Below are 72,089 nucleotides of genomic sequence, written 5' to 3'. Positions count from 1 at the left end.
ATTCCAGAGGGTACCTAGAAATTTGGACCTTTTTGGGCCCAAAAGGACCTCACGGTTGGCTTTAGAAGGCCAATTTCATGAATTTTGATATATAATTCGTCTAGTTTCGGTGACAGGAGCATCAGGTGCAATTTTTTTTTTTTTTTATCTCAGTTGTATAGGTTGTACCATACAAAATGTTTTCGTAAAGAATTTTTATTTTTTTTCCTTAGCAACTAGCTGGACTGCTAGTAGCCAACAGCTAGGCTAAATTGCAGCAATCCCTAACCGTTGGCAGGGCTAATCGCCAACTGACCTCAAGCCGCCAGTGACCCTCAAGCCGCAAACGACCCTAGCCGTTTGTTGGCACCGATTGTTGCGGCCAGCCGCCAGTAGCTTGCAAACCGCCAACCACCTCCACTCGGTCAACGGCTCCGCCACTGCTCAGCTAAGCTAGAATAGCCATCGCTCTACCACAGCTCAGCCGCTGCTCCACCTTCACCACCCAACCACAAGGGGGTTGGTTATTTTTTTCTCCAAGTTTTTTTTGATAGGGGATTGGTTTTTTTGCTATATCTTGAGCATACAGAGGTGAAATCATGCAAACAATATATTTTTGAAAAGCTCTTTCCAAGCCCGATCCAGAGGTGGAGGTATTTGTTTTTTCTAATTTTTTTTATTTTACAGGATTTTTTACCAATTTAACTCAGAAGTAGTTGTTTTCACTCTCAAGGGCATATTTTGTGCATCTAGACTTCATTTTTTGCAAAGGAAATATCATCGAAAAGCTGATTTTGAGCTCTATCCAGATCTTAAGTCCTCTTTTTCATATTGTTTACCATATTTCTATCTCTTCCTTCCAAAGTCAATAGTGCATTTTTTGGTCTTATTCTGCCTTATGGTGATCCGAGCTCCATTATTCTTGTTTTTAGAGGAATTTTGTTCTAATTTTTGAGCTCTATTACTATATTTTTCTTGTCTCAGATCTATACTTTTTCTAGCATCATGGAGAAAAGCAACATTCCTCTTCTTACCACTTCTAATTTTCTCGAGTGGAAGTCTCACATTGAGATCACTCTTAAGAAGTTGGGGTTATGTTGAGTCACCTTGGGTACATAAATTGAACCTATGGGTGCTGTAGAAAAGAGAAAATGGTTCAATAAATGTGATCAGGATTTTGACACTCTTTGCATGAGTATATCTCCTGATCTCTTGTTTCATATTGAGTCTTGTAATACATGGTAGGAAGTTTGGTCACAACTTGAGCTTCTAATTGGTAAGCAGGACACACTTCAGAGTTAATAGTTAGAGAATGAGTTGATATGTCTTAATCCTTCTAATTTTGACACGATCTAGGACCTCTTCACAAAGGTAAGTACTTGAGGCTTCAGGTAAAGTAGTCTGGTATTGAGAAGAAAGATGACCAGTTGATCCTTTCTATTCTTGCAAAGCTTGGTCCGAATTATTGTCTTTGTTTCTACCTTCTATGCTACAAAGGATGCTATGGGATCCAAGTACACAACGCCTTCTCTTGATGATTTTGTCATTCAAATCATGTGAGAAGAATCCAAGTTGATTCAAATGGGTACGTTGAAGCCTTCAAAAGCTTCAACACTTCTTACTACTCTTGTTATAAGCTAGGGTTGTCATTGCACCAAAAGATTGACCTATCAATGCCCGATACAACCACTAGACTTATAGAGTCCACAGAAGGTTGTTAAACCATGTTGTGAATCCTTGTGAGGGATGCTGGCCCACTACCAACAATCCCCCTCCTAGCGTCACTCACCATAGCCTGTGTGATTAGAATCTGTGACCAAGCTCTAATACCATTTGTTACAAGATAGGGTTATCATTGCACCAAAAGATCAACTTGTCAATGCCCGATACAACCACTAGACTTATAGAATCCATAGGAGGCTGTTAAACCATGTCACGAATCCCCACGAGCGATGCTGGCCCACTACCAACAACGCCACCTTGAACATACATAAAGGCTTCATCTAGCAAAGGAAAAAAATAGAATCCAAAGACCATAGGGAAAGGAAAGGATCTTAGTTCATAGACCACCTCTAGTTCACCTTTTCCTAAGGGAGAATCATCAAAGAAATAAAGAAATATTTTTTCTTATTGCAAAAAGGAAGGGCATAATGAGTCATATTGCTATCAAAAGAATTTTGATGGATATGAGAAACAAATTTCAGATTTGACAACTCTTCTTGTAAAGAGAAATATTCTTTCTTCTTCTGACATGTCTTCTTCTTCTCCTTCATTCTAGACAGATGGACAATCCAATGCAAAGGGTCATGCATTATGTACAATCACTTGTCCACCCTCTTCTCGATGGCTACTAGATTCAGGTGCTTCACACCATATGGCATCTTCTCAGGATATTTTCTCATCTTTTCAGACTTCTCCTACACCACACATCTTGATAAGAAACAATACTTTGATGACAATATGTGGGAAGGGTTCTATCGATATTGATGATAGTACTTTCCATGATGTACTTTGTGTACCATATTTTCCTACTAACCTTCTCGCTATTTACATATTTCTCATAGTGGGATAGGGAAGATAGTTGGGTTCACACAAGACTTGGTACACATCAAAGACAACAAGAATGGAGACATTGTTACCACAGGGACAATTGATCATTCTTCCCACTTGTAATCTTTTTCTCATTTTGGTCCACCTTCTCCATTCTCTGAAAATCACTCTCTTTTTTCAAGACAGCATGTTGAGGTGAAGTTAGGTCACTTGAACTTATGTAATTTTCTCGAGACCAGTGTTATGACTTCTACACCTCCACCTCCTGTTGAGTTTGCATATGTTCAATAGGATTCCTCTTCAACATGGCCTGGCATTGTAGCTCCATGCATTGATCCCACTACTATTGTTGTTGAGGATATATTAGAGGATTTTCATTCCCTCTCAGATGATAGATTCAACACATTTGTTATCCCACCATCATTGGAGCTTCCTTTATAGGATTATCATGCATTCTCCTTTGATCAGCATCCAAGACTTCCAGTTCTGCCTTACATACAAGTTATTTCTCTTCTTTGTCCATTGACTTTGTTTCCTCCACATTGGAGCCACATTAGTTTGATCATCAACACATGGGTTCTCTTATTCCAAGGGGGGTTTGGAGCCTTGATCCTCTCTCATGAGGGGGTTGGTTGTACATATGTTCTTGAGAAAGTCTCTTGAGACATTGGTTTTGTACTTTATTTTTTTGTTTGTCTTTGGAGAGGAGTTTTGTTCCCACTAGGTTTTCTCCATTTCTGAGAAACTTGCATGTTTGTTCATGGATACTTCATCAAGCTTTATGCTTGGAGCCATCTTGCATTCATCTTTGCATGATTTTTTCCTACATATTTTTTGCCTCTCTCCCCACTTATGCATTCAAGGGGGTGTTAGAGTAAATAATTCATACATTAATTATTCACGTAGTTGCATTAATTCACTAAATAATCGATGCCTTAATTGGTAATTAATTATTGGTATTTATTATTATTTAGTTGATTAATTAATTAAGGATAATTAATTAATATTTATTTCCATGCATAATGGAAACTAGGAAAAGCAAACTATATTTAGATTTTGAGAGTTTCATGCATTTAATTATTTTATTATGTTACTAGTGCATACATAACTGATTCATGCATTCTGTTTTAACTCTCAGTCTATCTTGTAAACTGCACCATTTAGGGTTTCTATCTTTAGAGTTAGATTTATTTATAAGGATGTCATATCCTTCATTATAACTCAAGCGATTTCAAAGCAATCCAATCAATTTCATTGTTATTGTCTTTAATTATTTTTCTGTTCAATTCTCTTTATGCATGATAGATATTCTTGCAGAAAATAACTAGGCTTGTGGGATTCACATTTTATGAAGTCTAACAAGATTTGCCTTGTGTCAGGGTTTCCTCTTTCCAAAGGTTGATGCAAGTGGATTAGATTTGATAATTGTAAACTAGGAAAAAATGAGAGATAATTGAAGTAAATTGATGAATATGAAATTTTGTAGATGTCCCATAGAGCCATAGACTAGGATTTGGGAAAATAATAGATTTGGAACCTATTCCCAGAAGTTCGGCCTATTTTTTCAAGACTAGGTAGTACAAATCCACTTCGGTCCTTTGAATTTTCCTCTATCGAAAGATGAACCTATTCGTCATTGTCGACTCTACCAGAATTCCTGATTACAACTCCTACACATATTCCCTACACAAAAAAAGAGAGGGAAAGATGTTGTGGATAGGGGTTTACCTAATTCAAACCCTGATTTAGGATTAACCTTGAATAAAATAATACAAATACTAGTATAAATGTTGAGGATATATACCTTAGATATGCAATTGTTGATGATGACACAATGATCTTTGAATGTAGTCACAAATGTTGGATGTAATGGCATGAAAAACACATGAAAATGAAAATTTATAATCACACACACATGCTTGCATGAGCATTGGTGTAACTTTGCTCCATAATACTTGAAGAATGAAATACAACCTTAAATCTCTGAAGATTCTTAATGATGAATGCTTCATAGATGCACAAATATTAGGTATAGATCATGACTGGAGTATTAGATCTAAAATGAATTGATACAATATCTTTATATAGTGTTCACTAGGCAAATTAGTGATTAGGCTTTTTGGTACAACAAACTGAGAGTGGGGGGGGGGTGAATCAGTTTGGACCGGAAATTCAAAACTTTACTGCAACTTAAACCACAACAAAAATCTGATAATGAATAGTTAAAGCATAAACAACACCACATCAATAACACACATAACAGTAAAAATTTTAACATGGAAAACCCTGTTAAGGGAAAAACCACGGTAGGAACATACCCACAATCAGATAATACCCTGTCAAGAGTAAGTGAAATATTACAATGGGGAATGCACATGCATTTAGGCACACTTCCTAGAGCTCACTACTCAAAATATAATGACCCAGAAGGCTACAACCCTCAGGGAAGGCTCACTACCTTACAAGAACATTAAGAAAACAATCCAGATTACATGAATCAAAGGAATTACATCTCCAAATGCTTGATTATAGTTACGGGGTTAAGCATACTAACAAAATTTCTCTGCAACTCTTCTTCTCACAACGTCGCACAATATCCCGACTATTGAATGATAGATACAATATTCGCACATAGCCATACATCTCTCAATGATTACAAGGCTTATTTATACACATCATCAACCTAGCAATGTAGGTCGGCTCACCACACACTACATATTACAAAATATAATTACATACACCATAATAATGCATACAAACAAAAAAAATGTCGGCTAAGACATAGTCTAGACCTAAACAATGAACACAAATAAGAAATGCATCCAAATATCGCGCCTCGATCATCCAAAACATGCTACAATACTGAAAACATTGCTTAACATGAAGAACATCACCAGATCAAGAAAATCTTCCATAACACACATAAGGATCAATGCAGACCACCAATATGAATAGCACACGATCTAGAAACATCCATAAGAAGCATGAATTGCATCATAGAAACCGCAACATCTCGCATCACAAAAATCATCATCACCTGACAACCAGAGTTCAAGAACATGCACAAAACTAACTGTCAAACTAAAAGATTCACATGGGGACCTCCGAATCATCAACCATACAAATAGAGGATACATCCCAAACATCTGCAACCAAAGATATTACAATTATGGAGCATAGCACACTAGTACATTTGGGGCTGCTTTCCGATGACGGTTCGTCAAAATTCTGACTATAATTCGTCGGACTGCCGACAAGCAATGCCGTCGAAAACTTGTAGTCGGACATTCTGACAGTGCTCAAGAATGTCAAAATTCTGATGCAATAGAAGACTATTCTGACAACAACCATGACTGCACTAAGCCGTCAGTAAAACTCTATATGTCGTCAACATTCCAATGGCATCGAGGTAATGTTCTGATGGTGAACATGACCGCTCATTTGGCGAGAATGTCATCAGATATACAACATCATTGTCATATGTTTCATGGTGTACATAGAATTTCAATGACGTTGAACGATAACCAACACATCTACATCGATGAGGATGCTATATGTGTGGTGGTTTCAGCGTCAAAATAAATTTGGTGGACGTCGAAATTCTGACGACACCTTCACTGCTTATCCAATGAGGATACTGTCAGACAACAACAAGATCTTTCTCTTCTTTCTCCTTTGATTTCTCTTCTAGGATGACTTTTAACTTGTCCTTAACAAGCTCATCAACTTTTGTTGTGTATTCTCGAATGAACTTTGAAAAAGATTTTTTTTTGAATATTAGCTATTTAATTTTCCAGAAGATTTAAAATGTTTGTTAATGAGAAATTTAAAATATTCACAGAATCATTAGAGTATATCAAGAACCTGAAGCAGGTATGGAAACACAAAGTCAATCATATTATTCATCCAGGCAAGTTCCAAAGCCACATCTAGTCTGATCAAGTCATAACATAGGAACAAGCATGAAGCAAAGCATTCTTTCTTGCCTTGCAGTTCCAATTGCAAAAGTAAGCCCCATTTCAATGCCCCAATCCAAAATGAAAATTCAAAATATACTTTAGCTTGTGAGAGAGAACAACCAACTATATGTTTTACCAATTGTATACCTATTCCACGAAATACACCAACAATTCCTCTACAAGTTCACGATCACCCGATTGAGAACTAGTTTCCATTGCATCCTTGTAAAGATTATCCCTTTTAGACAGTGCAACATGTTAGCACATAATTTTTCTATAATTTCCTTAATTATACTCTTAAAAATGCTATTTTTCTATAATTTCTTTAATTATGCTCTTAAAAATGTCATTTTCAAATTAATTATGCTATTAAAAATGTTATTTTTCTATAATTTCCTTAATTATGATATTAAAAATACAAATTGTGTATGGTGAAAATGGATAACAATAAACAACAATATTGAAAGACTAAAATGGATTCAACCACCAAACCCTAGCCTAACAATGAACAAAGATCCACCATAACATATGAAGATAACCTAAGACAATGCAAATAACTCAAAATCACAAAGATTATACCATCACATGTCCACTAGGGTTTTGATCTCCATTCTTCCTATCTCCATTGATCTTGTTTGATATGCTTGCTCTCAGATTTTTGTATGCACAAGAGCTCAATAAAGAACGGAATGTGGTTGCAAGTAGAATTGTAGTGTAGCCAAGTCCTCCAAAATCAGTCATTAGGATATGTCATTAGGGTTTGTCAATGAAGAAAGCATCTCCTTAAATAGAAGACACAATAAGAAATGGAGGGTTAAGATTGAGAGGTGTAAAAAGAGAGGTCGGCTAGGATTAGAGGGTAGGTATAAGAAATACCAAAATAATGAAAGAGGTAGGTAATGTAGGAAATAAGAGATGAATGACATGTGTCATGTGTAGAAAAAGATAATGAATTAATTAAATAAATAAAGATTTATTTAATTAATAGAAGAAGTAGGACAATTAAATAAATAAAATATTTATTTAATTTAGGAAAGGGATAATTTAAATAAATAAATGTATTTATTTAAATGAGAAATAAGGCTAGAAGAGGATAAATGAATTAATTAAATAAATAAAAATTTATTTAATTAATAGAAGAATTAGGATTAGATAATTAAATAAATAAAATATTTATTTAATTAAACATGACAATTTTGGGTGTCTACATTTTGCCCCTCTTTGAGACAATGCGGCTTGTCGCGTTGTTTCAAAGAAGATAAGATGAACTGATACAGAGTTGCCCCAAGATGGGAATTATATGCCCCCTCGAGAGATTGGATGAAAATGTTTGAAAAGATTGCAGACAATCTCTCGATAAGAAAGATGGAATAGAATGGGTTGAGCGAATAATGTGACAAAGTCACTGGATGAAGAATACTGACTCGGGAAATGAAGGGCAGGGCTAGGGTAGGCTATAAGATAGACCACGGGCAAAAGACATCCTCATTGTCATCCACACCCTTAGAAGATCACAGTGCAGAGCGAGAAAAGAGCAGCAGCAGTCAGCAGCGATGGCATTCATTCATAGATTCGACCGTGTCCGCCGATTCCAGCGACCAGCCGATGCAGGAGAGCCGGTAAGTACCCGAAAACCTCCTCGTACTTTCACGCATTTCGAGTTTTGTCATAAATGCATGTTTAGGAGCAATAAATGCGCTAGGAATAGGATAGTTTAAAAGTGCAAAAACGCGCAACCGCGTCTGTGTCAGCGCCAGGCGCGTCTGTGTCCAACAGGCGCGTCTGTGTCGGATCCAGGCGCGTTTGTGCCTGGAACCGCGTTTGTGTTGAGTGCGGACGCGTTTGTGAAATGTAGCAGCGTCTGTGATTTTTAATAGCGTTTATGTCATGCAGGGACGTCTGTGTTCCCTGGTCGCGTTTGTGTCTGACATAGGCACGTTTGTGTTCAGAAAGCGCGTCTGTGTTGCAGAGGCGCGTGTATGCAGTCTATAAGCGCGTTTATGAGTTAAAAGCGCGTGTGTGTTGAAAAAGTGCGTTTGTGTGTTTAAATGCATGGTTTTAGTCCTTTAGGTCAAATCGGCAGTTCTGTGATGAACATACGCTGTCGATTGGATAAGCTGCTGAGAGGATACACTCAAGCAGGTCCTCTAGGAAGATTAGGATAGATCAAGGCACTTTGTGATGAACAGGGAGCACCAGGATAGACAACACTTTGTGATGAACAGGGAGTGCGAATGTGAGTGACACTTTGTGATGAACAGGGAATGTCACACACGTAGTACTTTGTGATGAACAGGGAGCACTACTAGGATAAATAGCAACACTTTGTGATGAACAGTGAGTGTCACTAGGGTAGATAACCATATGCATTTAGGTAGCAAGTAGCATTTTGTGATAAACAGTGAATGCCACGATAACTGACAAGATTGATTTGCTTGACTGCAGGAGTATTTGCCGATGTTGGAGTCACGGGAGAGATTCCCGTCGACTCAGAGACTGCGACCAGAGTTGTCTATCCAGGACATGATTTCCGTTGAGGAGATGGGTCTCACACATATGCTCTATGTGCCCGAGTTTCGAGCAAACATGGGGTTGCTGACTGCGTTGGCCGAGAGATGGCACTCAGAGACATGCACGTTTCACCTGCCGATGGGTGAGATGACAGTGACCTTAGAGGATGTATACAGGATACTACATGTTCCCATTGATGGAGAGTTGATCCCCTACGACCGTGACGGTGACAGGGAGGCCTTGAGACGGGTTTTTCAGGATCCTGAGTTGGAGATGCGAGCAGGTCATGTAGCCTGGGACACCATGACTGCCACAGGATTAGCATTGCCGGCAGTTGTTGGGGGAGTCATCAGTGGATACTTGTGTCCAGACAGGGCCACACGAGGATTGGCAGTGGGCTGGGGAGGGGCCTTGGAGACGCTGATGGCAGAGCACACTAGGTATGCATGGGGGCCATGTGTCCTAGCACATTTGTATTATGAGCTGCATCAGTTTGTATACCATGGATCAGTGGGTTTGGGCTGCGGTGTGACTCTCTTGCAGGTGTGGGCCTATGAGCACCTTCCCATCACCCGGCCGATTCACTTCAGAGGTAGAGGACAGGGACAGAGTTTTGTGCACCTATATGCCATGATTACATCCCAGCCTCGGATTGGGAGATTGGAGCACTGGAGGAGAGTCATTGATGACATTGACATGGTGATCTGGAGGCCGTACCTGGGGTGCGAGGAGTGGGAGGACGACGCATTGGAGCTGCCCTACACCTTCCGGAGCAGGTACCTGATTGGGCGGATGCCATATATATTAGAGAGACAGCTGGTGGACAGGGTATGCAGGCAGTATGGCAGGATTCAGAGGATGCCACGAGGCTCGGGCATGTATGCCCGTACGGTCAGAGATCAGGTGCAGTTTGGCCCACTGCTATCATATGATCAGGCAGTTATGCAGCTAGCGGAGATGATGCCGATGCCATGGGACATGTGGCCAGAGGTAGATGATGCAGGGATGGACGCAGAGTACTCTGCATACTGGGCAGAGCATCCATTTCCTAGATTGACAGATCCAGCAGAGCTAGTGGATGGAGAGGGTGGAGGAGAGGATGATGATGGAGGTGGGGATGGAGGTAGAGGCCGGCGGAGGCGGAGGGGAGTGGTGGGAGAGAGACGGGTAGCACCTCGGAGGGAGGGAGGACAGGAGAGAGCAGCTCCAGTGGTGAGAGGACGGGGTGGACTGCCCCTACAGGTGCCAGCAGCACAGGGTCCCAGAGAGGGACAGAGACAGGTGCAGCCAAAGGGACAGAGACAGGTACAGCCACAGGTACCTATACAGGCACAGGGACAGGTGCAGGCAGAGGCACAGGGACAGGCACCTGTAGAGGAGGAGCCACAGGCAGGGACGGAGAGCGGAGACTCTGAGGAGGATGAGGTGCTCAGGCTGCGGGAGATCTGCCAGGGCCAGGCAGATGAGATTGAGGATTTGGTTCGAGAGAGGAACCACCTTAGGATCAGGGTCCGAGATACAGAGCGGGAGAGGGATCAGGCCATCCAGAGATATACCGAGGCCGAGACAGCTCTGAGGGCAGGTAGGCGGGTAGCAGAGGATGCGGGGGCAGGCTACGCATATGTTTTGCGAGCTGGAGAGGAGATCGCCTACTGGAGGGATCTATACTATGCAGCCGTGCCAGCAGATCAGCGGGCTAGGAGCTTCCATAGATCGTCGCGCACAGTGACGGCTACGGGAGGGAGCCGCAGGAGACAGGCATCCAGCGGTGGGGTTATGGGGCCTCCACCACCACCAGAGAGACAGGGGGATCCTGGGGCGGGTCCATCTACAGCTCAGACTCCGTCGAGGCGAGGCGGCTCCGAGGGAGGGAGTTCCTCATAGCTATAGTGGGCTCCCATTGTATCAGTATATGTACCATTATTGTATTGTAGACACCTGCGGGTGATTCTTTTGTAGCCATATGATTCTTTTGACATCATTGTATTATGACACATTTGATTATATATGAGATGAGTCACCATTTTTTGCGGCAGCTATATGCATGCGTACCTTATGTGATGAGATGTTCTTATGTGATACATATTTTATGATATAGATGCTTATATGATGCAATGCAATACATTTTTGTCCTTTTATGTTGTATATGTGATGCATGATGCAAATGTGAATGTATGTAATGCAGATGAATATGATAATGCAAATGTAAATTGTGCTAACAGGTGTTGTGTGCAGGATGTGATGCAGTTGTAATATCTATATGTATGTATGAAATGCTTATATGTGGTGATGCAGGTGCAACTATATGAAATGCAAATGTTTTTGATGTGTCATTATACTCAGTCATGTGATAGCGGGCTACGCGGACTCGAGAAGGACGATGGAAGTCAATCAAGAAAGGGGGATGGAAGACAGAAGATATGAACGTGAAAGAGCTTCTTGTGCGTTATCATCATTGAGCTTTATTATGGCAGAATAGGTTATGACAATCGAGGCATTCGTTCGACCCAGAAAGTCATTGTACCTGTTTACATGGAGATAAGACAGTCACAAACAAGGAATGCCCCAGTTCATACTAGACTCATAGTGTCCTCATATCCTTGGACAAGTCATAGCATTACTAAAAGACAATCCACAGACAGCAAATGCAAATAAGTGACGATACCCCATCCTCGCCTTTCTAGTCAAAGACATCCTGGAGATAGAATCTCTAGTCAAAGACATCCTGGAAAAGCTAAAAGACATGTCACCATAAAGATAAAATCAAAAGAAAACCAAGACTCGACACCAACATCCACTGTAGTCCTCAAGTTTAGTGACTCTTGTCACTTGTTTAAGTCTTATTCGATTGTGGTCACGATGTTCACCTTCACAAAAAGGATAGATAGCACTGAACCATATGTTGTCTGAGTCTGTTAAAAGATTTGATTTTGTTGAAGCCCATTGTTGCTGCTGTGTCTCCTTTGAAACTGACTGAATCCATGAAACTGATACCTTATTGCGGAGAAGACGAAACTTTATTGCGGATTTGCGATGCAAATGTTGCTTTATTGCGGATTGTGCGCGGATAGACTGAAGAAAACTGTACTCCTCGAAACATGCGATGTTCTCAGTTCCACACCCATTACTAGACGTAGGAATTGGCCGTAGTCACAGATAGGATCTGATTTATTATGGATGGAAAAGGGAGTGAAAGGGGAGGGTTATGGATGGCTAACCAATCTTGGGTAGATCAATAGCAAGCCATGATGGGAATGGGCAAGTTTATTGTGAGCGAATAAGTTGTGAGTGTGTGCAAAGTGAAAGGATGAAAGTGAATCCTGAAGGAGGGAGGAGCAAAGTCTCTACGCATGGCGCTGGTGACCCAGTTTTCACCATGGTACTTGCCCAGGGCGCCACCGAAGTGGTTTTCACCGTTGGACGAAATTATTTCTCTTTACTTTTTTGGATTTTTCAATTTTTTTTGTTGTCACAAGGCGCCTGTTTGCCAGGTTTTCACCAAGTAACGATTTTTTGTTTTTATAATTTTTTTTTATTTTTTTGTATTTTTGCAATTTTTTGATTTTTTTGTATTTTTGAAATTAGGATACTCAAAAAGAGCTTATGTGTAGAACCTGCGAAGGTGCATGCTGTTGATAGGATCCTCCAAGGATTCACCTTCTGTAGTTGAGAGCTGATATGCCCCAGATCCATATACTGCTGTGATGATGTAAGGACCCAGCCAGTTGGGTTCAAATTTGCCCTTCTTTTCTCTATCTTGCTGATTCTTGGGGTTCTCTCTGAGGACTAAGTCACCTACCTCAAATGTGCGAGGCTTGACCTTGTGATTGTAACTGCGACTCATTCGTTGTTGGTAAGCCTTGAGATGATTAAAAGCAGTGTGTCGTCGTTCCTCCAGCAGTTCTAGTTCTTGTAAGCGAGAGACCCTGTAGTCTTCATCGTTGATTATGTTTCTCAAGGAGACCCGTAAAGAAGGTAACTCGACCTCAATAGGCAAGATGGCTTCAGCACCATAGACAAGTGAGTAAGGTGTAGCTCCTGTAGGTGTGCGGACACTGGTACGATAGGCCCAAAGTGCGGGATTGAGTTGGACATGCCAGTTACGGCCAGCGTCGTCGACTGTCTTTTTAAGGATTTTGAGAATTGTTTTGTTAGACGCCTCAGCTTGGCCATTACCTTGGGGGTAATATGGCGTGGAGAAATGATGAGAGATATGGAAGCGCTCACAGAGTTCACGAACATCCTGGTTCTTGAAAGGACGCCCGTTATCGGTGATAATGGAAGTAGGGATTCCGTATCGGCAAATGATATAGTTCAGGATGAAAGTAGCGATTTGTTTCCCAGTAACTTGTGTGAGAGGCACGGCTTCAATCCACTTTGTGAAATACTCTGTGGCTGTGATAATGAATTTATGTCCATTGGAAGAAGGAGGGTGAATCTTGCCTATGAGATCGAGTCCCCACTGACAAAAGGGCCAAGGAGATGCAAGTGGCTGTAGTTCCTGCGCTGGTGCATGTATGAGGTCTCCATGAATTTGACACTGCTTACACTTCTTGACAAACTGATATGCATCTTTTTCCATAGTAGGCCAGTAGTATCCAGTCCTGATGAGTTTCTTGGCCAAGGTAGGACCACTAGTATGCGGACCACAGATCCCTTCGTGCACTTCTCGTAACGCAATCTGAGCTTCGTCACTCTCTAAACATCTAAGGAGGGTGCCATCTAGACCTCGTCGGTATAGGATATCAGCTAGGATAACGTATCGGGAGGATTGGCAGATGAAAGTGCGGCGTTGGTTGTTCGATAAATCGGGAGGAAAGATGTTGTCGCGAAGGTATGTGAATATGGAACCATATAACTGGGATTCAGGACCAACAACACATATCATTTCTGTAGGAGTGATCTCATATGACGGAATCAGCAGGTTGTCCACCAGGAACTCATAGCAGGTCTCATTTTGCGGTAGGTCAATGAGCGAAGCAATTGTAGCCATGGCATCAGCAGCATGATTCTGTTCTCTTGGTATCTGCTCAAACTCTATCTTTGCAAAGTGCTGTTTCAGATCATCTACCAGTTGTTTGTAAGGCATTAGCTTTTCATCTTTTGTTTGATAATCATCAGTTGCTTGACGGATGACAAGTTGAGAATCCCCAAAAACACGAAGTTCTTGGATCTTCCACTGAACTGCAATTCTTAACCCAGTTGTTAATGCCTCGTATTCCGCTATATTGTTGGTGCAAGGAAATGATAAGCGATATGACTTTGGTATAGAATCACCTTGGGGAGTTATAAAGAGTATACCCGCTCCTGCCCCATGCTGTGTGTATGAGCCATCAAAGTATAGTTGCCATGGCTTTGCAGGTGATATTGTTAGAATGGAATCATCTGGAAATTCTGACTGTAGAGGAACATCATCTATCATGGGAGCATCTGCCAATTGATCTGCAATGGCTTGTCCTTTTATGGCTTTTCTGTCCACGTATTCAATGTCGAATTCACTCAAAATCATTACCCACTTGGCCAGTCGCCCAGTAAGTGTAGCTTTGTTGAGCAGATATTTTAGTGGATCAATTCTGGCAATCAACTTGGTTTTGTGAGTAAGCATGTAATGTCGTAATTTTTGTGAAGCGAAGACCACAACGAGACATGCACGCTCAATTGGTGTGTAGTTCAGCTCATATCCCACCAATGTGCGACTGATATAGTATACTGCTTTTTCCTTGCCGTCAGGTATTTGCTGTGCTAGTAGTGCCCCCAGCGCTGTTGGAGTAGCTGATATGTAAAGTAGCAATGGTTGATCTTGAATTGGTGGCATCAAAACTGGCGGGTTCAAAAGATAGTCTTTAAGTGCCTGAAAAGCCTGTTGACAGTTCTCATCCCATTTGAACTTAATGTTTTTGTGTAGCAGGTGCTGGAAAGGATTGCACTTATCTGCAAGTTGTGCTATGAATCTTCGTATAGACTGGAGTCTCCCTTGTAAAGATCGAAGTTGAATGATATTCTTGGGTGGCGGCATGTCTAAGATAGCCTTGACTTTTGCTGGATCAGCTTCTATTCCTCTTTTAGACACAATGAATCCTAGGAGCTTCCCGGAGGTTACTCCAAAGACACATTTCTTTGGATTTAATCTTACCTTGTATTTTTCCAGCCTATCAAAAGCAACTGAAAGTATGTCCAAGTGTGTATTTCTGTCTATTGATTTAACCAAAAGGTCGTCGACATAATCTTCCACCGTTACATGCATGAGATCATGGAAGATAGTAGTCATGGCTCGTTGATACGTGGCACCTGCATTTTTCAGCCCAAAGGGCATGACATTCCAGCAGAAGGTTCCCCATGGACAAGTGAATGATGTTTTATGTTGATCTTCAGGTGCAATCTTGATCTGATTATATCCAGAAAATCCGTCCATTAAAGATAACATCTCATGGCCTGCTGTGAGATCAACAATTAAATCAATGTTTGGTAATGGGAAATCGTCTTTCGGACAAGCCTTGTTGATATCCCTGAAGTCTGTACATATTCGGATGCTGCGATCTGGTTTGCTAACAGGTACTAAGTTGGAAATCCATTCAGGATAATCAATTGGGCGTATGAATCCGACATCTAGTAATTTCTCCAGCTCTGCCTTGACTAGCAATGCCACCTGTGGATGCATTTTCCTCAATTTCTGTTTTACTGGTTTTGCCCCCGGTTTGACTGTTAAATGATGCATTACTAAGTCGGGGTCTAGTCCAGGCATATCAGCATAAGACCATGCGAAGTTGACTTGTCGTTCCTTAAAGAAGCTTATGAACCTTGCTTTCTCGGCCTCTGTTAATGATTGAGCCAAAAATATGTTGTGTGGAACCTCTGCTGTACCAATGTTTGTCTTTATAGTCTCCTCTACCAACATGGATGATTTTTCCTCGTATGATGCTGGGAGAATGTCAAGCCTTCCATCTTCGGGCGCCTCAGAGAGGTTTTCACCCTCAGATACGTCCTTTCTTTTTACTTTTTTAGAGTCGGAGAGCGCCACAGTGTGGTTTTCGCCATAAGACCCTTGTTTTGTTTTTATTTTCACATTTTTGCGACTAGAAGGCCCGACACCCTCACCAAAGTATGCCATGTTATTTAGCTCTATGACGTATCCTGCTTTATGGTCTCCAAGAGGAAGATCATCGCGAATGCCCAGATAATCAACAATAGCTTCGTCATTTTGAAATGTATCAAACTGTGGTGGTCCATCCTGATCCCAGTCAATGAGTTGGGGGTGAACGAGGGGAAGGTCTTTAGTGTTTTTAGAGTCCGCAAGGCTAATAGTGAAGATGTGGTTATATTCAGGTATGTCAAGGTAGTCATCGAGGTCGTCAATGGCACTCTCCTCATCAGTGTCGATCGTGAGCGAGTCCAAATTATCATCACTAGTAGCACCCTCAGGGACAAGTGTCCTCATCCTATGTGATCCTGACCTAGGGCCTTGAAACGAAGCTTGTGCGGGATCCTTATGGGTCGGTTCTTGACCAACTCTGAATTTCTTGTAAAACTCCTCCTCCTCTGTAGGTTCATCTGGCTCTCTAAATGTCTCATTGAGTTCATAGTCGCTGGAGGATTTGTCTGAACCCCATTCCCACTCATTGGAGTCTATGGAATAATTATCCTCTTGTTGAACTTCAGCCACTTTGACTCGCCATATCTGTTTTGTTCTTTTGTTTTGAATCTTGGGATTTAGAAAACCAAGCCCCTTAGAGCGTTCCCTTCTTGTAGTTAGCTCAGGTTGTAGAGGCTCCATGACACCTTCTTTGCATAGTCCAAGAGGACTCTTTCCATCATACCCGAATCTCTGCAGAATTTTGAAACCTTTGCCATAGTTTTCACAGGGTATTATAATTTGATCATGTGTATCATCTTCAGCGTCCTTATATAGCATTTTATATAAAGTTTCTTCCTCTAATTCGCCCCATTTTTGAAAGACGGTAGGATCCCATTTGAGTAGCATGATGGAGATTTGCTTATTAGGATGTGGCCTCCCATATTCCTTGGGGGAGTTCATGACTTGTCGTAAGAACATTGTTTGATTTAGAGTGTATTCTCCCATGCCTTTGTCTTGAAACTTGGCTCTAAGTTCACCTTGTTTAGATGTCGAGGGCTTTAATGACTCAGGATCAATATATGCTGAAGAAGGAGTAGCCTCACGATTGCTAGGAATGATAGTCTCAGTATGTGATCTCAAGTTATTGCAATATATGAATGGATTTGGATCACCATTGACCGTTACCTCGACTCCATTATGAGGAAATTTTATGCACTGATGGTACGTTGATGGGACTGCCCTCATTTCATGAATCCATGGACGTCCTAGCAATATGTTATACGTGAGGTCTAGATCCAGGACTTGACAAATCACGTCCTTTGTGACTGGCCCTATTCTTAGTGGTAAGATGACTGTGCCCTTGGACGAACGCTCTTCATCATCATAAGCCTTAATGGTGATTTGGTTCATAGAATTCACAGCTTTGTCAGAATATCCCAATTGTCTGATGGTGCTCAATGTACAAATATTAAGACCTGCTCCTCCATCTATCAGGACTCGTTTTATTCGGTGTTTATGTATGAAGGCTTCAATATGTAGAGGTGCATTATGAGGCTGACTTATGGAGGCGTCATCGGCTTCTATGAATGTGAGGGAGTGTGGAACGGATAGGTATCCCACCATGGCTTGAAACTGGTCCACGTTCAGATCAGTAGGGACAGCAGTATCTCTCAAGGTTTTATCAAGGATAGCTTTATGTGCAGGAGATATGCGTAAGAGCTCAAGAATAGAGATAAGTGCGGGTGTTTTCCCTAATTGCTCTACAAGATCGTACTCAGGCTTAGTTGACGGAAGATTGGTATTCTTAGTAGAGGTACCTGGCAATGTGATCTTACCTCGACAGGTTGTAACATGACATTCGGAGGTAGATGTGGATGAAGATCCCACACCTTTTAGGACAATTTTGGGTCGCTGAGGAGGATTCTCAGGATTTTTATTTTTGATAGTAATGGTAGAAATATGATTGTCCATTGAGATGTGATTAATAGTGGAATCATAATTGTAAGATGTTCTGGTGTAATTGGCTTGATCATCTGTGACTTTGCCTTTTCCCTTGTCATGTTTTGGGAATGGTTCCTTAAACACCTCATGCTCTTGGTTAGATGAATGTCCCTCAATCTCAATATCTCCTCTGTCAATGAGATCTTGTACAATGTTTTTCAATCGATGGCAATTACTTGTCTTGTGACCCTTGCTCTTATGAAATTCGCAATATTCATCATCATTCCACCAATTCGGTTTTACCTTTGGTTCATATGGAGGAAAGTCTGGGACCGTGATCACCTTGTTTGCTACAAGCTTTTTGAATACTGATTCAAGTGGTTCTCCCAATGGAGTATATTTCCTTCGTGGTTTAGCAGCCGTTTGATTGTTCACTTGATTGTTGGTAGAACTTGATCCAAAAAAGACGAACTTTGGTCTCACTGTGTTGGCATCAACAACGCCATCATTAACCGTGTTCTTGTTCTTGTTCCAAAACTTTGGTTTGTCCTTTCCCTTAAAGTCCTCTTTGTTTTCTTTGAATAGTTTGATAACTCCTTGTTCAATCAAGACCTTTTCTGTTGCTAGGCCCTTTTCAATGACATCCTTAAATGTAGACAAACAAGCTTTTCTGAGATCATAGCCAATAGCTTTGTTAACATTTTGTGTGAACATCTCCACCATTTGTTTTTGCGGGATTTCACAAGAGCATCTGCTAGCTAAGTTCCTCCATCTTTGTAAAAATGACGCAAAAGATTCTCCTTCTTTTTGTTTCGTATTGCACAAGGTAGTAACTGAGACATCTGTTTCAATGTTGTAAGAAAAATGCTGAATGAATGCTTCTGCTAAGTCGCCCCATGACTTAATACCAGGAGGTAATTGAGAAAACCATTCCATCGCTTGATCTCCTAAGCTCTGTGGGAACAACCTCATTAAGTATGTTTCTTCTGCTGCTACCTCAATGCAAGCTGTGAAGAATTGTCTTATGTGTGCCTTGGGGTCTCCTCTCCCTCTATATTTGTCAAATTTCGGTGTTGCAAAGTGCGGAGGAAACGGAGGCATTGGAATGCTCTTATCAAATGGATAAGGGCATATATCTCTCATAGTATATGTGGGTTTTGATGTGCCCATGTCTTCCACTTTCTTTTGTAGATCTCTAATTTGTTGCTCCAAATTATTTTTGGGAGGAGATGGATTTCTTGTAGCATATCCCATGTTTGAAACACCCATTTGAGGAGGAGCTTGTTGCATATATGGATGATACTGATCGTAGACATGTCCATATGGAGGTCTATATTGTTGCGACATATATGGAGCACTTGGTATAACTTCATGTTGAGGGACCCCATATCTGTTTTGTGTATATAAACCATATTCAATAGGCCTTTCATTTTCCATTGTGTTGCCCCCAATTTTGGCATGAGGTCTTCTTGTGTCAAAATTTTGAGGAAGTCCTTGAGTATCCATTTGTCTTGGTTGACCCATATCTTGAGCATGTATTTGAACATAAGGCCGCCATGATGGTCTTTGAGTGTAAGTATCATGCATTTGAGCTTGTGTATGTGGGATTGCTGGTTTCTGAAGCAAAACTGATGGTGACTCCGGCATCATATTATTGGGTCCTCCACTATTTGGTTGAGTTTGTTGTGAAGGTCTACTTTCCATAAGTTGAGATAAGTCAAAATCATGTGGTATTTTAGCTCCACTTTGTGCCATCATGTTTAAGAAATATTGACGATCTCTCCTCATTATCTCTTCAACCAATCTATTGAATTGAGGATCCATTATAGACTCTTGTATGTCTGCTGATAGTATTGAAGAATTGTCAACATTGTCATTGTGTGTAGCGTTGTGTATAGCGTTTGCGCTTTCCATATTTGGATTGTGTCTATAAACATTCATGTCTGGTAATGTAGTGTGCTCAGGATTGTAGAAGACATCATTGTCATACTCATAAGAACTCATGTTTACGGACCCTTGAGCTTCTTTAGCTTTTCTCCTAGATTTTTGAAGACGGGTTTCAACCATGAACTAGGTGTTTAGCAATATGTGAGAGACTAGACGAAAATGACAAGAGTATGTAAGACTAAGAGTTGTATGGAATGTAAATGAATCTGAAGGTGTACTTGCAATGTCCAAAGTGTAAGACCAAGTATGTATGTTGTAGAGTAGGTGTAACTTCCAAAGAGAGGATAGTTTCTCTTGATGAGGTAAGCTGACCTTGACTCTAAGTAAGACCAAATGAGACCCAAAGGTAAGAAACCTTGATGAGGGACCACTTAGCAAAGTGTTGTAGTATGTAGTGTGTTGACAAAGTATAGTGAGGACAAGCAAGTGACCTTTTGACTCAAGTTTAGACAAGTATGAATGTAAAATGAGGTATGAAGCAATGATGGACTGTGTAAGACCTTAGAACAGGCTGAATGCTAGATGAAACCTGAAGAGACAACCTAGGAAGCTCAAGTATGCCAAAACTGATTTCTTTGTTTTCTTGACTGTTAAACTTTTCAAATCCTGACACAGACACCTCTGTATACTTCACAGACGCGGTTTTAAGACACAGACGCTATTCTGTTTGACACAGACGTGATTCTGAGATTTCCTGTTGATGTTTGCTGGGACTGTAACAGTTTTTTGCAATTGTGGACACAGACGCGCCTGTATACTTCACAGACGCGATTTCCAGACACAGACGTGTCTCTGTTCGACACAGACGCTGATAAAAACACAGACGCTATTCTGTACTTCACAGACGCGTTTTTCCGACACAGACGCGGTTTTATCAGACACAGACGCGTTTCTGCAACCTTAGTGCAATCTTTCCTATCTGTGAATTTGTTTTGCTGTGACCAAATCTGATTTTTTGACTGTTTTTCGTGACAAGAGGACACAGTGTTGATGACCCAATGTTTGCAGACTGTTTAGACTCCAAAAAGTGTGTTGTTTGATGTAAAAAGTTTTTGCATACACTTGAAGACACAAAAGACACAATGTTTTGCTGTTTTGTCTTGATTGTTTGAATGTTTATCATAAGTCAAGCACAATTCTTATGGCTGGCCAGGACAATAATTGTTGATCCCACATGGGGTTTTACCCCCGAGGCTACGCTATTCAGAGCGGATACTTAGATGCTTGACCTCACTGGCTCCACCCTCGGCACTCACTTCTCGGGTCAGCCAAGCATCAGTCCCCATGAAAACTCCCCATGGCGAACTTTGTATCTCTACTAAGAACCGTATGTGTGTGGGCCGCTACCAGAGGTCCGACCTCCTGCCTCAACAACTAGAAGGATTTGGGCATCTAAAACAATGAGGTGCTAGTAAGGGCATCCGCTCGTGTGGCCATACATGCGGCACTTTCAGCTCTGTAAATACAGAAGGCTCCCAGCCGGTAGGGGTTACGCCCTACAAATGATCAAATAAATTTGATCAAACGGGTTTATGGGGAGACATAGTTTCGGTATGAACTAATCAGCACACGTTATTCATAGTTTTCACCATGAATACATTTGATTATAGTGGCTTGGAAGAAGATGGCTTTTCTTTTGCTACCACTTGGGTCGTTCTCTTCTCACTAGTAGTCCTAATGACCACACAGGAAGACAGGCCCTCTAAAGAATAAACAAAAAGAGCCTATTGCTCAAGACACAAAAGACAATGGTTCAATTTTAGTGCACCAATTGAAGTGTTTGCTAAGCTATGAAGACAAGGCACACAATAAAATTTACAAAACCCTAGCTAGGGCCCTGCAACAAAATTGTTAGTAGTTTGGGTTGTTTCAAATGATAACCCCTTCCTGCAAGCACACAAGTTAGGTAAATTTTTAGAAAACCCAAAAAGACTTTGTGAAAAGGGGCCTTCAACAAAAACGCATTTGCCTCCAAAGCAAGCTGCACAAATCAGGTTAGCTAGATCTGCAAAGGTTAGCCAAAAATAAACCAGATCTGAAACTCTAAATACAAAAATCCGAAAACCCGAATCGAAAAACTTGAAAAATTTGCAAAACAGAATGCACAGACGCTGTTATACTAGACACAGACGCGTCTGTCTGACACAGACGCAGTTCTGTTATTCACAGACACGGTCTCAGAACACAGACGCCTCTTTATTCTGCAGGCGCGATCAGATGGTTCACAGACGCGATTCGGGATCACAGACGCGACTTTCGAAAACCTGCAAAAAAATAGAAATGACAGAAACACAGACGCGATCAAAGATATCACAGACGCCTCTGAAATACAAAAACGCGATCCGAACACTCGCAGACGCGGAAAAAAAACCTAAAATGTCGTCGAAATCGTCCGATCTGCAACTTCAAAAATGCAAAATCTGCAACAAAATGTTAAATGCAAAGGGACAAGAGTCCCACCGGGCGTGCCAAAATGTGTATGGTGAAAATGGATAACAATAAACAACAATATTGAAAGACTAAAATGGATTCAACCACCAAACCCTAGCCTAACAATGAACAAAGATCCACCATAACATATGAAGATAACCCAAGACAATGCAAATAACTCAAAATCACAAAGATTATACCATCACATGTCCACTAGGGTTTTGATCTCCATTCTTCCTATCTCCATTGATCTTGTTTGATATGCTTGCTCTCAGATTTTTGTATGCACAAGAGCTCAATAAAGAACGGAATGTGGTTGCAAGTAGAATTGTAGTGTAGCCAAGTCCTCCAAAATCAGTCATTAGGATATGTCATTAGGGTTTGTCAATGAAGAAAGCATCTCCTTAAATAGAAGACACAATAAGAAATGGAGGGTTAAGATTGAGAGGTGTAAAAAGAGAGGTCGGCTAGGATTAGAGGGTAGGTATAAGAAATACCAAAATAATGAAAGAGGTAGGTAATGTAGGAAATAAGAGATGAATGACATGTGTCATGTGTAGAAAAAGATAATGAATTAATTAAATAAATAAAGATTTATTTAATTAATAGAAGAAGTAGGACAATTAAATAAATAAAATATTTATTTAATTTAGGAAAGGGATAATTTAAATAAATAAATATATTTATTTAAATGAGAAATAAGGCTAGAAGAGGATAAATGAATTAATTAAATAAATAAAAATTTATTTAATTAATAGAAGAATTAGGATTAGATAATTAAATAAATAAAATATTTATTTAATTAAACATGACAATTTTGGGTGTCTACACAAATTTTTCTATAATTTCCTTAATTATGCTCTTAAAAATGCTATTTTTCTACAATTTTCTTAATTATGCTCTTAAAAATGCTATTGGAGGTGCTGGCAAAGCAAGGGGAAGAAGCTGAGCATACATATTCTATAAACAAAATAGGCACATATTTATTAAATTTTTAAAAAACCATCAGTAGAGTAGAACAAGTGCTCCTTGAGGCTCAATAAAGAAAAATGCATACTTGTTGAGCAACAAGATCTTTCTCTTCTTTCTCCTTGGATTTGTATTCTAGGACATCGTCTAACTTGTCCTTAACAATCTCATCAACTTTTATTGTGTATTCTCGAATGAACTTTGAAAAAGATTTTATTTGAATTCTAGCTATTTAATTTTGTAGAAGATTTAAAATGTTTATTTAAGAGAAACTTAAAATATTTACAGGATCATCAGAGTATATCAAGAACCTGAAGTAGGTATGGAAACACAAAGTCAATCATATTATTCATCCAGGCAAGTTCCAAAGCCACATTTGGCCTGATCAAGTCATAGCATATGAACAAGCATGAAGCAAAGCATTCTTTCTTGCCCTGCAGTTTTAAATGCAAAAGTAAGCCCCATTTCAATGCCTCAATCCAAAATGAAAATTCAAAATATACTTTAGCCTGTGAGAGAGAACAACGAACTATATGTTTTACCAATTGTATATCTATTCCACAAAATACACCATCAAATCCTCTGCAAGTTCACAATCACCCGATTGAGAACTAGTTTCCATTGCATCCTTGTAAAGATTATCCTTTTTAGACAGTGCAACATATTAGCACATAATTTTTTTATAATTTCCTTAAAAATGCTATTTTTCTACAATTTCCTTGATTATGCTCTTAAAAATGCTATTTTTCTATAATTTCTTTAATTATGCTTTTAAAAATGCTATTTTTAAAATTAATTATGCTCTTAAAAATGCTATTTTTCTATAATTTTTTTAATTAGAATATTAAAAATGCTATTTTTCTATAATTTCCTTAATTATTCTCTTAAAAATGCTATTTCTCTATAATTTCCTTAATTATGCTCTTAATAATACTATTGGAGGTGCTGACAAAGGGGAAGAAGCTGAGCATACATATCCTGTAAACAAAATAGGCACATATTTATTATAATTTTTAAAGACTATCAGTAGAGTAGAACAAGTGCTACTTGAGGCTCAATAAAGAAAAATGCATACCTGTTGAGCAACAAGATCTTTCTCTTCTTTCTCCTTGGATTTTTCTTCTAGGACAACCTCTAACTTGTCCTTAACAAGCTCATCAACTTTTGTCGTGTATTCTCGAATGAACTTTGAAAAAGATTTTTTTTGAATATTAGCTATTTAATTATGTAGAAGAATTAAAATGTTTATTAAAGAGAAACTTAAAATATTCACAGAATCATCAGAGTATATCAAGAACCTCAAGTAGGTATGGAAACACAAAGTCAATCATATTATTCATCCAAGCAAGTTCCAAAGCCACATCTGGTCTGATCAAGTCATAGCATATGAACAAGCATGAAGCAAAGCTTTCTTTCTTGCCCTCCAATTCCAAATGCAAAAGTAAGCCCCATTTCAATGCCCCAATCCAAAATAAAAATTCAAAATATACTTTATCTTGTGAGAGAGAACAACCAACTATATGTTTTACCTATTATATACGTATTCCACAAAATACACCAGCAATTCCTCTACAAGTTCATGATCAGCCGATTGAGAACTAGTTTCCATTTCATCCTTGTAAAGATTATCGTTTTTAGACAGTGCAACATGTTAGCACATAATTTTTGTATAATTTCCTTAAAAAATATATTTTTCTATAATTTGCTTAATTATGCTCTTAAAAATGCTATTTTTCTATAATTTCTTTAATTATGTTCTTAAAAATGCTATTTTTAAAATTAATTATGCTCTTAAAAATGTTATTTTTCTATAATTTCCTTAATTATGCTCTTAAAAATGCCATTTTTCTATAATTTTCCTTAGTTATACTCTTAAAAATGCTATTTTTCTATAATTTCCTTAATTATGCTCTTAACAATGCTATTGGAGGTGTTGGCAAAGCAAAGGGAAGACTCTGAGCATACATATTTTGTAAACAAAATAGGCACATATCGATTAGAATTTTTAAAAATCGTGAGTACAGTAGAACAAGTTCTTCTTGAGGCTCAATAAAGCAAAATGTATACCTGTTGAACAACAAGATCTTTCTCTTCTTGGACAACCTCTAACTTGTCCTTAACAAGCTCATCAACTTTTGTCGTGTATTCTCGAATGAACTTTGAAATTTTTTTTTTTGAATATTAGCTATTTAATTCTAGAGAAGATTTAAAAGGTTTATTAAAGAAAACTTAAAATATTCATAGAATCATCAGAGTATATCAAGAACCTGAAGTAGGTATGGAAACACAAAGTCAATCATATTATTCATCCAGGAGAGTTCCAAAGTCACATGTGGTTTGATCATGTCATAACATATGAACACTCATGAAGAAAACCATTCTTTCTTGCCCTACAGTTCCAATTGTAAAAGCAAGCCCCATTTCAATGCCCCAATCCAAAATGAAAATTCGAAATATACTTTAGCCTGTGAGAGAGAACAACCAACTATATGTTTTACCGATTGTATACCTATTCCGCAAAATACACCAACAATTCCTCTGCAAGTTCACAATCACCCGATTGAGAACTAGTTTCCATTGCATCCTTGTAAAGATTATCCTTTTTAGACAGTGCAACATGCTAGCACATAATTTTTCTATAATTTTCATAAAAATGCTATTTTTCTATAATTTCCTTAATTATGCTCTTAAAAATGCCATTTCTCTATAATTTCCTTAGTTATGCTCTTAAAAATGCTATTTTTCAAATTAATTATGCTCTTAAAAATGCTATTTTTCTATAATTTCCTTAATTATGCTCTTAAAAATTCTATTTTTCTATAATTTCCTTAATTATTCTCTTAAAAATACTATTGGAGGTGCTGGGAAAGCAAGCGGAAGAAGACGAGCATACATATTATGTAAACAAAATAGGCACATATTTATTAGAATTGTTTTTTTTGGATTAGATATCATATAATCAGTACATATCATCTCATTCGAGAATCCACGTTACAAACTTATTACAAATATCAGCTCCTTTTGAGCAAACTAACAACAATTGAAAGACCAAGGGTCACAACTTAGAAATCCACTTTAGGAAGACCAAGAGTCACAACTTAGAATTCTACATAAAGGTGTCCCTCATGGGAGTTGAACTTGGGTCTCCACATTGAGAACTCAATGCTTTAACCAACTAAGCTCAACCCCTTGGACATATTTATTAGAATTTTAAAAAACCATCAGTAGAGTAGAACAAGTGCTCTTTGATTCTCAATCAAGCGAAATGCATACCTGTTGAGCAACAAGATCTTTCTCTTCTTTCTCCTTGGATTTCTCTTCTTGGATAGCTTCTAATTTTTCCTTAACAAGGTCATCAACTTTTGTCATGCATTCTCGAATGAACTTTTAAAAAGATTTTTTTTTTGAATATTAGCTATTTAATTCAGCAGAAGATTTAAAATGTTTATTAAAGAGAAACATAAAATATTCACATAATCATTAGAGTATATCAAGAACCTGTAGTAGGTATGGAAACACAAATTCAATCATATTATTCATCCAGGAAGTTCCAAAGCCACATTTGGACTGATCAAGTCATAGCATATGAACAAGCATTAAGCAAAGCATTATTTCTTGCCTTGCAGTTCCAATTGCAAAACTAAGCCCCATTTCAATGCCTAATCCACAATTAAAATTGAAAATATACTTTAGCCTGTCAGAGAGATCAACCAACTATATGTTTTAACAATTGTATACCTATTCCACAAAATACACCAGCAATTCCTCTGCAAGTTCACGATCACCTGATTGAGAACTAGTTTCCATTTTATCCTTGTAAAGATTATCCTTTTTAGACAATGCAACATGTTAGAACATAATTTTTCTATAATTTCCTTAAAAATGGTATTTTTTCTACAATTTCCTTAATTATGCTTTTAAAATGCTATTTTTCTATAATTTTCTTAATTGTGCTCTTAAAAATGCTATTGGAGGTGCTGGCAAAGAAAGGGGAAGAAGCTGAGAATACACACTTTGTAAACAAAATAGGCACATAATTATTAGAATTTTTAAAAACTATCAGTAGAGTAGAACAAGTGCTTCTTGAGGCTCGATTAAGCAAAATGCATACTTATTGAGCAACAAAATCTTTCTCTTCTTTCTCCTTGGATTTCTCTTCTTGTACAACATCTAACTTGTCCTTAACAAGCTCATCAAATTTTGTCATGTATTCTCGAATGAACTTTAAAAAAGATTTTTTTTGAATATTAGCTATTTAATTTTGCAGAAGATTTAAAATGTTTATTAAAGAGAAACTTAAAATATTCATAGAATCATTAGAGTATATCAAGAACCTGAAGTAGGTATGGAAACACAAAGTCAATCATATTATTCATCGTAGAAAGTTCCAAAGCCACATCTGGTCTGATCAAGTCATAGCATATGAACAAGTATGAAGCAAAGCATTCTTTCTTGCCCTATAGTTCCAATTGCAAAAGTAAGCCCCATTTCAATGCCCTAATCCAAAAAGAAAATTCAAAATATACTTTAGTCTATGAGAGAGAACAACCAACTATATGTTTTACCAATTGTATACCTGTTCCACAAAATACACCAACAATTCCTCTACAAGTTCACGATCAGCCGATTGAGAACGAGTTTCCATTGCATTCTTGTAAAGATTATCCTTTTTAGACAGTGCAACATGTTAGCACATAATTTTTCTATAATTTACTTAAAAATGCTATTTTTCAATAATTTCCTTAATTATGCTCTTAAAAATGCTATTTTTCTATAATTTCCTTAATTATGCTCTTAAAATGCTATTTTTCAAATTTATTTATTTTTTTCAATAAAAGTGGGCAAGCCACTAAACTTTATTATTAATTATGCTATTTTTCAAATTAATTATGCTCTTAAAAATGCTATTTTTCTATAATTTCCTTAATTATGCTCTTGAAAATGCTATTTTTCTATAATTTCCTTAATTATGCTCTTAACTATTGGAGGTGGTGGCAAAGGAAGGGGAAGAAGTTGAACATACATATTCTGTAAATAAAATAGGCACATATTTATTAGAATTTTAAAAAACTATTCGTAGAGTAGAACAAGTGCTCCTCGAGGCTCAATTAAGCAAAATGCATATCTGTTGAGCAACAAGATCTTTCTCTTCTTTCTCCTTGATTTCTATTCTTGGACAACCTCTAACTTGTCCTTAACAAGCTCATCAACTTTTGTCGTGTATTCTCTAATGAAATTTGAAAAATAATGTTTTTGAATATTAGCTATTTAATTTTGCAGAAGATTTAAAATGTTTATTAAAGAGAAACTTAAAATATTCATAGAATCATCAGAGTATATCAAGAACCTGAAGTAGGAATGGAAATGCAAATTCAATCATATTATTCATCCAGGCAAGTTCCAAAGCCACATCTGGTCTGATCAAGTCATAGCATATGGACAAGCATGAAGAAAAGCATTCTTTCTTGCCCTGCAGTTCCAATTGCAACAGTAAGCCCCATTTTAATGTCCCAATCCAAAATGAAAATTCCAAATATACTTTAGCCTTTGAGAGAGAACAACCAACTATATGTTTTACAAATTGTATACCCATTGCACAAAATATACCAACAATTCCTTTGGAAGTTCACAATCACCCGCTTGAGAACTAGTTCCATTGCATCATTGTAAAGATTATCCTTTTAAGACAGTGCAATATGTTAGCACGTAATTTTTTTGATATTTTCCTTAAAAATGCTATTTTTCTATAATTTCCTTAATTATGCTCTTAAAAATGCTATTTTTCTATAATTTCCTTAATTATGCTCTTAAAAATGCTATTGGAGGTGCTGGTAAAGAAAGGGGAAGAAGTCGAGAATACATATTCTATAAACAAAATAGGCACATATTTATTATAATTTTTAAAAATCATGAGTAGAGTAGAACAAGTTCTCCTTGAGGCTCAATTAAGAAAAATGCATTCCTGTTGAGCAAGAAGATCTTTCTCTTCTTTGTCCTTGGATTTCACTTATTGGACAACCTCTAACTTGTCTTTAACAAGCTCATCAACTTTTGTTGTGTATTCTCGAATGAACTTTAAAAAAGATTTTTTTTTAATATTAGCAATTTAATTTTGCAGAAGATTTAAAATGTTTATTAAAGAGAAACTTAAAATATTCATAGAATCATCAAAGTATATCAAGAATCTGAAGTAGGTATGGAAACACAAAGCCAATCATATTATTCATCTAGACAAGTTCCAAAGCCACATATGGTCTGATCAATTCATAATATATGAACAAGCATGAAGCAAAGCATTCTTTCTTGCACTGCAGTTCCAATTGCAAAAGTAAGCCCCAATCCAAAATAAAAATTCAAAATATACTTTATCCTGTGAGAGAGAACAACCAACTATATGTTTTACCAATTGTATACATGTTCCACAAAATACACTAGCAATTCCTCTCCAAGTTCACGATTACCTGATTGAGAACTAGTTTCCATTGCATCCTTGTAAAGATTATCGTTTTTAGACAGTGCAACATGTTAGCACATAATTTTTCTATAGAATTTCCTTAAAAATGCTACTTTTCTATAATTTCCTTAATTATTCTCTTAAAAATGCTATTTTTCAAATTAAGCAATATGGGTTTCCTTTTGAGGTGAGGAGGCCTCGCAAATAGGTTCTTGGGATTGATCAAAGTGTACAAGTAATTATCAGAAAGGGTAAAGCTCCCATGCTGAACAAAGTTTTTGTTCAGATTGTATTAAATCCATTATCGATTTTTGTATCTTAAAGGAGTTGAAAATGATTGAAATTGCACATTTTTGGTATAAGTTATACTGATGAGGGCACTTAAAATAACAAAGACCAATTTTGCATCCGGATACCATATACTGATGAGAGAGCATAGCAAGATGAAGTTGTACTCATCGATATAAGTTATATTGATCAAGGAGCAAAGTTGAGGAAAATTGATGCATCGGCAAAAACTATACTGATATGACCCATCGACATAGTAAACACTAGGGACAACATTGGAGAATTGTCTTGCCGATAGCTGATGAGGCTATTGGTAAGACTTATACTGATAAGAGTGGCAAAAAGAAGAGTCTATCTGTATAACCAAAGCGATCGATATGTGTTACATTGAGCCACCTCGATGCCCGAAGAAATCATCGGTGAAACATATACCGATGGAACATACTCTATCGGGAAGACTTTGCTTATCGATATATTTCATTTCGGATTACCCTGATACCCGATGAAGGAGAAGACTGATTGAGCGAAGTGAAGACACTATCAAGAATACTCATGATGATGAAGCTGGTTGCATGAGGAAGAGCTATGCCGATGGTGAAGCCCATCGGGGAAACAATGCCTATCGCGATAATGCTAAATGAGCTCACCCGACACCTGATAAGAATATTGGCTTGAGATATACCAATGAGAAGGAAAAGTAGTCATCGACTTAGGGTATCCCAATAAGAGAAAGTAAGATGTCAAAGTAGATAAAGGGCTTTTCAAAGAGTGCCAAAAGGGAAATATTCTTCGGGGAGACTAATGCTGATGATCCGTTGTCATATTAGAATTCAAAACCAATTTTTTTTAAAATCTTCTATTTAATACTTGTAGTAGATGCATCTATGATTCACATGAGGCAAATTTTATGAGAAGATCATTATTGCAAAAGAATACGATGAAACTAGAAATTGCCTTGTCTAAATATTGTGTTGGTGAAAGAAAAATACACAGATAGAATACATTGCACCTTTGAAAAACATAGCAAAGGATTGTAATTGCAGAAATGGAAGCTTCGAGTTCAACATGAAAGAAGAGGGCGGCCAAGAAAGCAAAAACTGAAGAGGTGCCTCCAATCAGGAGGTTAAAGCAAGACATGATAGACCAAATTCAAGCACCCAACCTAAAATCCAGAAGGTCAAAGTAGGACCTGTCGGGGAGAGACCAATTAGGATACAAGTATAGAGAGGTTAGAGATGTCTGGACCAAGATAAGGGGACATGAACTGTTTATGTTCCACTATTTAAGGAGGAGAAAGGAGATGTCGCTCTGCAATCCTTGGATGACAAATTTAGGTAAGCTAATAGTCTTCGATATTTTTATAAACATAAGATTGCTAGAGGTTTTGGTGAGGAATTATAATTTGGTGAAGAGGTGCATTTATCTCCCGAATGGGGATGCATTTATTAGATTTTCTGTGGGTACCATAAATGAGGTTTTCAATTTAGACCCTAGTCCTGATAAGCCCTTGTCCTTTGGGGAGTTGGAGGAAGAATACATCAGAATGGACACTACATATGCTGGCTATAAATTTTCCATTCACAGGAGACATGCAAGAAAATTAGTAGAGGAAGACGGGCCACCATTCAACATTGGTTTGTTCAGACACTACTTGTAGTACATATATATGTTGTGTGGGCAAGTAGGAGGGGTGGCGGTTCCTGATCTAGCAAGCACTGGGCTGCTGGTGTTAGCCTCTGATATACAAATGTATGAACCTAGGCCTTTTGACTATGCAACATATCTAGTGGAGAGGTTGCACAAATATTTTTTAAACCTTAGGGATGATACTCATCCCAATTTCAAATTTTATTCACTATTGATGCATCTAGTGTTATTTTATGGATATGTAAAGGGTTTTTGGCTTGAGGGCCTAAAATTAAATACCAAGAACAGGGAAGGTGAGGAACAACCCATCTAATTGTGGTGATCTCTTTGGAATTATCGATATATGAGGTCCAACTATATTAAGTTTGAAGAACTTATTGTGATGCCATTGTACCAAATGTATGGGATTTCATGTGAAGGGTCTATCTCTGACGAGATCAAGAGGTTCCTAAGACCTAGGGATTATGATGAAAGACACATTGTTGATCATAACTAGGGGGATTGGTTTGCGAATAAGGATTTTACATGTTTTAGAGTATATGGATTTGATGGGAGCCCCTACATGCTGCCAAAAATAGTACCAGACGTAATAGCTTATCTAGAGATTGTGAGGCAATTGAATGTGTCCAATGCTAAACATTTTACAAATATGCATAAGAAAGCCTTCCTACTTGGGACATTGAGTTTTGGTGATTTCACCATAGTCTCAACCAAAGCCTATGAAATAATTGATAAGAAGTTGACAGAAGAATACAATTTGTTTGAGCATTATGCTAGGAAATATTATGATCCTGAAGGATACATTCACTCATGCAAGAAGAGACAGAACTTGGGAGGTTATCTGTATGTCAGTATTGAGGCTGAAGATATCTTCAGGAACATGGAGGATGCAGAGGCCAAAGAGGTAATTGATCAACTGAATAATGAACTAGCAGAAAAGAGATAGAGACTCTAGGAATAAATTGAAACTGAGCATGAGGAGATGGAAAGTGAATCTGATGAGAGTGCAGTTGTCTCTAGATGGCAAGTGCTAGAGAAGGAAGAAGAGCCAAACATGCAGGTCCAAATAGAGACAACATTAGAAGTTCATGCTGACTCTCGATTAGAGGAGTTTTTTTCTTTTTTTGCTGATGATGTTTTTATTCATTCCAAAGAATTTAAATCATTCTTGTACAATTTTAAAGGGAAGAAATTGAGGGACTCTATTCCCAACATAACGCCTGATAATCAGGGTGAGTTGTTAAAGAAATTAAAAGAGGAAATTGATGCAAAGATAACCACAATGACCCCTCAAAAGGAGAGGCAACTTCTTATAGAGGCTGGGGTGATTTTGTTTCCTGGATGGGACCTTAGTGCTTCTTTTATCTTTGACAATTTATTGCATTTAGGAAACAAGGAATTCAAATTGGATATACAAGGTGTAAACGATGTATTTATTGGTTCAATATTTGATCAGGATTAGGAAGCTTTGTTGTTATGGTCTCTGTACCCTCCCAACAAGAGACCAAAGATCATTGATGTTGACAAGGCCTCTAGCCATATGATAAAACTAAAAGTTGGTGAAATTGATCCAATTGTTTCTGCTGATATCGAAGTGGATATTTCAAAATTCAATAAAGCACAGATGGTCAGAGTAGTGAGGGAGAGGAATTGGTACAAGGTGTTTTATGAAGAAATGCTAAGGAGAAGTGGGAAACAGGTGCCAATGGTTCTTACTTCAGATAGAGCTCAATGGAAGAAAAAATGTGAGGAGTTGCAAAAAAAAAAAAAAAGGATATTAAAACAAATGCAAAGTGTGAGGGTAGATACTGCTGTTGTATTACTAACTAAAAGATTTGAGGTTTTACGAGGCTTTCTGAAAGAATTCTGGACAGTATTTCAAAAGAACATGGACAATGTAGTTTCACACAACATAATTTCAAATAGATTGGGAAAAAGGTTGCATGATAAAACAATGGCCAAAGTGGAAACAAAAGAAATTGAAAAAATAAAGAGGTTGTTGGTTAAACACAATAAATTTGATGAACAATTACAATTTAAATATGATAAATTCAAACACATTGTTCAACATGGTTTCCCAGATTCAATTGATCATAAGGGTGAGATAAAGGATAAATATGTATGGATATCATAATGTTGTAGTCTTCTCAATGCCACCCTTGATATTGCCCAAATTGATGGGATTGAATTGAAAGAGACTGTGAAACGGATGGAAAACTTTGTCACACTGTAACTCATTGTTAGAGATATTATCCATGATACAAACACATATAAGTCAGAGAAGTACTTGGAGCATATCCAGAAGTGCAACAAGATGCTCGGAGACCAGACTTGATGTCTAAGTTGGAGCCCATAGTCATGTTTTTCTATGTTTTTATAATATGTTCATATTGTAAAGATAATTTTTAGGAAGTTAGTTTTTAGTTAGTTTTAGTTTTAATGAAAGGGTATGCCCTTTCACTTTCAAACTGAATCCTCATCTATAAATGGAGGATATTTTAGAACAAGTGGGGGAAATACCTCTTTTATGATTTTATCAAGACAATTTTATACAACACTTATGTAGTTTATTTTCTGGAAATATCAAAGTTGATGGATGATACATATTGAAATCAACTGGTTTGATTATCTATTTTCAATATAAATTTCAAGTGTTCTTCATTCTGAATGGTACATGCTTTTCAATTGATTGATTTGTTCCATGTGCTAAATCTATTTTATTAGATTGCGTCAATGTGCTATCTTATGCTATTGTGATTGAGACTAATTTCCAGTTTGAGCATCAATTTGAAAGGTTGGTTGGAAAGTTTCAAATTGTCTTATTGGTCTTTTAGAGAAAAGTTAAAATTTAATAAGACTAACTACATTTTATATTTTAGTTACAATCCATATAGATGCTTGTGATGTGATGGTCTTGTTTCGAAAAGGAGTTATTAAAACTGTCTCCATGGTTATACGTAGGATCTTTCAATTTAAAATAGTATGAAATCAGTAAGGGATGAAGGTACCGGTCTGTTGTTGATCTGATATAATTAAATTAGGTATTTTCAGAAGCAATATTCATCAAGGAATCATACTTTTAATTTATACAGGCACAACTTCATAAAAATTTATAAGTAAGCATTTCAGAATTTTCAGCAAGCAATAAATATAACCAGACAAAATTCAAGAATCATTTGCCTCCTCGAAGGGTCATTGGTTTTTTGAAACAAATACAACAAAACAAAAGATACTCATGAAATTTTTCCAAACCAAATAGCTACTAAAGAGAACATCTAGAAAAACTTAATACCCAAGTGAAAGACATCTCGGTAACCCTAAAAACACTAACAGAATAAAAGAGTTGAGAGCCATACCTTATGCATGATGTCAACCACTCATGTGTGGTCTACCCTAAGGGCAAGGACATTCAAGAGGTCATTAATAAGATCTGGGTATTCTTGCAAATAAAAGTGGATAACTTTATAGTACAATTCAACATTGGCCACTTTAACTACAACATCTTTGAATTGCATATGATCCCATGCCTCTAAAGAATGGTTCATGATAGTAGTGGCAACATTATCATATTCATCATCTGGAATATATAAATATGCAAGTTCCTTCTAGTGCTGCTGCTCATCACAAACACCGATATGAGTTCATCAAAGTGACCCCTCTTTTGATAGTAATCATTGACCTCTTCCAAGTCATCCACTTGGAACAAAAAAAATTGTTAGAACACAAAAAATATCAATTTCTCACCTTCATAGTTACACATAACACTGTAGATGAACCTTCCCAGATTATCATGAAAACAAAGAGGTGCCTTTGACTAAAAGAATCAAAATCCAAAATATTTAATCTTAATATCACAATACTTATTTATAGAAAATAAAAAAAGAACACACATAAAAAACAACTTCTGTTGAAAAAAAAAAAAAAAACTCAAAAAATCTTAGCATATGCATAAATAAGCTCACTGTCAACCTTTGGCTCTTTAATATTTTTCCTTACCATCAACAAATACTTAACTAGTTCATGATACACATTAGCTAGCTCTGCAACCCTTAACACATTAAAAACAACTTATGTTGAAAAAAATCCAAAAAAACTTAAAAAACAAACCACTTACTTGTGTTGTTGTTCGTGTTGGCTCTATTGGACCCTGCAATTAAGATTCAATATACATTATTCAATAAGATTAACTGTTAAACATAATGAAATATTGAAAAGTGTGTTATCTTATTGATCTTCGCTTGGTTTTGAGAATAGTTTAATATTCTCTACTTAACAGGGCCAACCATGTGAAGGTGGAAGCTCATTTGGCCCCTCCCCCCCTAACATCACTCTAAATTCCCCGTTAACATCTAACATTCATTCATTATTTCATCCATTAATAAAATATAACATTCATTTATTATCACATAACATTCAATAGCACATAACATTCATTAACACTCATTAACACACAACATTCATCAATATTTATTAACACATATCATTCATGAACATTCATTAGCACATAATTACATTCATTAACACATAAAAATCAGTCATTATCAAATAATGTAGATTACAATCATTTTTTTGTTATTGAAGCTATGTAAAGACTAAGTGGAGCATCGTTTTCTTCATCATTTCCCCCCTCTGCTCGTGATCTCGATGTTTGCCTAGTCCTCTTCTGAGGACGAGGACACCGATGCAAAGGGGGGTCCTCTAGAATAACAAAGAAATGGGTTGAATTCAAATCATTTTTTATTTTTATTACGAGTATTTCATTAATTTAAAGAACATAACTGTGGCGCTCTTTACTTGATGGGGCCACATCATCTTCGAAATCATTTTGTCTAGCCTCAACCTCAACATGATGAACACCCTCTAGATCCTCTGGAGTTGAAATACGAAAGGTTAGATTAATCAATACACCAATTGCAATTAAATTTGTTTAAAGGAATAATAGTGGTCCTCTTTACCTGACTGGGGAACATCACGTTCCTAATGTTGTCTACCCGAATCAAGCTCCACTTGGTCACCACCGACTACATGCTCTAAAATATTAACAAAAAGGTTACATTAATTTCTACAACAATTACAATTTAAGATGTTTATTTGTCTTAATAATTACATAAAAAAATTAAATAGCAAATGAATACCTCCACTACTGGGATGCACATCCAGACCTTCATGTGGAGGTTGTGTTCCATGATTATCAGGCTACATTCCAATGTCATGCGCATTGTTCTAATTGCTTGCTTAATTAAAACAAATAAATTCACTTAATGTTGGAACTTAACATCAAATAGATTATTGGCAAAGTATTCAATTTAAAATTATTTTTATATAGCTTATTTACCTGTGTGAAGGATGCACCAGAATCTTGTGTTTGTCCACTCAATTCTCGTAGCCGTTTAGCCACAACTGTATAGCCTTGTTGGTAGGAAATTCTCATGTCATCTTGTGTGGTCACTCTAATGAATTCAGAGCCCTGCATTTTTTCTTAATATCGTGAATTTTACTTGTATTGTTTGATAAAAAAAAAATGTTTGCAATTTATAAATATTTTGATGCGATATTTCATTTACTGATACTTACAATTTGTGCGACATGTTTCATATAAGCACCAGAGTTGAGTCTGTGTTGCCCGTGCTTTTCTTGTCTTGCCTTGGTTGCCTTTGATGTGTCACTCAGTTTATGAAAAAGTTTGAAATATGTTAGATTATATAAATATAAAGAGTATTTAGTACATAATTACATTCTTAATAGTATCACATAACTTCTTCTGGCGTTTGGTGGTGTATTTCCTTTTTTCCTTTTAATTCTCTCCTTCACATCCAAAATTAGGTCCTTCCACTCCTTCTCTAGAATCATTTGGGGACGCTCGTACTTTACGTTCTTATCTAAATGTGTCCTATACTGGTCCCTCACATATTTTAGATATGTGCCAGTTTTTTCAAGGAGCTTGGTTTTGTTGAATGTGTCATTTCCGAACAACTCAACCATATGGTTTGTGAGTTTGTGAGTTCATCTTTTAACATGTTTTCTTGGTCATTCCACCTTTTAAGCAAAAACAAACCTATTAGATTCATAAATGAATTGAAGCTACCTTTAATATAGTTCAAGAAATGGATCAAAGGAAAACTATTCTAGAAATGATGTGAAATAAAAATAGTGGATTAGGGTTAGTTCACATACGATGTTCCACCTTTTACGTATGGTGGGGCCCAAACATCTACAATGCAATGTTATTAAGATTTTTTATAAAAAATATCATTTCCTGCAAACAAATCATGGGATCATTAGTCCAAAATGAGTGATCAGTAAATAAATTACAATTACACTATATATAATAATAACTTTAAAGTACTTGGAATCTTCTGTATCTTCAAGGGAATCAATTCTTCATCGTTCACCACCAATGTGGCCTGTAACGTTCCCATACTAGCAATATGAGATGATCTAGGAAATGATGGTATGTTATCACTAGTATTCACCTCTGGCGCATCCTCATGTGCATCTCCTACTGCAGAAAATAAATCCACAATGAAATGCCCCCAAGAAAGAACACTTCAATGGAAATAAACAAATAATAAAAGAGAGAGCAAAAGAGGGATCTACCAATAGTGGGTGGGTCAACATGACGAGAAGTAGAGGACGTCTACATGCTGCCTATTATCGACATTGCAGTCAGCAATACAGATGGGGATAACATCGAATGAGGTGGCATTTCCATAGGAACATTGGCAACACCTGAAGAATAATACATCAAATATATGAAAACTGCAAGAATTGTAAACAAGCATGAACCTTTATTAAGAGTTGTAAAGAAATATGAACCTTTATTAATTTTTCAATGCTAATCTTAATGATACAAAAATATGAAGGAGAATAAGGAAGGTAGGTTTTGATGCAGGACAAAGGTATATAAATTTGTGACAAGAGGGTAGTGCAAGTGATAAACTAGTATAGTCCATACAAAATATAGTCCATGAAATCTATTTATTTAGATTGCTTCAATGTTCTATCTCATGTTGTCAAACTTCACACTGTCTTATTGGTCTTTGTAATGTCCCTACTTTAAAATATAATTTAATAATAGTAAATTAAAATACAAAAGAATTAAAAAAAAAGAAAATTCAATTAGAATATTAAAGAATATAATTAAAATAATTAATTATATTTAATTAAGTTAATAAATCATCAAAAGACATGGAAGGAAAAGATGTGACTCCCTCATCAATGAGATATAAAAGGGAGAAGAGAAGCTCATTTTAGAGGGGGGAGAATTTGAGAATGTGGAGTGCAAATCTGATTTAAATGAGAAGTGCAGATCTGATTAGAATAAGAAGCGCAGTTCTCGATTATTTTCCAAAAGAATATGGACAATGTTGTGTCTCATAATAGGATCAAGAACAGATTGGGTGTGAAGTTAAATGAGAAAACTTCAAAAGGAGCATCATCATCATCATCATCATCATCATCATCATCATCATCATCTACTTCTTTGGTATCTTCTTCTTCCATCTCATTATAATTTATCAACCTTTTTCTTGGATCATGTCTAACAACAAATGACCAACCCGGTTTATGTGGAACCTCTGACTAAAATACCTATGCACATTGGCTTGGAAGAACATAGGGCTCATCCCCAACTAGCTCAAATGACCTTGTATTAACCATTGTAAATCCATTATCATGTTCAATAATAGTTCTATCAGGATCATTTTTATTCAGTCATAGCCTATGCTATTTGACAACAAACATAACTAATTTGAAGGAATTAAATTCACACTCAAATATATCATCCAAAATTCCATAGTATGGATTTTGAGACTCTTGAGGATGTATGTCATTTCTAGATGAAATATTGGTCACCTCAAAGACTACAGTTATCCCAGAATCACAAGTTTTCTTCGTGTCATCCAACTTTTGATGCAAAATTTATGACAATTGCAGCACATAGCCTTGTGGTGTTTGACCTGCAATATGTCTAACATGTTAAAATTATTGCATCGTGATTTGATTAACATACGGGTGATTAATAAAATTATACGTACCTGTTTATCTCTTAAACTATATGCTAAATCAATTTCCCTTTGCGTAACATTGGAATCTCCATTACGATGAGTTTTTTTAACCAATGAAGCCACACCTTCCCATGTTAATGTGCAACCATAATGTTGACATCGTTCAATCCATACCATCATCCAATCAAGATTGTTTGCAATATACAAATGTGGCACATCCCACTCCTGACCAACTGTACAAATAATTAATAGCTGACTTACAACCAATTTATTTGGAAGATTAAGAATTAATTAACTACAATAACATCTTAAAATTACCTCTCACTTTTCTCAATCTACCTTTTCCCATCAAGTATTCCTCTTTGAATTTGTTAATGGGGCTGGGATCCCAAATGCGATCTACGTGGATGTCTACTGCAAAGTTAGGAAGATATTCAACAATGTACACCATAGTCTGGTATACCATATATCCCTCCACCATAGAACCCTCAAGATGTGCTCTTTTTTGAACCAAAGCCTTAAAAAATTTCAAGTGCCTCTCAACCATCCACCTAGTGTGTATAGGTCCATGCAATTCAATCTCCTCAACTTGGTGTATGAGGTAGTATTCTTGTGCATTGAAAAAAGTTGAAGGTAGAGACTTTTGCATTTCACACATTAAATGAGGAATTCTTCTCTTTCAATATTTATATCTTCGTTATGGATTTCTTTAGATGACAATCACCTTGAAGAGATTCAAGACGCAAAAATCTATAAATGAGACTTTGCAAAATAATATACAATATATTACATAACAAGTAAAACAAATCGCAAATATATTATCTATACAACAAATTGAACAAAGATCACTACTTACCTCATGTATTTTCCAAGATTATATATGACTTGCTTGTCATTATTGTCAAAGTTGTCTGGAAGAGATAGAGGTAGAACGTACTGCAACAATTATCAAATGATCTTTTCATTGTTTTCTAACATAATACAATGAAAAGTACATGCGTAGTATATAAATATTTAGTAAATACTCAAGAACATGAATTACCTTAATGAAGGTATGCCAATCATGTGTTTTCATCTCTGACCCAAATTCACTTTTCTTTGATATGATATTGTTTATGTCCATAACAAATCCAGTGGGAAATTGAATTTTTTGTATGACTTCTTTTATAGAATTGCTTTGCTAGTCCATTAATAACCAAGGAAGGGCACTTATATTAACCTGGTCTCCATTGCGATTTGATTGAATGACATTTTTCATTGCATGATTGGATTCTTGAATGTCACTACAAATTTTGACAATTTTTTCTTTGTCATGCCTTACCTCCAATATTTTCCATAATGTCTCTGTTATATTCTTTCCCATATGCATAGTATCAAACAAATGCACAATTTGTAGCTCCTCGTAGTAGGGCAACGTACTAAAATGTCTCAGAATTAATTCTATTATATTCCAACTTCCATAGGCAAGGTGTCATTCTTCGTGGCTTTGATGTAGTCTCTTCTTTCCCATTGAAAAGTTGTTTTTCAGTATTTCAATACTTATGAAATCCGTGGAGGAAGTTCCTATACTCATCAAACACCTACTTTGCTAAAATTTTTGAATGACGGGATTTCATCTTTGGACCACAAACTGGACATGTAAATTTTCCCTTTGTTTGAAGACCTACAAGATAATGTATAACTGGATTAAAATATGTTAATTTTTATAAATATAATAATATATAATAATAATAATAATGCGCAACTTGAACACTATAACATATGACAAAAATGTGTGAGTCCTGGGGCATCATGTATTGTCCATACAAGAATTGCATGGAATTGAAATTGTCTTTGTCCTATTGGTCTAGAGATGTCATACATAGTGACACCATTCCATAACTCCAGCAACTCATCGATAATAGGCTCAATATATACATTCATATATTTAACTTGGTACTTACCTAGTTGAATGAACAAAAACATTACATAATTATTATGACCATTTTACTACAATATTTATAATTAAATGTAGATGACTATTAAATGATAAAATACCTTGAACAATCATCACCAACATTATGTTCTCCCTCTTTATTGACATCCATGGAGGAATGTTATTGTTGATAACAAAAACTGGCCACACCGAGTAAACAAATCGCATCTCTCCAAATGGATTGACACCGTCTGTTGCCAATGAAATCCTAAGATTACAAGGTTCTTCTGTAAAGCGTGACCACTTTTCCTCTATGTCCATAAATGATGAACCATCCACAAGCATTTGAATAATGTCATCTTGACTTCTATTGTGTCAATGGTAATCCATAAATTGTGCCAATCTAGTGCACCTGAATAATCGTTGCATACGTGGAATAATGGGAATATAACGAAGAACCTTGTGAGGCACCTTTTTTGTTATTTGATATGTTCGATATCTACCGATATGACATTCATGGCATTCTATTACAAATTCATGTTGTTTATGATATATAATATGATCATTGGGACAAGCATCTATTGATTGATACTCCATTCCAATATCTTTCAGAATTGAAGATAATTATCGATATGAGCGAGGTAGAATATTTGATGGTGGTAACAAAAACTCACCTATCAATCTACAAAATATTAATTTGTTAACATAAAGAATATTAATGGTACATGATTCACCCTTTATTAACTATAATGAAATATATGACATACCTTAACATACGTGAGATTGTTATGTTGGATAAACCATTCATAACCTTGAAGCTCACCAACAACTATACAATGCAGAGAAGAGTTGTTTGGGAGCCTTCATAAAGGGGATCGTATGCCTTCTCAAGTATAGGTAAATCATGAACAACATCAAAGTCATCTTGATCATCATGATCGGCTGTGCTAGTACTAAATGTGTCATGGATCAATATATTTGTACCATCATCTTCAATTGTGTTTTCTGGCGCATGATCGTCATCTACCATGGGATCATTATCTTCAACTTTGATATTCACGCCTCCATGTTCCTCCACTTTGAAAAACATATTCTTTGGGCTGTGTTGGTCCATATCATGTGCCCTGGGGAGATCGACCTATATAAAAATGATCAACATAAATAAACCATGATCATGATATCATCATGAAGTGATTTCTTATGTATATAAATTGTTAAAATGATATAATTAACTACTTACCAATGGATGATAATCATGTCCCCCTTCAATGTGACCATGATGCCTACAATGTTTCTTAGCTATTTTGATTAGAAGTCTTCTAGTCTTTAAGCCCTTACAAATTTTGCAGGGACAAGAACCTTTTCCATCACCTTTTCTTTTTAAGTTAGACCACAATCTAGCAATTGTCTCCTTATTTTGTTCTTCACTGATATTTTCTAACATGGTCTTTCTTTGCACGCAAAAAAATCGGGCTATTGAAACTTCGGTGCATAACCTTCACAAACTACACAAAAAGATATCACAAGTACGTAAGTCTTCTTAGAACTAGTTATATAGAAGTTGAAATGTTACTTAAACTTAGATTCTCTTCAATTATGAAGACTATTTTATTTAGATAGTTTTCTTGGCTAAAAAAGAAGCTTGATTTTGGCAAGTTGATGAAAAATATTTGAGTTTTTAAAAAAGAGAAACCTTTTTATTGTGTCATCTAATAGAATCAACTTAGGAATGATGAATTTACAAAGAAGTCAATCAAGTCATTCATAATGTATTAAGGTTTTAATTTGAGAATTTTAAGGTTTTATCATTCATAATGTGGTTTTGAGTCAATGGCATTTAGGCTCATTTCATATTTAGCCTGCTAGGGCATAAAATTTCTTATAATTTATACAACCAATAAACATGAAACCAACTACATATGAAAGAGAATTAAATCGACTATTAGAACCCAAAATATGAAGAAACTTAAGCAATTACATTAAGAGTTATAATCAATTCTTTTGTTGCAACCCTTTCAACAAGGGTTTTGATCAGCATATGTATTCAATTTGAAATTATTTTTATAATTCATGGCTGACCTTCAAACCTATCTTGAATTAAAGATAACTCTTCATTGTACAACCTCAATAGGTTTTTAGAGGCAAAAGAGAATGGAATATTTGGACAAAGAGATAAAAGTCCACCCGTTCATTAAAAACCCACAAAATGAGGAAATAAAAATAGATGAAGAGAAGAAAAACCCAATAAACTTAGCAGAGCTTCCACATGGGTCTGACAGATGGAACTAGATATTAGACAATTAGAATAAGTCTAGTAGTCAACAAAAATTTTGCAACTCCACAAAAAGTGAGAAAAATGACCAACACCTTTCTGGACAGAGAAATTTTTTGGACTTTTGTAACTTTCAACATATGATACTGGTAAGTGGAATGAAGAGGAATGACACCTAGAAAAATTTGACTGAGGGAAATCCATTTAAAGATTTCTCAAATCTGTTATATATGATGGGCAAAATAAGGTTGTAGACACATACAAATTTCCATTAATTTGTCCTCATTTAATTTCAAATTTCTCCGAACATTGGGTGAGTCCTTATTATTACACTATTATTTCTCCATAATTCATTATTCATAATTTTCATCTTTTATTATATTATTATTAATATCTCATCATTTATCTATTAAATTTATTAAATAAAACATTATATCATATTCATGTATACACCTGCATACATTCACCTTATATACATTTCTCTATTTATTTAATAAAACCCTTTAATATTCCCTCCTACCATTTACCATTTCCCATTTACCACTCATCTTCCCTATACCACTCATCTTGCATTATCCCATATTCATCCCAAAACATGAACTTGCCCGGAGTTAAGCTCCCTCTCTTATTTGAGTATCTCATCTTTATGAGTGAAACTTATGTCAGTTTGTATTCTTCATCATCTTTGCATTTCATTTTCTTTAGCTTCTTTTGTATTAATCATCTTGAATCTCCAAAAACCATAGCTTCTTGTGTGTGCTTCTGATAGCAATATTATCTACAAAAGATCTTGGTTTAAGGAGTGCAATGGAGTAGATTGTGTGACATGCATGTGTGTGCTTAGTTTAAATTTTAATTTGCATGTGTTTTTTTGACAGGAAAAACTTCAGTGTTGGATGCTGGAAGATTGAATCTTGTATTCAATCCATTTCTTCCATCTACAATTGGCACGCCCGGTTTATACATTTTCTTCAACATCTAAAAATGCTCTTGTTTAAAAAGTTGTTCATGTTGGTTGCATTTGCTTAAAAAAATTTAAAGTCCTTTTACAGGATCCATTTTGTTCAGGTAATCTGCCAAAAAACAAAAAAAAATAAAAAATAGTTCATTATGCCTTACCTGTGCTTCATGTGCCTTGTTTATCCTTGCAGCTATGTGGTTTCATTTCATTGAAGCATATTTCAAAACTGTTCACATGCCTTGATTATTATAGACTATTTTGTTGCAGGTTTTCTTATAGATTTTAAAATCATTTTTATCAAAATTTATTTTGGGTGTATCCTGCATTCTTTGCAGTCTTTGAAATCTGATTTCTTTCACGCAATTTATCGAACATATTTGTTTTGGAAATGCTTTTCATTCACATCACTTTTACTATTAAAGTCATTTTGTGCATATCCTGTAATCTTTGACTTCAAAATTATCATTGCCTGGACTATTAAGCAAAATTATCATTGGCTGCAAAATTATTATTGACTGAATTATTAACAAAAATTATCATTGCTTGCAAAATTATCATTGCCTACAAAATTATCATTGTCTGGACTATTAAGAAAAATTATCATTGGCTGCAAAATGCAAAATTATCATTACCTTGACTATTAAGCATTGCCTGCATTATTATCATTGCTTGTATTGAGTGTTGTCTTGCATTTGTTAAGTTTTCATGTATTTCATTTTAGTTTTAGTTTTGATTTTAAAGTATGTAATTTCGTTTTGATTTAAAATGACGTTTTTTTTTAATTTAGTTTTTTATTAGTACTAGTTTTTAGATGTTTCTTTTTTAGTTTAGTTTAGTTTTTTTTTTTTTTTTGTTTTGTTTTTTGTTTTAGTTTTTAATAGTTTTTTTTTAAGTTTAAGTTTTTTTCTTTAGTTTGATTTTTTTTTCCTTTTTCTTTTTAATTGTAAATTAGTTTTTTTTTTTTTTTTTAGTATAGACTTTTAATTGGATAATTACTTTAGATTTTTTTTTTTTTTATAATTATTTTTAGATTTTTTAATTTAATTAGATTAATTTAAATTTAAATTTTGTTATAAGATTAGATTTTTAATTTTAATTTAGATTAGATTTTGATTTTAGATTAAAATTAGATTTTTAATTTGTTAGATTGGATTTTTAATTTTGTTAAGTACATTAATTTTTTTTAATTATTGTTAATTAGACTAATGTTTATTTTATTTCAGTGTGTTTTGATTTCTTTTTGTGAACTAATCTTTGCTGCTTTGTTTGCTTGTGCAGGTTCACTCTTATGGCATCCAATCTCATGTGTTGAAGATAATCTCTAGAAACTACTAATGTCATTTGATGTAGGATGCATATTGAAGAATTTTTGATTTAAAATTGATTGTCTAATTTTTAGATTAGATCACACTTCAATTGGTGCTTTAAAATTAACTAGTGTCTTTTGTGTCTTGCGCAATAGGTTCTTTTTGTTTTACCTTTTAGAGGGCCTGCCTCCTGAGAAGCCCTTAAGGCTCAGTGAGAGGGAATGACCCAAGTGGTAACGGGCTAAAACAAGGCTCTTCCAAACCACTATAAATAAATGTGTTTGTGACGAAAGTTGCAAGAAACAAGTGCTAATTAGTTCATACCGACGACATGTCTCCCCCTTAACCCTATAGAGCACAACCTCTATAGGCTGGGAGCCTTCCTTAACGGAGCGTACACCGCTGTATGTATGGCCACTCAAATGGATTCCCTTACGAGACACCTTTTGTGCTAGAAGCCAAAAACCTTCTAGTTGTTGATGCAAGAGGTCAGACCTCTGGAGCAGCTCACATTCTTATGGTTCTTAGTAGAGATACAAAGTTCACCATGAGGAGTTTTCGTGGGGACTAATGCTTGGCTCTCCCGGAGAAGTGAATGCCGAGGGTGGAGCCAGTGGGGTCAAGCATCTAAGTATCCACTATAAATTGCGTAGCTTGAGATAACCCCCCAAGTGAGATTCAACAACTATTGTTCTGGCCAGCCTTAGGATTGTGCTTGAATGTGTTTTTATTGCAAAATCAAATTAACATTTTGTCTGTCATGTTTTATGAGTGTGTGCAAAACAAACAAGAAAATTTCACAATCAACACCACACTTGAAATTGAAACACTTTACAAAAACCTTGGTGTAAGCTTTCAAGTATCCATCCACATTGTTAAACAAAAACATTGTGAAACAACATTGTCCTTGAAACTTTGAACTTGCGTTCTCAAAACAACCATTTCAAATCTCTTGAGACATCACTTTTGAAGTTCTGATCTTTTAGTTCCTCACATAGTCATATCATTCTAGTTTCCCATACCCTTTTAAGTCCTTGCATAGTCTTCACCTAGTTTCACCTTTCATCCTTGCATATCTTATTTAATCATACCTAGTCTTTGCATATCCCCCTAGATCAAACCTTTGCATAATTCGCTTAGATCAAACCTTTGCATACCACCATTAGGTTATACCCTTGCAGAATACCCATGATGTTTGCATAGCCTTCCATCTTTCCTTTAGGGCATAACCTTAGACCTTGCATAGGTGCCTTAGGTCATTTCCTAATTGGTCCTAACATTTCATTATTATTTGCATACCAAAATCCAAAAAAAATAAAAAAATAAAAAAATCCAAACCCCCCCCCAAAAAAAAACATTGCTTGTACTTAGGATTTCTCGTCTTAGGCCTGACATCAAATTTCGATTATTAATCACCCTTATCACTTGAGATGCACCTTCCTTGAGTTAGGGAACCTATTAGTGTCTTTGAGTTGGTATTCTGCTTGGATTTCATCATCTCCTATCATAGCATGCCCTCTCCTTGATCATCTTCCAAAAGTTCAAAAAAGAAAAAAAAAAAGAAAAGGAGAAAAAGGGAAAAAAAAGTTAAAAAAAAAAAATCAGAAAAAGTAAAGAGAAATAATTTCATCCGTGTGCGAAAACCACTTCTTGTGGCACCTTGGGCAAGTACCATGATGAAAACCTGGCAAATAGGCGTCATGCATAATTCATTGTCCTCTTGCACTATTCATTGGGGGAAAGTTCCATCCGTGTGCATCCATCTATTATCCCTCATCCTCCATTATCCCTCATTCACTCTATATCCATCCATATCCCTTTTTTTGCCTTTGACCTTGACAAGGTTAAGGATCTTTATAGGATTAGGTGTGTCATATCTATTGCACTTGATCCACACCCTTAAGCTCCTATCCATTATTTTGTCCATGGCTTGCTTCCATCCATCATTACCCCCTTTTGATCTTGCTTATCATATTTGCCTCCTAGCCAAATCTATCCCTTGATCTTGATCCAAACTAAGGACATTAAATGTAACAAACCTCTTGACATGGTTATTTCTTTGGACCATATGTCATTAGTTACACCATACCCTTGCTTTATATTGCTATATCCAGTCCTTGAGCTTGGATTAACATGTTACCCTATTTTGAGATAGTCCTTGACAATCACATAAGATTTCTCCATCATTCACTTATCCATTCATGTCCTATTCATTCCTTCATCCACTCAAAATCCCTTTTGCCTTGCTAGACACTAGGGACAAATATTCAAAAAATCATAAAAATAATAAAATGTCTGAAAAAAAAATCTTAAAAATCATAAAATGTATTGAAAAAAAATCTTAAAAATCATAAAATGTCCTGAAAAAATCTTAAAAATCATAAAATGTCCTAAAAAAATCTTAAAAATCATACAATGTCCTGAAAAAATCTTAAAAACCATAAAATGTCTTGAAAAAATCTAAAAAATGATAAAATTTCCTAAAAAAACATAAAAATCATAAAATGTCATGAAAAAACCATAAAAATCATAAAATATCTTGAAAAACCCCTAAAAATTAAAACATTCATAAAAAAGCCTAAAAATCATAAACATCCAAAAACATGTAATAAACATTGCGAAGACACAAACACTTAAGACAAGCATGTAGCTTTGCACTTCAACGAATTCATGACATGATGAGATAATGATTGAGCAAACATAAAAACATCTGATCGACTTATTAAAACCAAACACATTAACTATGAACAAAAAAATCATTCGGCATGAAACATATTGTTTGCTTGTTTTCTTGTTTGCTTATTTTCTCTTGATTGTTTCTAATTTTCTTTTTTGGTGACATGTCTTTTAGCTTTTCTAGGATGTCTCTGACTAGAGATTTAATCTCCAGGATGTCATTGACTAGAAAGGTGACGATGGGGCATGTTCACTTGTTTGTAGCTTGCGGGATGTTCCTTAGGAATATGATGACACATCCTAGGACATGATCACTTAAGATCATCAAGGACATATTGGTCTGATACATACTAAGGCATTCCTTTACTGTCTGATATATTTTACTTCTCGCAATTGGTGCGACTGATTCATTTGGGTCTAATTCATGTCCAAATGATTTTTGTCTTTTTTCTATAATAAGCTCGATGATGATACAAGCACTTAAAAAGTACAAGAATTCTAATCGCTTTCATATCCTCTTTCTCATCATTCTTCATAATCATCACTTTTCTCTTCTCATCCTCCTTCTCATCTATCTTTTTCATAATTTCTTTCATCGTCTTCTTCATTCTTCTTATTCCAGTGCGGTCGATCAAACACTGTATCTAACTGATGCAATATCTTTGAATCTTTAATCTCTTTATCAACCACCTTGCTTCTTGCAATCTCAATGCCATAGATCAATCAATAAATCATTAGCTCACCTTATCTTGCGCTCACATCAATCCCTATCAGTTTAATCAGTTTATCAACCTGGCTATACTATTTGATGCTCTACAAAAAGGATTAGAAAATCTGTTTGATGGCAACACACACAAGAGCACAAGAAACAAACGTTAGTGTTAGCAACAAAAGATTATCCTAAACAGGCATATCAAGAGAGATATTAAGCATGAAATAGAAAGCATATAAACATAGAATAAAATAGCTAATCAAGATGCTCATAGTTGCTCCTCCCTTGTTCCTCTCCTCTCCAAGTCCCAAATGAGTGTAGCTCTCAGCTTTTAGCACTAGCCATGGATGCCACATGGAGATTCAAGATGGTTGAATATGATAAGAAAATGCTATACAAGTGTAGATAGTGATGCTATGAGAAAGCTCTATACTAATGCCAGTATAACAACAATACTCTAATGCTTCTCTTTTTTTGCTTGAGGAGAAGGGTTCTATTTATAGAAGAAATGGGGAAATGAAGGGTTAAGATTGAATGGTTTAATCAAGGGCCAAGTTTGAAAGTTGGGGATCCATGTGCACAATTGACACCAATAAAATGGTGAAAAGTGTCAACATAGGATTGGGTTGAGAGAAGAGGTTGGAGGCATTAAAGGCTTGAGAAGACATCATGGTTATCTAGAGGCTAAGGGTCAAGTCCAAATTAAGATTACCCACTGGATTAAGAGTTAATCCAAGGATAAACCTTTGTGCAAATGTTTAAGAGATAATCATGGTCAAAGCATTAATGGCCTGATGAGACCTTTGGGTTGGGTAGAGGTTGAGTCAAAACAAATGTTTTAACCATGTGGGAGGGTTTGAGGTAACCATTAATGGTTATTGGAGACTCTGGGGATTAAGTGGTTGAAGGTTGAAAGCCTTCAATGGTTATCAAAGACTTTGAGCCATTTAGTGGTTGAAGGTTGAAAGCCTTTAATGGTTATCAAAGACTTTGAGGGTTTGAGAAGTGACTTCCCTTTTGCTTAGGAATGTGACAAAATTTAGAGAAGGGGTTAGGTTATTTAGAAGTGATTAGAAAATTCTAGAAGGGGTTTAGGCATGCAAGTGGATTTTGTAGGAAAATGCAAGTGGGAGAAATTTTGGTATTTTCAATTAAAATAAAATCATTTATTTCAATTAAATGGTGTAATTTGCATTTGGATAAATATTCAAATAAATATTAATTTATTTAAATGAGAAAAATGAAGATAAAGCATTAAAATGCTTGAAGACTTTGAGGGAAACCATTAAAGGCTTGAAGACTTTAAGGAAAACCATTAAAGTCTTAAGAAGACTATAGAAGGAAGCCATCAAGTTTGAAGACTTTAAAGCCATCAAGTTTGAATACTTTAAGGGAAACCATTAAAGGTTTCAAGTGGGTGAGGATAAATAGGATTTTAAATAAATAATTTATTTAAAATAGTTGTGCAACTTGCTTTTTTAGGAAAATACAAGTGGGTGGAGGATAAAGGTGATTTAAATAAATTATTTATTTAAATGTGAGAGGTGGGATTTTGGGGGATTTAAATAAATATTAATTTATTTAAATGTGAGAGAAGATTTAATTAAACAAATATGATTTATTTATTTAATTAATGGTCTGAATTTGGTTAAGTGAATTAAATCAAATAAATTGAATAATTTATTTAATTAATAGGAGAAGAGGGTTAAGATGAATTAATTAAATATTAATTTAATTAATTCATTAATTGATGGTTAAATAATCAAATAAATACTAAGTATTCATTTAATTAAGTGGACAGATTTATGTGACTACATTTGCCCCTCTTTGAGACGGTGCGGTTTATCGCGTTGTTTCAAAGAAAGAAAAATAGGTGTGAAGAAATGCCCCATAAAATGTAAATTTAATGGGTGGTATGCCCCCTCGAGAGATGGGCCGAATTTTATTATTATTATTATTATTTTTTTTTTGAAAAATCGGGCGGTCTCTCGAAAAAGAATGAAAAGTGGAGGGGATGTAGAATAGAAGAAATTAGAACTAATGATGAAAGAATGGGAGAAAATGGAGTGAATATGAAGAAACAACAAGCCAACGAGTACCCTGAGGTCATGCAAGAGATACATAGCAGATGTAGTGTGGGGTTTGGATTGATGCTATACAATTGATCAAAATTGGTTGGACAGTCTGGTGCAATCGGTTTAATTGCCCCAGTCAAGTCAAAGCGTGATAGTTGATGTTAGTTGGTCGCTTAGACATGATAAAGTTTGAGTAAGTGAATCAAAGTGACCTGATGTGACTTAGACAATTGATATAATTGCCCGATGAAGTCAAGGTATATGAAGCAAAATACTCGTTGAGACGTAGACAATTGATGTAATTGTCCAGTGGATTGTGTTTGATTGGTTGATCAATTGATAGTGTGTGCGTAGGATGGATGATTGTGGTGAATCATAGTAGCCCCATTGAGACTAGGTCATTATGATAAATGCCTGATGTAGTCTAGGATTACCATGATCGATTACCTGTTGAGACCCGAAGATACTTGATCAGAGTATCTGTTGATAGTCTAGGTGTGTGTGAGTCGATGTATCTGTGCAGATAGAGTAACTTTCTTGACTTATTGGATGACTTAGGATAGGAAACACAATCCCTCCTATTTAGAGATGGATGGTGATGAACATGGCTTGATTAGGTTGATTGGGACACGATGTAGGGTATGTGATGGTGATTATCGAGATGGGGAGGGTGGGGAGGGGTTCAATGTTAGATAGAAGAAATGGAGGACCTATTACAATCCTATGGAAGAAGAGGAAAATAGAGTATCCATTGTCATTACTATGTATGAATGATATGCAGCTATTTATGAATGTATGGATGGATGGAATGCAACGAAATGCAATATATACAGATGAGATGGAATGACGATCCATAGTGCTTTATTTTTCATCATTGAGCTTTAAAATGTTGTAAGAAAATACAAGCAACTTGACATAAAGATTCAAGATGACCAGAGTATTTCTTACATGGATTTTGATATAGCAAGTTAATACAAGCAACTTGATATAATGGATCAAGTTGACCTGAGTATTGCTTGCAGAACAGACAAGGATTATCACCGTTCATGCATGACTTGGATCGTCCTCCTTGATCTTAGGCTGATCATATCCTGAGACAAGTGCATACCGTACTAAGAGATAAAAACCTTTATCCAGTTTGGATGAGGTAGGAACCAAAGAAAGAGCATTTGTACCTACAAACAAACAGTATATACATAAAGAATAAAGAATAAGGATCCTTGGTAGTGGTTCATTCTCATATGGTCGAGGTATACGCTATAGTTAGCAAGCCGTAGTGATCTATGACTGCATTTTGCATAAGATCACGTAGCTTGGTGAACTTCCCACGTAGACACCATTAGTACATGCCCTAGAACTTCATCGGAAATAATGCACAAATGATACAAAACAATGCTGCAAGATCCTGATACAGATAAACGAATGATTGTACTCACAAATCAACCAAGTATTTGATAGCTTAACATAATTTTCTTGTCAAAGAAAATGTCACTTTTGTCTTTGTTTTGGTAAGGAAGGATGCATCCGTGTTGAAGATAGTTTGATTGTTGATGTTGATTGTGTGGTTGATTGGTAAATGGTCATTGTGTGAGTAGTTTGTCAATGTTTATTTTGGTATATGCATGGATGGGTATGTACAAGGTGTTGCCATGTTTTTGTGTGATTTTTCAATGGTTTTGTCAATGTTTCTGGATTTTGAATTGTTTTGAATGTTTTTGGTATTTTTGTGAGATATTTTTGATTGTTTTTGGATTTTTGATGATTGTTTGAATGAAAAACTTAATGAATCATAAGACAATGTAGAATCTACTTCCATCAATAGGTTAAAGGCATTGCCCCCAGTTTTAGACATGACTATGAAAAAGTGGGATGCAAGATGTATGGAGTACTATCATAATTGCAGAGGAATAAAAAGCCATGGTTGATGGATGGATGTATGTATGAAGTAGATGTGATCGCAACAAGTCTGAAAGACAATGGAGCCATAGCCTTTACGAGTGGCGCCTGTTTGCCAGGTTTTCACCACCGTACTTACCCAAGGTGCCACTGGAGTGGTTGTTCACTGTTTGGATGCATGATTTTTCTTTACTTTTTTTGAATGTTTTTGTATTTTCTTCAGGACATTTTTCTGAATGTTTTTGGTATTTTCTGGTATGTAGGGGAGCCTGATGCTCTGTACAGCTTAGGTATAAAACCGTTTGAGGTGCATGTTGTTGATTGGATCTGCAAGTGGTTCTCCTTCTAATGTAGCCAACTGATATGCCCCGGACCCGAACACAGCAGTGACAACATATGGGCCCAGCCAGTTTGATTCAAACTTGCCCTGATGTTCTCTGTTTGGTTGGTTGCGAGGATTCTCTCGAAGAACAAGATCACCTACCTCAAATGTATGAGATCTAACTCGGTGATTATAGCTTCTGCTCATGCGCTGTTGATAGGCTTTGAGGTGATTGTATGCATCTTGTCGTTTCTCATCAAGTAGCTCCAAGTCCTGAAGACGGGATACTCTGTAGGCTTCATCATCTATTAGATTATGCAAGGAAACCCATAGTGATGGTATCTCCACCTCAATAGGCAAGATAGCTTCTACACCATAAACCAATGAATAAGGAGTTGCACCTATAGGGGTTCGAATGCTAGTTCGATATGCCCATAGCACTGGATTTAGTTGAACATACCAATCACGGTCGACATCCTTGACTGTCTTCTTTAGGATCCTCAATATGTTTTTATTGGATGCTTCGGCCTGACCATTGCCTTGTGGGTAATAGGGAGTGGAAAAGCAGTGTTGGATATGAAATTTCTCACAAAGTTCACGGACATCCTGATTTTTGAAAGGAAGACCGTTATCTGTGATGATGGACATGGGCACACCATACCGGCAGATGATGTAGTTGAGGATGAATGAGGCGATCTGCTTGTCGGTGACTTCGATAAGTGGAACAGCTTCGATCCACTTTGTGAAATATTCAGTGGCGGTAATAATGAATTTGTGGCCATTGGATGAAGATGGATGAATCTTACCCACAAGGTCAAGGCCCCATTAACAGAAAGGCCATGGTGTCGTGATTGGTTGCAGTTCCTGAGCTGGTGCATGTATCAGGTTGCCATGAACTTGACATTTCTTGCATTTTCTGACAATGTAGTAGGAATCCTTTTCCATAGATGGCCAATAATATCCAGCTCGCAGGAGTTTCTTGGCGAGTGATGGACCACTTGAATGAGTCCCGCAAATTCCTTCATGTACCTCTTCCAAAGCCTTTGTTATCTCACCTTGTTCCAGACATCGAAGGAGAGTACCATCAAGACCGCGTCGGTATAGGGTTTTGGCAATAATGGTATATCGAGTAGTTTGGCGAATGAAGGTTTTTCGTTGGTTATTCTATTGGTTGGGAGGAAGGGTATGATCGTGAAGATAGGTGTAGAACTCACCGTACCATGGGGATTTAGGACCGACAAGGCAACATATCATCTTGGATTCAGGGATATCATAAGCGGGGATCCAAAGCTATTCGACCAAGAACTCATAACGTGTTGAATTCTGTGGAAGATCTAGGAGAGATACGATGGTAGCCATAGCGTCAATAGCTCGATTCTGATCTCTTGGTATCTGCTCAAAAGTGATAGTAGTAAATGATGTCTTTAGAGTGTCCACCATTTTCTTATATGGCATGAGTTTATCATCTTTAGTCTGATATTCATCGGTTGCTTGTCGAATGACCAGTTGGGAATCGCCATATACTTGCAGTTCTTGTAATTTCCATTGGATGGCTAACCTGAGTCCTGTGAACAAGGCCTCATACTCGGCTATATTTTTTGTGCATGGAAATGTGAGCCTGTAAGACTTCGGGATGCTATCACCTTGAGGTGTGATAAACAGAATGCCTGCCCCCGAGCTGTGCCTAGTGTATGAACCATCAAAATATAGTTTCCATGGTTGTGCTGCTGTGATCATGAATATCTCCTCATTTGGAAAATTGGAAATAAGAGGATGATCGCCTGTGAGTGGTGCATCGGCCAACTAATCTACAATAACCTGACCTTTGATAGCTTTACGGTCTACGTACTCAATGTCAAATTCACTTAGAATCATCACCCATTTGGCCAAGCGGCCTGTCAATGCTGCTTTGTTAAGTAAATACTTGAGTGGATCAATCTTTGCAATGAGTTGTACCTTGTGTGTTAACAGATAGTGTCTCAATTTTGTGGCTACTAAGATTACTGCTAGGCAAGCTCGCTCAATAGGTGTGTAATTGAGTTCATAACCCACCAGTGTGCGAGAGATGTAGTAAACAACACACTCTTTTCCTTCTGCATTATGTTGTGCTAGTAGTACACCCAATGTTGTACTTGTCACTGAGATATATAATAACAATGGTCTACTTGGATCTGGTGGCATCAGCAATGGTGGATTCATGAGATAGTCTTTAAGCATCTGAAATGCTTGCTAGCATCGGGCATCCCACTGAAAGTGGATGTTCTTATGTAACAGATGTGTAAATGGGTGACACTTATCAGCCAGTTGTGCAATGAATCTTCGAATGGATTGAAGCCATCCTTATAGTGTCCTTAGCTGACTGATATTCTTTAGAGGTGGCATGTCCATGATTGCTTTTACCTTTGCTGGGTTGACCTCAATACCTTTGCTTGAGACAATGTATCCTAGAAGCTTCCCGGAGGTTACTCCAAAGACACATTTCTTTGGGTTGAGTCGAACATGGTATTGTTCCAGTCTATCAAAGATTTTATCTAAGATGTGGAGATGCCCTTCTCTGGTGAGTGATTTTGCTAGTAAGTCATCAACATAATCTTCCATCATGGTATGCATCATGTCATGGAAGATGGTGGTCATTGCTCTTTGATAGGTGGCTCCTGCATTCTTTAGACTGAAGGGCATTACATTCCAGCAATATGTGCCCCATGGACATGTGAAGGCTGTCTTATGTTGGTCCTCTGGTGCGATCTTTATTTGATTGTATCCTGAAAAGCCATCCATGAGTGAAAGCATGGCATGTCCTGCTGTCAGATCCACTATGATGTCGATATTTGGTAGGGGGAAGTCATCCTTAGGACATGCCTTATTCAGATCTCTGAAGTCAGTACAAATGCGGATGCCCCCTTTTGGTTTGTCGACAGGCACAATGTTGGAGATCCATTCTACATAATCAATTGGTCTAATGAAACCAACATCTAGGAGTTTCTTGAGTTCTGTTTTGACTAGTACTGCAATTTGAGGATGCATCTTACGAAGCTTCTGCTTGACAGGTTTGGCTCCTTCTGCGACAGTGAGGTGATGCATGACTAAATCAGGATCAAGCCCAGGCATGTCTGCATATGACCATGCAAAGTTGATTTGACGCTTCTGGAAGAACTCTATAAACTTAGGTTGTTCCTCTGGAGTGAGAAGAGATGCTAGATGTATGAGATGAGGATTTTCAGGAGTCCCCACATTGTACTCTTTGGTTTCCTTGATGAGAATTGTTGATCATTCCTGTTGTGTATTATCAGGGAGAATGTCAAACCCTTCATCCTCAGGCGCCTTAGAGAGGTTTTCACCATTGGATACACTCTTTCTTTTTATTTTTCTCGGATCAAATAGTGCCATAGTGTGGTTTTCACTGGAAGATCTATGTTTTAGTGTTATATTTTTGTAGCTAAAAGGTTTGGCATCCGCCCCGAAGTATGCTGCGCTATTAAGTTCAATGGCGAATCCAGCTTTGTGATCCTCGCTTGGTAGGTTATCCCTTAATTCCAAAAAGTCAATGATAGTCTCATCGTTTTGGAAGAAGTCAAGACATGGGGGATTTGGTTGGTTCCATTCGATGAGTTCAGGGTGGATAATGGGCATTACTTCATCGATTAGGTTAAGTGCATTAGATGTATCAGTGAGGGTTAAGACGTTATGGTGAAGGTCGTTAATGGTACTCTCCCTGTCAGAATCAGGCGTAGGATGAGATGTAGGGTCTGTGGAAGATGTTTCCAGTTCAGGAACCCAAGTGGTCTTTATCTGTGCTTCTCTGTAAACAGGGATGTCTTTGCGTGGTGGAGGTGGTGATGTGTCTTCCTCATCTGAAGTATTAAGCTGTACCGAATCAAATTCCCATTCATGTGAGTCAGTCTCTGAATCACTTTCCAGCATCCGATTGCTATACCATATTGGGATGTCTTTTGAGTTAAACACTGCAGGTGTGATTGGTTGATGTACCTTTGTAATGATCGGTGCTACAGGAAGTTTGATGGGGATAAAAGAATTTGGCACAAGAAGTATCGGCAGTGTTGACTCAATGGCTTCTGCGGGAACTGCTGGTACCATAGATGCTGCTGCGGGTTCTGATACAGTTGCTGCTGCTAATGGTACTATGGATGTAATGGCTGCTGCGAATGGGATTACTGGTTTGATTGGTGGGATGATTGGTATTGTAGATGGTTGTGTTGGGGTTGTGAGCCTCGATGGGGCAGTTGGGATGGTGCTTGAAGCTGCTTTGATAATGAAAGGTGTCCTTTTTGCAGTAGGTTGACATAATGGTTTGGTGGGTTTTCCTTTGAATTTGAGTTTAGGAAATATCTCTTTTTCAAAGCCTAGGCTTGTATTACCTTTGGGCTTTAATTGTGGTAGCAGAGGTTCATGTCGTCCTTGTTTGCAATATCCTAAAGCACTCTGACTATCATATCTCATTCTTTGCATAATGAGGAGACCTTTGCCATACTGATCTGTAGGAAGTCTAACTTGCGGTATATTAGTGGTGATGGGATCTTTATAGATCCCGTCCGCTAAGTCCTCATCTTGGGTTTCTTCTTCTTGACTCTTTCCAAGGATGAAAGGCATCAAAGCACATGCAGGCGTGTTTAGTGGTTGCTGGAGTAACTACTGTGGTTTACCATGTGTTCGAGGAGAAGTGGGCATTTGTCCCACACAAAAGAGTTGACTCAAGTTGTATTCCCTGGGACCTTCCTTTGCTATTTTCATCTTAAGCTTTTCTTGCTTTGGTATAGTGGTGTTTGAACTGGAAAGAGAGGCTGGAATTATATATGATGTGGAGGAAATGGCTTTTCTATTATTAGGAACAATAATCTCTGGTTGATGGCTGATATTATGGCAAAATGCAAAGGGGTTTGCATCGCCCAGAATTGTGATCTCTACACCGTTATGTGGGAACTTGATACATTGATGGTAGGTAGATGGAACGGCTTGCATGGCATGTATCCAAGGTCTCCCTAATAATAGATTGTATGGCAGAGGAAGGTCCAGAACCTGACAGATGATGTGCTTTACCACGGGGCCCACGCGGATTGGTAGTACCACAGCTCCTTTGGATGAACGCTCTGCATCGTCATAGGCTTTGATTGTGATCTTCTTACGAGGATCCACTGATTCTACCGCATAGCCCAATGTTGTGACCAACTGTAGTGTACAAATGTTTAGGCCTGCTCCATTATCGATCAAGACTCGCTTGATCCTGTGTTGGTTGATAAAGCCTTCAATGTGTAGCGAAGCGTTATGAGGTTGCTGGAAGGAAGAGTTGTCACTTTCGGAAAAAGTGAGACAAGGTGATGACTTTAGACTTCCAACCATTGCTTGAAATTGGTCTGTATTTAGGTTTGCAGGGACTGACGCCTCTTGGATTGCTTGATCCAAGATAGTTTTATGAGATGGCGATAGACGCAAAAGCTCTAAAATGGATATAAGCGCAGGGGTTTTGTCTAATTGTTCCACAAGATTGTACTGCTTTGGGATAGAGGTGGTGCCTTGTGGAGCTGCCTTTATGGTAACTTTGCCACGACGCGTAACAACATTGCAATTTGAGTTGGGATTTTTGAAGGTTATAGTTGCAACTTGTTCATTGGCATCATACAGATGATTTATAGTGTAATGATACGCAGCCTGTGTATAATCAGTGGTATCAGTGCCTCGCCTAGAAGTGGAAGGACCCCTTTGATCTTGAGATGGAAGTGGATTTTTGAACATCAGATGATCATTATTTGTTGTTTTTGGGTCATGTCCTTCAATTTCAATTTCTCCTCGATCAATAAGATCCTGAATGAGATCTTTCAATCGGTGACAATTACTTGTCTTGTGCCCTCTTCCTTGATGGAATTCACAGTGTTCAGTATCTCTCCACCATGCTGGTTTGACCTGAGGCTCATAGTTTGATAGCTTAGGCAGAGTGACCAAATTTTGAGAAATGAGTTGTCGCAACACTGTTTCAATGGGTTCCCCTAAGGGAGTGTATGTGCATTTCTGTTTTTGCTGACGATGTCTAGGTTCATCATGAGATGTGATGCGACCTTGATTAGAAGGAACATTTGTGTTGTTTTGAGGTGGAGGATTTTGTCCTGCAAACCAAACCATAGGTTGTGCGTTTTGGATAGTCCTGGCATCCACAACCCCATCATTGACGATATTCTTGTTTTTATTCCAGAAGTTTGGTTTATCGCTATTGAAGCATGGGCGAGGACCATCTTTTGGTTCATTAAAGATTTTGATGAGTCCCTTCTTGATAAGTGCCCTTTCACACTTCAAACCCTTTGTGATCATATCATTAAAAGAGTCTGTGTCTTTGACATCCAGGTGAAATTCCATTTCCTCGTTTAAGTTGGAAATGAATATTTCCACTAGTTCTCGTTCAGGTAACTGAAGAGAATGTCTGCTAGACATTTGGCGCCATCATTGTAGGAATACTGAGAATTGCTCACCTGGTTTTTATTTGGTGTTGCAGAGATCAGCCATGGTGATGTCGCGTTCAATGTTATGAGAGTAATGAGCGAGGAATTTTTGGATAAGTTCCTCAAATGTTCTAATGCCACCTGGTATTCGGGAAAACCATGATGTGGTTGTTCCTCCCAAGCTTTGGGGAAAAAGGTGCATTAGGTATGTGTCTTCATATGCTACTTCGAGACAAGCAGAATGAAATTCTTGGACATGATCGCGGGGATCCCCCTTTCCTCTATATTTTTCAAATTTGGGTGTTTCGAATCCTCGTGGAAATGGTGGCATGTAAAGATTCCTATCAAAAGGATAGGGACAGATGTCATTGAGTGAGAATTGGTTAGTCTTGACACCACTATGAAGCTGTTGGGTGAGATTCTCGACTTGTTGCCGCAACATCTCCATTTCATTTGGAGGAGGAGGTGGTGGGTTACCTCGAGGAATGTTATATCTGATGGGATCTCTATCTCTTTCCTCTTCATGGCGATTTTGTCTTTCTAATGCTTGTCTTAATTGGGCAAGATCAAAGTCAGAGGGGAGTTTTTCTCCTTCTTGAGCGAGTCTTAAGAAGTGAGCATCCGCATTGCTCCTAAGTATTTCGTCAAAAAGTCTGTTAAAGAGAGGGTTATGCTGAGCCCTTTCTATTGTTGCAGGAGTGGGAGTACTTGGGTTTTCATCATCTGCATTTCCTCCAAGTGCTTCTTGAAATTCATTGAGATTTTCCTCTTCTTCTTCTTCCCTTTCTATTTCTCGTTGCCTTGACTATGATCGGGTTTGAGCCATTTTGCTTGCAAGATGTTGTTGAAGTTGTGTGAAAATAATGATGAGTTTTTGTTGAAATGAGAGATTGATGGTTGGTGAATTGTGTTGCACGTGGATCTCTTTACACTTTTAAGGTAGATGTAACTGAAATTCCTTCTTTGAATTGCTTGCTTGTTTGATAAGATTTGATGTGATAAGGTGTAGAGAAATCTGAGATGTGTTACAGATTTAACTACCTAGTAATGAGAGGATTCACTCATGAACTAGTTTTAACTTGCGTAGATGTGTCTCTTAGGATGAGCTTATCCTAGATGTAGAAACAATCTAAAAAGTGATGTGATGTGTTTGATTCCAAGCAATATCTAAAAGAGAACTTGGGACAAGAACCTCTTAATGTTTTGAGAGTTGGGACGGATTGATGATGAAGTGATGATGTATGAGTGAGATGATGGATGAAAATGTTTTCAACTTCAATAAAAACTTTGTGTTACAAATGGGACAAACTCTATCTCTTCCCTTTCAGGTGTTGGTGGTATTTCTCGAGCTATGTTGTATGTGATACAGACATTTGGGAAGAAGTTGGGATTAATCTTTCCTCCTTGGTTTTTGTGATAACTCAGAGCTCTATATTGCATAAAAGCTCTGTGGTTCAATGATTCAGAATCAAATTCATTTGTTTTTCCTTGAAGGTAGAGACGCATGTGACGCAGAAAGACTTTATGTGAGACAAAGATTTGTCTATTTATATAGAAGAATTTCCTCCTTTTGATCAAAGCCTTTGAGCTCAATGGTCTTCTTTTCAAGTTGATATTCTGATGATGCTTCTTTCGCAAGATGTGAAGAATGGTCATAAAATTTTTGACTCTTTTGTTGTTTGCACTTTTTTTTTGATGTTTTTGGTTGTTTTGACAGATGTTTGGTTGGATGAATACTTTGTTTTTGGGAAGTGATTTTCTGATTTTTCTTTGACAAGAAAACAAAGCAAGCACACAAACACAGGAATGTTGCCTAAAAGGCACAAATGAGTATGGGTCTAGATCAACCCAATCTTTGGACTTGTATATGACCCTTCCTTTAGATGTATTTTAAGGTGTATTTCCAAAGCCTGAAGTCGGCTCAATTTGCACTTGGTCTTTAAAACGAACACAATTTCAAACACTTTTTATCCCTAAGGTCAAATGGCCAGTTGTGATAAATTTAGCCCACATCTTGATATTTCTTCGACTTTGGTACTACATACCTTATGAATCCTGCCGTGGCAGGTAAGGATGTGATATACTAAGTCTTGCACGAGCATAACAAATAGATGATCCCTATGATGGGGGAGTCACCACTTTTATCAAGCCACAAGTGACTTTTCAAAAAGCTATGTTTCTACTCAAGGAAATATGTATGGTGAGTATCTTGGGAGCAAAACCATCTATGCTCTTGCACTAAATTATATCGCAAATATCCTCAATCAATAGAACGGGTGGGCTACTACTAAAAGGTGTTTATTCATGTTCGATGTTTTTGGACATAAGTTCATTCTGTAGTGACTCACTTAAGAGCCTTGTAACTGGTGGTGGGGCCCATTTGTCCTTTCGGCCAGTTACACTGTAGGAACAGCTATACCCAAGGCTACAGCTTTCGCTCTCACCTGATTTCTATAGCGGCTCGAAGGATTTACCGCTTGAGGTCATTCCCAAGAGTATCGATCCCTTGGCAGGCCTCTCTTAAAAAGATAAAATTTTGAGTGTTACTAACACTTTTCTCTTGCACCTAGGACCGCGAAAGCCAAGGGAGAGGATAGTGTGTGTTAGAGGTAGGACCACTCGACTGACTTTTTTGCACAAGTGTGCCAAGTACGAAAGACACTTGTTCTTTTTAATCCACCATTACAAATGTGATCTAACTATTTGGAGATGTTGCTCCAACAGCCATGGTGTTCTTTTTAACTTCAAAGGCAATGTGTTTTGTAACCTAGAATTCGGAAATCCTGGTCAACTTAAAGAAAAACACGTTTGCTTGAAGTAAAATTTGTTTTTGCAAAAATCAAAACAAGTGGATTGTTCTTTTTATTTGCCCAAAAATTGAAGTGTGGCTTGTGATTTTTAAGTTTGATGTAAGAAAGAAAATTTGTTTTGTTGATTTTAAGCACCAAAACAAAATGTATCCCTAACTTGCAATGAAAGCAAAATTTTGAAGTTTGTTGTTTTTTTTACTTTGCAATAAAGAAAGATGAATTTTCTTTTTAAGCACCAAAAACAAGTTTGAGGTTCATTTTATGCACTCTAAAATAAAATGTGAGGTTTATTTTAACTTGTGCAAGAAGGAAAAATGGATTCTTTTTAACCAACTTTTGTTGAAAGAAAGTGAAAAAGAAACTTTTAAAGCATTTAAACTAACTCCTTTCCCTGCACAAAAAGATTAGAACCTGCATAAAAGACAATTAGTTAGAAAAATCCACATGTTTTGGTGGGCTTCTACAAGCCTAATTTTTATTTTTTTTTGTTACAAGGTGATTTGTACAACGTTCTGTTACAATAGCGCTAGTCTGCGTTTGAACAGAGGCGCTATTTAACACAAATGCACTAAAAGAAAAGGAAAGACAGAGAAGGGAAAAGCGCTAAAACAAGGTGAATAGCACCAAAACAATGTCAAACGCACCAAAACAATGTCAAAAGTGCAACCTGTGTGACATTTTCAACATTCAAACATGTTATTGGTTAAAAAAAGAAGTTGATCTTTGTGGTGTTTGGATTCACGTCGGGTTCACCAAATGATGCTCTGCAAAAAGGATTAGACAATCTGTTTGATGGCAACACACACAAGAGCACAAGAAACAAATGTTAGTGTTAGCAACAAAAGATTATCCTAAATAGGCATATCAAGAGAGATATTAAGCATGAAATAGAAAGCATATAAACATAGAATAAAATAGCTAATCAAGATGCTCATAGTTGCTCCTCCCTTGTTCCTCTCCTCTCCAAGTCCCAAATGAGTGTAGCTCTCAGCTTTTAGCACTAGCCATGGATGCCACATGGAGATTCAAGATGGTTGAATATGATAAGCAAATGCTATGCAAGTGTAGATAGTGATGCTATGAGAAAGCTCTATGCTAATGCCAGTATAACAACAATACTCTAATGCTTCTCTTTTTTTGCTTGAGGAGAAGGGTTCTATTTATAGAAGAAATGGGGAAATGAAGGGTTAAGATTGAAAGGTTTAATCAAGGGCCAAGTTTGAAAGTTGGGGATCCATGTGCACAATTGGCACCAATAAAATGGTAACAAGTGTCAACATAGGATTGGGTTGAGAGAAGAGGTTGGAGGCATTAAAGGCCTGAGAAGACCTCATGGTTATCTAGAGGCTAAGGGTCAAGTCCAAATTAAGATTACCCACTGGATTAAGAGTTAATCCAAGGATAAACCTTTGTGCAAATGTTTAAGAGATAATCATGGTCAAAGCATTAATGGCCTGATGAGACCTTTGGGTTGGGTAGAGGTTGAGTCAAAACAAATGTTTTAACCATGCGGGAGGGTTTGAGGTAACCATTAATGGTTATTGGAGATTGGGGATTAAGTGGTTGAAGGTTGAAAGCCTTCAATGGTTATCAAAGACTTTGAGCCATTTAGTGGTTGAAGGTTGAAAGCCTTTAATGGTTATCAAAGACTTTGAGGCTTTGAGAAGTGACTTCCCTTTTGCTTAGGAATGTGAAAAAATTTAGAGAAGGGGTTAGGTTATTTAGAAGTGATTAGAAAATTCTAGAAGGGGTTTAGGCATGCAAGTGGATTTTGTAGGAAAATGCAAGTGGGAGAAATTTTGGTATTTTCAATTAAAATAAAATCATTTATTTCAATTAAATGGTGTAATTTGCATTTGGATAAATATTCAAATAAATATTAATTTATTTAAATGAGAAAAATGAAGATAAAGAATTAAAATGCTTGAAGACTTTGAGGGAAACCATTAAAGGCTTGAAGACTTTAAGGAAAACCATTAAAGTCTTAAGAAGACTATAGAAGGAAGCCATCAAGTTTGAAGACTTTAAAGCCACCAAGTTTGAATACTTTAAGGGAAACCATTAAAGGTTTCAAGTGGGTGAGGATAAATAGGATTTTAAATAAATAATCTATTTAAAATAGTTGAGCAACTTGCTTTTTTAGGAAAATACAAGTGGGTGGAGGATAAAGGTGATTTAAATAAATTATTTATTTAAATGTGAGAGGTGGGATTTTGGGGGATTTAAATAAATATTGATTTATTTAATTGTGAGAGAAGATTTAATTAAACAAATATGATTTATTTATTTAATTAATGGTCTGAATTTGGTTAAGTGAATTATATCAAATAAATTGAATAATTTATTTAATTAATAGGAGAAGAGGGTTAAGATGAATTAATTAAATATTAATTTAATTAATTCATTAATTGATGGTTAAATAATCAAATAAATACTAAGTATTCATTTAATTAAGTGGATAGATTTATGTGACTACACTATTCATTTCCATCAATTGTTCAGTTACACCTCATCAACTTTGCATTTCCATCAAATGTACATCTCAACCTAATCACTTGTACAATATCAATCATCCAATCTTCTCTCCCGCAATCTATCGAGAGACCAATCTCCATCAATCTGTTCGATCAATCTCTCGAGGGGGCATAGCCAATCAATCATCATCATCCTTACCAGGACACCTCTTGGGCATATATCAGTTGATTATTTTCTTTGAAACAAAGAGACAGGCTGCATTGTCTCAAAGAGGGGCAAAATGTAGACACATAAAAATTTCCATTAATTTGTCCTCATTTAATTTCAAATTTCTCCGAACATCAAGTGAGTCCTTATTATTACACTATTATTTCTCCATAATTCATTATTCATAATTTTCATCTTTTATTATATTATAATTAATATCTCATCATTTATCTATTAAATTTATTAAATAAAACATTATATCATATTCATGTATACATCTTCATGCATTCACCTTATATACATTTCTCTGTTTATTTAATAAAACCCTTTAATATTCCCTCCTAGCATTTACCATTTCCCATTTACCACTCATCTTCCCTATACCACTCATCTTGCATTATCCCATATTCATCCCAAAACATGAACTCACCTGGAGAAAATCTATTTAAACAAAGCTCCCTCTCTTATTTGAGTATCTCATCTTTATGCGTTGAACTTATGTCAGTTTGCATTCTTAATCATCTTTGCATTTCATTTTCTTTAGCTTCCTTTGCATTAATCATCTTGAATCTCCAAAAACCATATCTTCTTGTGTGTGCTTCTGAGATCAATATTATCTACATAAGATCTTGGTTAAAGGAGTGAAATGGAGTAGATTGTGTGACATGCATGTGTATTCTTAGTTTAGATTTTAATTTGCATGTGTGTTTTTGATAGGAAAAACTTCATTGTTGGATGCTGGAAGATTGAATCTTGCATTCAATCCATTTCCCCCATTTACAAAGGCTATATGCACAAGGGGGCATTCAAACAAAAATTCCAACTATTAGATTGAATCCCAACACACTCTACAACTGGTGCCAAACTGAACTATGGAAGATTCAAATGCTTATCACCACTTGGAAGTTGAAGTCTATTTTGCAACACCACTTATATAAATATGTGGACATCACTGCTACTTATGTCCTGATTTTGGTATAGTAAATAGGGTTTACTTATTTTTTAATCTTTATACAATACTTTTAGCCTTTATCTAACATAATCGATAATTGGAAGACTTTTCAATAACTAGGAACTACAACATTAGGAAAGTAAATAAAAATAGATAAATGATAACATACCGGTAGGATGACAAGCTCAAATTTATGAGACACACACTCTGAAATGAAGTTGTTTGCAACCAACTTTACATGATTCAAACACACAACCTGCAAGTCCATAGGAATTTACAAGCATGCGAAAATCTATAGAAATTTCGCCATCTCCAATAGTTCGATACCCTCCGAACTAGCTACTCAATCCTTCGATATGACCTGCTAGATAACCCAATTTTAAACCTGACCAAGAAAAGATAACAAGATGGTTGATATAAAATTGTTGTTGTTAATTAGCAAGTCGAGATTTAAAGGGAGAAGGACATGTCGAACCCGATTTGCAGAGAGGCAAAGAAACAAAGGAATTGACAGAGGCAAAAGAATTGTTAATTCAATCCGTCGCGAGTGGTTTTCAAATGAACTTGCATTTTTTTTTTTTAAATAATGCTTGTGGTCGTCAAAAAATGTCATCGGCATTTCAACATTATCAAACATTTAAAAAATAATTAAAAAAATTGATCACAAAATGCCTTTTCCATCGGAAACCTCAATCGAAATTTGAGGCCAAATGTATTAGTGGCATACAAATTTACCAAAACTGCCAATATTGAACAACTGAATAACCAACCATAATACGAGATCACACAACTTGATCAAATCATCATGCAAACCTTTGAAACTTATGCTGAATCAACTAGAGATACTTATCGCATAAGCCATTAAATCACATTAGCTCATTTGCAATAAAAAGGCTCAACTAGCTCAACCAATTTGACTGCAATACAACAACACATCAAATTCACATATATTGACATCAATGACAAGATATCAACCAATATCCAACAATCTCCCCCTTTGGCATTGATGACAACATATGAAATGTGAAAAACAATCAATGCAAAGAAATAATCAACTCAATCAACAAACTCCGACCCCTTTGATCAACAACTCAAATATCAAATTTGTGATCATCTACATCTCACCCCAAAATGCTTCAGGGTTTTTCACATTCTCTCTCACCCCCTTTGACATCAATGAAAAAGGTAAATCGATCACAATTCTCTCTCCCCATTTTTATAAGCTCACAAATCAGGCTCTCACTCCAAACAACATGACTACTCATGCTGAGCAAAAGCCACAACTCATCAATTCGGATCACATGATATCTTTATGAGGCTCACCAGACCGATGCAATCCATGTTAGTTCTCATCAAGAGGTGAAATGACCCCCATCTTCTCCTGGAGATACTCAAAAGTATCTTTAGGCAAAGGCTTCGTGAAAATATCTGCAATATGTTCCTTTGTAGATACATATTCCAATTTGACTTCTTCCTCATTCACCTTCTCCCTCAAGAAATGATACTTGATAGATATATGCTTTGTTTTAGAATGCAGTACAAGATTTTTAGAGATATTGATAGGACTTGAATTGTCACAGTATATAGCAATAGGCTTATCATAAATAACTCCTATATCCTTCAACATCTATTTCATCCAAACTACCTGAGTACAATTGCTAGTAGCAGCAATGTATTCAGGCTCTACAGTAGATAACGAAATAGCGTTATGCTTCTTACTTGCCCATGATACCAAAGTAAGGTGAAAAGTGGATAATGGAAACAATAATATTGAAAGACTAAATGAATTTAACAACAAAGATACACCATAACATATGAAAATTACCTAAGACAATGCAAATCAACAAAATAAAAAAAGATTATACCATCACATGTCCACTAGGGTTTGAATCTCCATTCTTCCTATCTCCATTGATCTTGCTTGATATATTGCTCTTAGATTTTATATGTGCACAAGAGCTCAACAAAAAACATAAATGTGGTTGATAGCTTGATTGTAAAAAGGCTTGATTACATAAGAAAGTTTGAATGTGTAGGAGTGCTTAGGAGGATTAATAATGAGATAAACATCTTCTTATATAGAAGACACTGTAAGAAGTGAAGGGATAAGATTAAGAGGTGTAAAAGATAGATGGTCGGCTAGGATTAAAGGGTAGGTAGAGGAAATAAGAAAATAATGAGAGGTTGGTAGTGTAGGAATTAAGAGATGAATGACATGTGTCATGGGTAGAAAAGGTTAATGAATTAATTAAATAAATAAAGATTTATTTAATTAATAGGAGAAGTGGGATCAATTTAATAAATAATAATATTTATTTAATTTAGAAAAAAGATAATTTAAATAAATAAATGTATTTATTTAAATAAGGAAAAGGCTTTGAAGAGGATAAATAAATAAATAAACTAAATAATGATTTATTTAGTTAATAGAAGAATTAGGCTTAAATAATTAAATAAATACAAATATTTATTTAATTAGATGGGACAATTTTAGGTGTCTACATTTTGCCCCTCTTCGAGACAATGTAACTTGTCGTGTTGTTTCAAAGAAGATAATATGAACTAATACAAAGTTGCCCCAAGACGGAATGATATGCCCCCTCGAGAGATTCGATGATTTTTTTTGAAAAGATCACAAACAATCTCTCAATAAGAAAGAAAGGCTAGAAAAGAGTGACAAGATAGGATAGAGTGATAGAGTCACGAGAGAAAGAAGACTGACTCAGGAGACTAGGGCTAGGGTAGTCTATAATATAGACTATGAGGGAAAATATCCTCATTGTCATCCACACACGTAAGAGATCAGAGTGTAGAGAGAGCAAAGAGTAGTCAATAATGATGGCATTGGTGCACAGATTCGATAGCGTTTGCCAATATTAGAGGCCAGTAGATGTAGGAGAGCCAGTGAGTACCACAAAACCTCCTTGTACCATGTTGCATTAATTATTGTCATAAATGCATGTTAGGTAGGTTAATAAATGCATATTAGGTATGTCTTAGAAACTTTTCAAGCGAGTCAAAAGACATGAAGGTGCATTTGCATTGGTGCCAGGTGTGTCTAGGTAGGTTAGGCATGTCTGCATCTAAGCTAAACACATCTATGAATTGAATGACAGTTATGACAAATGCAGAAATATCTATGCAGGACAAGCATGTATATGCAAGACGGAGGTACGCCTCTGTAATCCAGGCACGTCTATGGAATGCAAAAATGTCTATGGAGTATTTAAGTGCATTTGTGTGATGTATGCACGTTTATGTCTTCAAGGTCGAATCGACAGTTCTATGATAAACATACGCTGTCGATTGGATAACTTGCTGAGAGAATACACTCAAACAGGTCCTCTAGGGAAGACTAGGATAACATATAGGGCTAGTATTGACAATTCTATGATAGAGCATACGTTGCCAATCATGAAACTACTCAAGAAGATACACTCAAGTAGAGGTCCTAGGATAGGATTGAGCGAGACACTTTGTGATGAACATGGAGTACCATAAAAATTGACAATTCTGTGATAGAACATATGTTGTCAATTGGATAAGCTACTCAAGAGGATACACCCAAGTAGGTGCCCTAAAAGATAAAAGCTACACTTTGTGATGAACAAGGAGTACTAATAGGATAGAGTTCCATATGATAGATATAAGCACTAGGATAAAAGAGCAGCACTTTGTGATGAATAAGGAGTACTCCTAGGATTGACACTGATGATTTTTCTTGACTACAGGAGGACCTACCTATGCTAGAGTCACGGGAGAGATTCCCTTTGACTCAGGAATTACAACCAGAGTTGACAGTGGAGGATAGAGTAGCAGTTGAGGCCATGGGATTACGATATATTATGTATATGCTTGAGTTTGGGGCAAACATGGGATTGCTGACTATATTAGCTGAGAGATGGCACTCAGAGACATGCACTTTTCATTTGTCGATGGGTGAGATGAAAATCACCTTAGAAGATGTGTACAGGATATTGCAGATACCGATTGATAGGGAGTTAGTTCCTTGTGATTGAGAGGGAGATAGGGATGCACTGAGATGAGTGTTCTAGGATCCATGACTAGAGATGAGAGTAGTACATGTGGCCTAGGACACCATGACAATGACAAGACTGGCTCTACTGACGGTGTTGGTAGGAGTGATCAGTGGATTTATCTGTCCGGACAGGGTGATATAAGGGTTGGCTGTGGGATGGGGGAGGATTCTAGAGACATTGGTGACTAAGCATACCAGGTTTGTATGGGGGTTGTGTCTGCTAGCACACTTGTATTATGAGCTGCATCAGTTTGTGTATCATAGATCAATAGGATTGGGGTGCGGAGTGACATTACTACAGGTATGGGAATATGAGCATCTTTTGGTTACACGATTGATACACTTTAGAGGCAGAGGAAATGGGCGCAATTATTTACATTTGTATGATATGATTACTTCCCAGCCATAGATTGGGAGGCTAGAGTATTGGCGCCGAGTGATTGATGAGGTAGACAGTGTAGTATGGAGGCCTTACCAAGAGTGTGAGGAGTGGGAGGATGACGCAGTGGAGCTGCTGTATGTGTTCAAGAGTAGGTATCTGATTAGGAGGACACCATATGTTTTTGAGTGCCACTTGATTGATAGAGTATGAAGGAAGTTTGACAGGTTACAATGGATGCCATGTGGCTCAGGGATGTATGTGTAGACAATGATATATCAGGCACATTTAGTTTTATTATTGTCTTATGATCAGGCGTTGGCACATATGTAGGAGATTGTTCCCATGCCTTGGGATATTTGGGTAGAGGTGGAGGATGCATGGATGGATGCTAAGTACAATGCATATTGGGCAGAACGTCTATTTCCATGACTGATAGATCCAGGAGAGCTGATAGAGGGTGATGGTGGGGATGGTGGAGATGATAGTGGGGATGGTGGAGGCAGAGGCAGACAACGGAGGCAAGGTGCAATATCAAAAAGGAGGGTAGCTTAGAGGAGAGATGGGAGAGAGCAGAGACAGGTGCATGTAGTTAGAGGTAGAGGTGGACTGCCTTTATAGGTGCCAGCAGCACAAGTGTGAGGACAGGTATAGGGACAGGGAGAGGGACAGGGACATGGACAGGAGAAACCACATTGATAGGGGGAGGAGGGAGGAGAGGAGGAGGATGAGATAGCATCCCTAAGAGAGATATGCCAGGGACAGAAAGATGAGATTCAGGACTTGGAGAGGAATGGGGCTAGGCTTAGGAGATAGTTGAGGGACACTGAGCGGGAGAGAGATCAAGATATTGAACGCTACACAGAGGCTGAGGTAGCAGTGAGGGCAGACA

The sequence above is a fragment of the Cryptomeria japonica genome, chromosome 1 (genome assembly GCF_030272615.1).
Source record: "Cryptomeria japonica chromosome 1, Sugi_1.0, whole genome shotgun sequence".
NCBI lineage: Eukaryota > Viridiplantae > Streptophyta > Pinopsida > Cupressales > Cupressaceae > Cryptomeria > Cryptomeria japonica.
The sequence above is the reverse complement of the archived record's forward strand: the minus strand, read 5'-3'. Positions refer to the sequence as shown.